At 41.2% G+C, this 60,948-nt stretch overlaps 5 protein-coding genes and 1 long non-coding RNA gene across 7 annotated transcripts; 2 read left to right on the top strand and 4 right to left on the bottom strand.

Moving 5' to 3' along the window:
- Positions 1–1,619: 1,619 nt before the first annotated feature.
- Positions 1,620–5,509, top strand: LOC146501450 (uncharacterized). Its single transcript, XR_014869426.1, has 2 exons — positions 1,620–3,039; positions 3,541–5,509. It is a non-coding gene; the product is annotated as an uncharacterized LOC146501450 (long non-coding RNA).
- Positions 5,510–7,026: 1,517 nt separating this feature from the next.
- LOC146501451 (terminal nucleotidyltransferase 5A-like) lies at positions 7,027–11,237 on the bottom strand. Of its 2 annotated transcripts, none has more exons than XM_085133317.1 (2): positions 9,527–11,237; positions 7,027–8,536 (listed from the first exon to the last, which is right to left on the bottom strand). In XM_085133317.1, exons 1-2 carry the CDS (start codon positions 9,953–9,955, stop codon positions 7,724–7,726), a joined length of 1,242 nt encoding a protein of 413 aa, XP_084989443.1. In that variant the 5' UTR covers positions 9,956–11,237; the 3' UTR covers positions 7,027–7,723. The 2 variants fall into 2 exon arrangements, with proteins under 2 accessions (XP_084989443.1, XP_084989442.1); XM_085133316.1 differs by having other exon boundaries at positions 7,027–8,539; positions 9,530–11,235.
- A 16,567-nt stretch (positions 11,238–27,804) lies between these two features.
- Positions 27,805–33,182, bottom strand: LOC146501452 (leukotriene B4 receptor 1-like). Its single transcript, XM_085133812.1, has one exon. It carries the CDS (start codon positions 32,977–32,979, stop codon positions 31,993–31,995), a length of 987 nt encoding a protein of 328 aa, XP_084989938.1. The 5' UTR covers positions 32,980–33,182; the 3' UTR covers positions 27,805–31,992.
- Positions 33,183–33,206: 24 nt separating this feature from the next.
- On the top strand, positions 33,207–37,202 carry LOC146501453 (inactive serine protease 35-like). The gene is made up of 2 exons (XM_085133811.1): positions 33,207–33,909; positions 34,385–37,202. The coding sequence occupies exons 1-2, from the start codon at positions 33,881–33,883 to the stop codon at positions 35,826–35,828; spliced, it is 1,473 nt and encodes a 490-aa protein (XP_084989937.1). The 5' UTR covers positions 33,207–33,880; the 3' UTR covers positions 35,829–37,202.
- A 3,256-nt stretch (positions 37,203–40,458) lies between these two features.
- Positions 40,459–43,333, bottom strand: LOC146501454 (leukotriene B4 receptor 1-like). Its single transcript, XM_085132034.1, has one exon. The coding sequence runs from the start codon at positions 41,992–41,994 to the stop codon at positions 41,011–41,013; it is 984 nt and encodes a 327-aa protein (XP_084988160.1). The 5' UTR covers positions 41,995–43,333; the 3' UTR covers positions 40,459–41,010.
- Positions 43,334–45,586: 2,253 nt separating this feature from the next.
- LOC146501455 (C-C chemokine receptor type 8-like) lies at positions 45,587–47,365 on the bottom strand. Its single transcript, XM_085133825.1, has one exon. It carries the CDS (start codon positions 47,330–47,332, stop codon positions 46,199–46,201), a length of 1,134 nt encoding a protein of 377 aa, XP_084989951.1. The 5' UTR covers positions 47,333–47,365; the 3' UTR covers positions 45,587–46,198.
- Between the last annotated feature and the right edge of the window lie 13,583 nt (positions 47,366–60,948).

Below are 60,948 nucleotides of genomic sequence, written 5' to 3' on the forward strand. Positions count from 1 at the left end.
TAAAGAAAATGACTTTGTTTCGGCTTTCATCCACGTTGGCACTTTGGCCCGATTCCTTTTCATACTGTTTCGAAACATTTAACGTGTCCGTTAAAAACACATCGTATTCATTTAGAAACATATCTTTTGAAGAGGCTCACTGTTTACTTGCCCTCAACATGACCTTCACTATAATGTGGTTAGCGCTAAGCTATACGCACTATATGAATTAGAGCCTGGAGAGCCTGAAAAGAAGAGCGTGGTGAGACATCTTATATCTACCTAGACTCTGAGTAATATCTAACTCTGTAGTAAACAAATCTGTCAGCGCTTGTCTAAACACATAAATCCACATGTATTTTTTTCTTTATGCTTCTTTGATGGCGCTTCTTTAACTCATAGATGTGGTATTTTCTGAACATAAGTCTAATCTTTGAAGGCAGCTGATAGCTTGGCGTTTTTGAACAGATGTGGGATTCCCGCTGCTCTCTCCTACTCATGCATCTTGAACTAATAAGGTCACCGTGGATTACAGCTTCTTAAAGGAACAGTTTGACATTGTGAAAATACATTTATTCACTTTCTTGCTTGATGTTAGAGGTGGAAAATATCTCCATTTTAATATCTGTATGTGAACTCTCATATAATAGCTCAACGCAGGACCAAGAGTGGAAGTTGAGAAACAGCTAGGCTCTGTTCAAGAAAAAAAAACAACTCTGAATTTTGTTGTTTAGAGACAAAGTCCAGGCAGGAAATGATTCTGACTGCTAGTGAGAAAATTCAAAATTGCTTTTTACTTAAGTAAGCATTATAATCCTACTCAAATAGGTTAATAGTGAGCTAGTTGCATAATAAAAATACACCAATTAGCCATAATATTATAACTACCTGTTTAATATTGTGTTGGTCCCTCTATTGCTGTTGCAGATCCATCGAGGCGTGGACTCCACCAGACCCCTGAAGGTGTGCTGTGGTATCTGGCACCAAGGTGTTAGCAACAGCTCCTTGAAGTCCTAAAAGCTGAGAGGTGAGGCCTTTCAGCCTTTTTGTGGGTTGGCCTTGTTTGTCCAGCACATCTCACAGATGCTTGATCAAATTTAGATCTGAGGAATTTGGAGGCCAAGTCAACACCTCAAATCTGAAATATCTTTGCTTTGTGGCAGGGTGCATTATCCCAGTGAACACAGTTTCCTTCTTCCCATGGTGGATACTGGTGCCAGGTGTTACCCAGCTAAGCGAACCAACACGCACAAGGACATTGGTGTAATCTAAAAGAAAACATGATTAATCAGACCAGGCCACCTTCTTCCATTGCTCTGTGGTCCAGTTGTGATCCTCACTGCTCATTGTTTTCGCTTTTGGCAGTGCAGAAGGGTAGGCACGCACTTCCTGACTGGAACAAACTGTGATGCATTGTGCATTCTTACACCTTTCTATTAGAACCAGCATCACCTCTTCATCAATCAATCAATCAATCAATCTCACCCACTAACAGTTGCAATGATGAATATAATCAGTGCTATTTATTTCAACTGTCACTGCTCATATTGTTATACTTGATGTATATTTAGAGTGCCTACAATAAACATACTCATTATGTCAAATGGTAATTTCTCAATTGTTGATTCATTGATGTGTATGTATGTCTTTATACTGTTTTTTATATTGCTAAGTAGCTTGATGTATAACAATGCAACCTATGTCCAAAATAATAAGCAACGAAATATTTCAAATAACTGGTACAGAGTACAAACTGAGGTATTTGCATCCAAAACATAGCTGTATAGAATCACAAGGTCATATAAAGTTGTAACATCATATAACCATTTAAATAAGACATTAAACCTGTACTACAATAAAATACTTGATAGAACATACCAAGTTACATTCTCCTATCCATTCAATGGTGGTGGTGGTGAGGGGGGTTTAAAAGTATTAGTAGTCATGTTCTGTGGCACCCCATGGCCCCCATCTAGACATGCCCCTGTTGTCACAAGCAAGTCAAATATGCCATATGCCAGTTTTTAAGGCTATTTTATTTAAGAGTGAGCCAACTGTCAGAGTTTTTTTTTCTTATTATTTTAGTGTACAAACTCTTTTGTACACTGAAGAAACACATCGTACAGAAGGGTTGCTAACATCGTCATTTGACACGGCAAAATTGTAATTTTTAGTCAGCTTAAGGCATTGCTATTGTTTCAGTCCTTGCTTCCATAATGTATGACAGCTTCTGCTTTGTCTCTGTGAGATTTAAAGGGCTGTAAAGTGGCTTCTAATATGTTCAGAGACAGCCAGGTCGGTGCTTTTAATGGTTTCTAGCCTTTATTAGAAGCTGTAGGAGGGACTTGCTTTCTGTTAGGAAATAACACAAGGGCAAGTATTCTCCACACAGAGTCTGACAGCAATTTATGAACTAGTTATGACATTTTATCCCACCGGTTTGTTCAATAGTCACTAAATGCAATTCACTCATTTGTTTTCATGGGCACCGTTTGTAGTGCTTCTGAAGGGACCTGAGAAGGTTAAACTGTTTTTGCGCTTTTATTTGCGCATTTCATGCATTCACAAAAAATGCTTTCAACTGGAATACAAGAAGTGCTGCTATCAAAAAAGGGAAATTAATATCCATGCATAGAAACAAAGAGGTGGCATTTGGTTCCTATTTCATGCTCTGCAGTGAGACCGGCAGCTGTCACTTCATTTAAAATATCGTTGTAGAAGAAAAGAATATAAAGATCTGAATGACTCAATGTTTGATAGTTTCAAAAATAGTTCGTTTTTAGAGCATTTGTTTTCCTTACTGCAGTCTAACAGTGACTCCCTTCAAAAGAATTGCATGGCATACTTCCTATGCTCAGCCCACCTGTCAAACTGCTCTGTTATAGCACGCTAGTAACACCCTTCCTAAGCTTACGGTGTTATTGGATTCGTTATTTTCCTTGTTGTGCAACACAGTAAAGGCCTCAATCTGTTGTTTTCTTTAAGCCCGTTGATAAGGAAGTGGACTCCTTCTCTTTTCCTCTTTCAAGCGAGAGTGACCTAAAAGACGGGATGAGGCAGGTACGTGCTGCAGCACAATAGCCAGTAAATCTCTCCACAGCAGCCACACTAGAGCCCTGAGTGCATGGTTATGGAGGGAGGCTAATCAGCTTTTGGCAGATGGGCTAATGTCCTTACAGTGGCTGAGAGGGGGGCCTATATTTAGTGTCCACTCTCTCCTGCTTAACAGGGGATAACAGTGGCCCTGTTCTTCTTCTTTCCATAGCTCATCCATTGCTGCTTAAATTCACCAAGAGACCAACTGAGGCAGAGATGAAGGGAAATGAGTGAACACAGAATTATCATAATAATAATAAACACCTAGATTGAGAACTGTAATCTCAAGTGACTCAAAATAGAAGAGTCAGTAGTTATGCACATCAGAATCTTTTCAAAAGCAGCCATGAAAGCAAAAGGAAAAGATAAAGAGGAGAAAACATAAGCAGAGTGTCAAGTAGAGAGACAGAAGAAAGGAAAAAGATGAAAGACAGAGTTGAGTAACATTTTCTTTTCCACTGTCAGCAGGGAAAGTGACATCTGGAGGCTGAGGCTTGCGGGCATTAGAGTGATGCAGACCTGGAGCCAATCCACTCAGCAAGTTACCATGTGTCCCTGGAGACCTGGGCTCTGCTGGTAGTAAGGTTTGTAAATTCGTGATACCTGCTTGCCGTTTCAGATTCACTTAAAGCTAATTAGCTTGGCAAACAGTGTGATGACGTTCGTTGACGCTCATCTGTGACGTCTCACTGAGGGGAAATCCTTCACGTTCAGCTGTTACTTGCTGGCAACAAGAGTCGTGCACTTGTGTGGATGTGCGGGCACTTCAGAGCATTGACCTAATGAGGACTTTTCTCTTAATGTCAAAACCTGGACACCAAATCCAAATGCCAGAGCCGTTTACCTCGGCTAAACTAAAGTTCAAGGTGGTGAAACGTCTAATAATCATCATTCAAAGTGCTACTGCGGCTGGTAGTGTTTGTGATAAGAAAGAAAAATCTTAAAACATCTTATGTCCAGTGGGCTCCTTTTGCTTTTAATTAAGTTGCTGCACTTGAACACAATCATCAGATGTTTATTTTCAGGTTCAAACAGGATTGCTGTTGAAAACACTGAAAAACAATGAAACAATCTTTTTACAGCAACAGAAATCCACATGGAACAGCTCAGAGCAGAACGTACAATGAACATGTGTAAATGTAAATCTCAACCACTGTATTCACCAGAGCAGGTCTCCATCAGCCAAAATTAATACACAGAAAAGCACCTTTAAATTCAGTGACACAGCCTTGTCTGCTAATTCGTCTGAACACAAAGTGTACAAAAATAGAGATCGATAGAAAAATAGAAGATCTGACTTGTTTGAGAGAGAACATTCTGAGTGAAGCGCAGTGTTAAAAACTGGAAATGTACTTCTGTCACGTCACGATTGTTATGAAAACTCTACTTTAAATCTCAGACAAAACGCTTTAATGCCTTTCAAATATCCGTGCATTTTCAGTTCTACTTATCTCATTATTTCCTCACTGAGACAAATTTCAGCAGCTGTTAACTGTGTTCTCCTCTGCTGGGCCCGAGCTCGGTTACGACACCCTTGCACACACAAACCAACTTCCACTCCTTTGACAACTTTAGAGCTTGTAGCTTGTAACACAATTGTTCTCTTTTTCTGTTACATGTGGTTTTATTTTAAAGCAGATACATTATGGCAGAATGCATTTGAACTGCATACAAAATGTCTTTATGCATTTGATAAAAAAAATAATTAAAAGTGTTTTAAATCTTTTACAATTTTCCAGTGTAATTTTTAGAAAACTGATCGCCCATGTTTCAAAACTTTCTGTTAAACATGTGTTTGTTACTCAAAGGTACCTTGTAGAGTTTGTTTGATTTTTGGAGCTCTAATAGAGCAAAATCTTTGGTTGTATCGTGCATGTGTATGAGAACATGCATACATGTGATGTCATGCATGAGGTCCAGGGCTGGCCATCTGGCAGAATGGGCACTTTTCCTGTAAGCCAATATAAGCATTTGCATTTGGGTGGATGCACCGGTTTTTCAACAACACGTCAGGAAAAATAGTCAGCGTGCCAAAATGGGTAGGAGTAAAAGGGAAGGCACTTGTGGAGAAAGCCGAAAGCCAAAACACAGATGCTAAGTTTGTCAAATTAAGGACCTGTGGGCCATAGTAGATGATTGTGGTGGCAGGTGCTGTGAGAAGAGGCCCAACAGCCGGACAGTAAATGGAATAAAATCTTGCAATATGGAGAAGCTAATTTAATTCAGCATTTTATATAACACTAGTTGACTTGGCTTTACTTCAAGGCATTTTCATATTGCAAGAATGCACAAGAATCCCGCCGATCAGACAATCCTCTACAAGCAATCACTTGGTGACAGTGGAAAAGAAGAACTCCCTTTTAACAGGAAGAGAACTCCAGAAGAGCTAGGCTCAGTTAGAGGCGGCCATCTGCTGCAAGGAGGGGAAAAGGGGGAATAAAGATGAGCACAGAGAGACAACTAACAATGGGCTGGCTTCTTAGCACTACATTATAGCATGAGGCGATGATACTCTGGATTCAGTGAACCAATCAACACGGACCCGTATTGATGAACTTGGTAGACAAGATAGCTTTTTTGGAGTATTGCTGATAACATTGCAGTTAAATTATTTTGGCAATCTTTGGTCAAATTAATTCGGCTAGTATTTTCACGAATGATGGTGTAGCTTCCTAGCTTGCCAGTCATCACACCAATGTTATAATGAAATCCATATAATTCGTAATTCTATGAAAGATGTTATGCCAACAGATAAGACTGCTGAAACAGTCACGTAAGACAGTGAATCTTTAATTTTCTTCCTGTTGAGCTAAAACCATCTTTAAATGTTGATAAGTTGTCTCAGTGGAAAGTTTTGGTTATTTTTTGTTAGCCAGCGTTTATCATTAACAGCGTTTTTAGGCAGTGAGCTTGCTGTTACTCTTCTTGGAGCTGACTTTGCCTTGGCTTTACAGTTTATTGTCTACTTTCTCCTTCTCTCCCTCCCACACACAGGATGTCATTTGGGATTTTTTTTAGGATTCATTGCAGAAAGTCGTGCATTTTTGCAGAGCCCCCTTTATGAAGTGTGCAGTTCCTCTCGCTTGCTCTTCATTCCCTTTTCCTCACTACAAACTTTTAGTGTTTTACGGGAGCATCACAGTTGATATACAGATTCAGGGGAACGCAAAGATGGGTAGAGAGTGACATGATTGTGGTGGGCCAGTTTAAGTGAAACTGCTGGACCTGACCTATTTCTCACAGTTACGTCCTGATGAGATTGCTGCAGTTGATTTCATGCCATGAACCCACTTCAGCTTTTTAGACCTTAGGGAAACAGTGTAAACAAAGACAGAAACTCCACAGGGTGCCTTTAAGTAAGCTTGAGTGGTACATCTGAAAAATCTGTTCTTTTAATTTGCATTTCAGTTTGCATCTGGCAAAGTGTACAAAAACACATGAAAATGTGTTTTAATAAGACCATATTTTGAAATGCACAATGGGCATACATTTCTTTCTGTCACATTTCACCCTGCACATGAAATAGGTTGCTATACACTCCTTCACCTTAATTTGCAACACATCTCTCCTTTTAAAATAACCATGCATTATATTTTTATAAGCATTTTTTTAGACACTCTTGCCACCCACCTCCTAAAGATGATGAGATTATGTTGGTACTTCCTCTTTGGTAATCAGGATGTGTACTTATCCAGCAGCACTGCTGATAAGAGCATAATCTTGAACCAAACACTGTTAAAAACATCAGGTGGTCCGATACCTCCCTCAGTGTTAGAGACCTTAGTCAGCATTGGTAAATTTTCTGACCATCAGTACATTCATAATCATTTTGAAAATGTCACGAGACAATTCAATACTACTCTAAGATAAAGAATGACAAAAAACAACTCTTCCCTTTAGGCTTTATCTAGGCACTTAAAAACGTATTCCTGTACAGAAATAAAGCATGCATTGTTTTGTTGTTGGGTATTTTTTTTGTTGTTTGTTTTTTTGTTGGTTTTTTTTGTTGTTGTCAGAGTTCAGAAAGAAAAACTTGAGTAACAAAGCAGATCTTTGGGTTGTAAACAGTACTCACTTCCTTTTTTTTTGCAATTGTCTTTGAAAACAAAGTTCCAGTCACCCACAAACTCAGTGCAGACGGTAAATATGTGAATGAAAACATCTTCTGCGTCCTTTGCTGCTCTTTGCTCTTTGTGGCCATTTGTGATCTCATGTTTTGGTTTGCAATGTGAAGAAGATGTGCTTATTACACATGTCAAAACCCACAACACACCAGAACACTATCCTGTCCAGGCTATTTATGACTCAGAGCCTCAGCGACGGTTTGATCTACCAAACCCTTGAACTGGCAGGCCAGCCCCACTCACTGGCATCTCTCCCTGTGTGCTCACCTCCTGCTGTGGCATCCTAACCCGGGGGGAAAAACATTTCTTTCTCTTGCTGCTTTGGTCCTGATTCCTTGCCTTCATTTTCTTGCCTTTCCTTGATTCTCTTCTTCCTTGCCCAATCTTATCTCTTGCTTTCCTTTTGTCCTTTCCACAAACTTCCGTTCTCAAGGAGGAGATTTAAAAAAATCATCACTCCTCCCTTTTATGAGTGGGAGGGAGTCCCAGCACTTACACAGTGGTGCATGGACATAAAAAAAGGTTTAGTTACAGGGCAACCAAGTGGCGTACATGGGATGCTGCAAAGAAGCAAGGTACTGCTGAGGAGGAGAGGGTGGGCATGAGTAGACAGGCTGAACCTGTGCTACGTAATAGTTGCTGAAGTTGCCATCAGAGACATATGGAGCCGGCTGGTAGAAGCAGGTGACATTGGCAGCATTGGGTATGGCATTCTGCTGGACCAGAACCCGAAGGGCCAGCGACGAGATGAGGCCGAGTGTCTGACGCCTCTCGTGGCCCATCAGGCACACAGTGCTCTCTTGCACCACATTGTACAGCGTGGCAAGGTAGTCATACTTCCTGTCCTCCAGGTCTACAAAGTGGTTCTGCAGATAGGACTCCAGCTTTCTCCTCTGCTCACTCACATCAGGAAAGTCTATGAAGAATCGCGAGCACATGTAGCGCTGCAGCAGTTTCATCTCGGCGTCAGAAGCTGCACGGAAACCCCGAACCAGCAGGTGGCAGTACTTCAGCAAGCCCCCGCCGCGTATCTCCTCGGGGCTCCTCGTGCAGATGAGGCGCTTGCGCAGGTGATCGAGGGCGGTGGGGAAGTCACCATAGACACTTTCCCCAAGGATGGTGGGGTGGAAAGTTGCAGCCATTGGGTGCTCCGAGCACTCGTAAAAGAGGAGGAGCGAGTCCAGGCGGATCTGGAAAGAGTCCACGCTGAACTCAAACTGCCGGCGAAGAGAGTCCACAAACTTGAGCTCCACGTTCTTGCCATGGTTGTTGGACAGTGAGATAAGACTCCAGCGATCTGAGTCGTTACACACCTTCACCATCTTCTGCACATAAGCCTCCTACAAACAGACAAACAGACACAAAGTAAAACATGAAAAGTTTCTACACAATAGGAATCATGATCTTCAAGTAAATGTCATATTTTGCAGGCTTTAACCAGCACACTGAAATCATCAGTGAAAACTTAAAGACACTGTTGGACTAAAGAGAGTGGACAACAAGGGTTTTATACCTACTTTATATCCACACTAGAATTCTATATGCCCTCTACCTTTTTTTATTTGTGTGTCATTAAGAGCTTACAAAAAGCACTGCATTATAAGATGAGTAACTAATTGCATATATCAGCTCAAAATCATTCAAAAACTCGAGGACCTCCTTCAAACCCTCTCACACAGTCTCACAATCTCTCAACTCTTTTGTTTTTTTTCATGTCCTTTTCACAGCTGTGGTAAAGTGAAGTTCTTGCAAAAAGTTTACCAAACACTTCTTCTTTCTCTGACCGTGACCTGCTCACCAGATGAACGACTGCATTCTGGGTCAACAATGGAGATATAATGTGTTTTGACAATGTGTTTTGACAATGTTTAAAACCAGACTTAGTTTGAGCAACAACTTCACATTAATGTGCACCAGATAAAAGTCTCCGTCTGGCCTTTTACTCATCATGTTTTGCTGATCACATCTGTTGGTGGGCCATTAGTAGCCTGGGTAGTCCTTGGTATCCAGGTAACTGAGGGCCGACTGATTAATGTGGATCTGACTCCAATTGGATTAGACAGAATCCTCTTTGAACTGGAAACCAACCTTTTTACTATTTGTAGGCTTATATCTCCATGCTGCACTGACATATTCAGACTTATTAGAATTGGGTGCATTATTAAATCTAAAATGTATTCAATGACTGAGAAATTTTAACAAATTCTGCTTCATGTATAATTCAGGAATCGAGTCATTTTGAAGCTCTGCATTATATGCACCAGTGCTTCACAGTTCTCATAAGAATCATAATTTGCTCCGTTTGTGAGTCACATTTCTTCATACACTACCTTTAAGGTCACTGGTGTGATCTTTTCTTTATTCACCCCCTCGGGCAAGAAGTCTAGAAGTGAGTCCAGCACTATATCTTTCACTATCTGAAACTCCATCTCCCCTTTCAGCTCGGCGCAAAATATTAAGTCCAGATCTTTCCATCCTAGACCGCTGTCCTCATGCAGGACGTAGCTGGCTGCCGATCCGTTTAACCGCACCTCCCGAACATGTATCCGCTTCTCCTCCATGCGGCTTCGGACCACCTTGACGATATCTCGTGGCTTCACCTCCAGGGTCGGGAAGCTCCATCGCCCGTGAATGGGGATGGAGCCCGTGAGGATGGTGTCCAACCGATGCACTTGTTCCCAGTTGAGCACGCTGAGGTTGATGCTCTCTCCGTGCGAGTAGCTGTCAGCTGCAGCGCACTCAGCGCTCTCGATCATGTTGACAGGAGGTAGAGGAGGATGTAAACGGCAAAACTTTCCACTAACTCTGTCCGGAGCTGCGGCATTAGCCGGAGGCAGCGTTCTGTGGAAATGACCCTTAGGAGCGGAACTCTGTCACACCAACAAGACCGTGAACGACAAAACGTCTTTACGCATGACGAAGACAACAGGTCGGGCGGCGTTGCCCTACTTCTTACATAAAGTCTGCTTCTCCAGACAAATTCAGTTCATGATCTTGTCAAGCTTTCGCTGGCAGACTGCGCGCTCCGATCCGTCTCCGTGTCTAACCTCTGGACAGCGGGTGTCAGCTGTGTCGGTTCTTTCTTTCCGTTTCAGCTTTTCGCGACGTCCCAGTAGTGCTCTGACGCAGCTATCTCAACCGAAAAATCCACTGGAGAAGTTTTACTTCTGTCTTCTTTGACTCGCTTTTTGTTTTTTTGTTACGCACAGCTTATTGCGTATCCATGCTAAGCAACTTTACGCTCCGTTTTTGTTTTGTTTTTTTGTTTTTTTGTTTTTTTTTTACAATGCGCGTTTCCGATCCCCACCTACTTTTCAAAAGCGGTGAGCGACTGCAGTTTGTCTTTTACATTTTGGCCGTTTTGGAGCTCGCTGATACTGCGTGATGCACGGAGGTCCCACTACACGGCTGCTGGAGAGGTTGTGAACAGATCGTTTCCAGTCCGAGAAGCGATGGGGCGGCTCGGTTTGATTGACAGCCCACACCAACTAACACCACCCCCTCCACCCCCTCCGCTTCCCATGGTTAATTTCAGTGGCTTCAAGCTCGAATGCTGAGGCGTGTCTAAAGAAGAATAAAAACTTTTAAATTAAAGTTCTGGCCTTCAAAATCGGGGATTCGTATCCACAAACAGTCACTTTTACTCAAAATCCCATCATTCCGGAGATGCAGCCAGCCTACACTTGTCTTCCTGCAGAGGGGAAGCCTGGTCTTACTGGTCCATTATCAGCTGCCCCCTGTTCAGTTTGACAGAAATATATGCACGTTATAAAAATCGGGTACTTAGAATTCTTTCCAACCTTCCAAACAGATAAATTTGTGTAAATTACACAAATATAAAACACTACAATTTTATTTTAGTTATGACGCAACTCATCTTATCTCCAAAGTCACATATCGTGAAACCACAATTAATGCGCAAATTTAACAACAGTTTCTGTTTTATTTTGTCCTCTTAACACCAACATGAATGTTTAATTTGAGCATATATGTGCGATGAAAGTTGTCGGTCATGTTCTTGACTGCGGTCCAGCTTGGGTATGGGCCACCGTCTCTCGGGTTAGTTGTCATAAAGAATCTGTCAGTGCGGAGCTGGGCGCGCATATCTGCGTCACTGCAGACGAGCCCATAAACCAGCTTATCGCAGATTACCCTCTATGTGCAGTGTCACACACGTTAACACCGACACACAGGAAGATGCGCTGTTAGCAAGTGCACTTTCACACATGAGGGTGAACGTATTGTTATCCAAGAATTGTTTTTGTGCATGCGCAAAAAGCTAAAACACCGAAAAAAAGGAGAAACGCGATGATAACCGTGAGCCAAGTTTTGAGTAAGACTGAAGCAAAGATCCAATAATATCTGTCAGAAAAAGGGAGGGATGTAAATATAAAAACGCTACATTTTACAGAAAAAAACACAAGATATTTGTATTTGTTTAATATCTGTTTGGTATTTTAAAGTCCGACATATGACTCGAGTGAATAATCCACGTCAGTTTACAATCTGATAGGCAGCATTGAGATCAAGTTTACTTTAACTATTCGCCTCAGTATCATTGTCAGTCGTTAATGCAGTGAAGCATATGGCAGCTGCTTTCACTTCTTTGCATTCTTGATGCATTAATAGCAGCTACTTAACATTTAAATAATACGGGAAGAATCACATTTATGTGCAAATGCAAAACTTTTAGCATTAGTGCTGCTGCTGCATTACAGGAAATACTGTGCCATTATTTCCACACTGCAAATACAGTACGTAGCTCTGTAGGTTAAGACACAGCAACAGCAGGTCAGTCACACTCGTCACTTTCCCCATTCACCATTTAGCTCAGTTTAAGCCTTACTGCTTACTGTAAAGCAACTACTTACCTGACCTTTGACCTGCCAAGTGGATGACACCGGATTGGTTTCCGATGTCTAACGACTATCCAGGATTTCAGACAGACCGCATGCCTGGCTGCTAAACTTATCTCCATATATGGAAACAAATTTGTGCACACAAGAGTATCTTGAGGTGTGCACTAAATTGTAACCTATCTGTTTATGTGTGAATTATTATTGCACAGGGCCCTCTTTCTATTCAGGAACTTGACAGTAAATGAATCAGAGAGTTTTTTTTATTAAAAAATTCAGATGCAGACACATGAAGAAATCTCGGCACCCAGCATTCTGATCACACTTAAAATGTCTTTCCATATCTTCTGCATATTCTTTTGAAATGTTTCCATGTTTTCCTATTAACCCACTATGTCTTCAGTCCCTCTATCCTTTCCTGCTCTTTGCTCCTCCTCTTTCCCTTTCCTGTTTTTACCATTACTACACGTGGAAGTTCATTAAGAGATTACAGTGAAGTAGTTAGGTGAATGTCCATCCGCTCGCTTCTTCCCACTCTTAACACCTTCTATTATTTTCATATATATCATGCTGGATCATTTTAGTATCTCAAAGATTTTCCATTAAAAAAAGAAAGAAAAAAAATTCCACATTTAACCCACATGTATTAGCAGCGTGCAGGCCTGCTGACCACCTCCAGATGTAAGATATTGAGACATTGTCCTGGTGAAGGTCACATTGACAGGAAAATTAGCCTGGCACAATTATGATGGCAGTTCTGTGAGTAGCTGCAGACATAGCAGCAGGGTGTAGTAAAAAAGTAAAATAAGCGTATTAATGTTGATAAAAGACCTCCAACCATCCGGGATATTTGCTGTTTTGGTTTTCTGGGTGTTGGAGAATCTCCTAAAATACCACAGGCTGCATGAAACTGCTAGGCTGAATGAAAGTATTCAAACCTATATGCATTTATATTGCTCCGTGTGAAAATGGCAAAAGTAACCAAAATACATTCACAAGATTCAACACCGTCCCCAGGCAGCCAGGCATAAAAACTTTAGGCTAACAAGATAAGAAGGTAACAGGATAACAGGCATAAAGTCTACTGTCTACACGGGCAGCTAAGTCAAGTGTAGGGATATGTACATCTAAATGGTCTCTGTGGTGAGCAAATGGAGCTACAGGAAGCCTGCAGGGCAACAGCATTTATCAAATAAACTAATTATGCAATTACAAGCTAAACTTTGTCACAGAGTACTTAACTGACCGTTTAACACTACTGAACATTGTTTATGCTTCTATTCATTGAATGGGAGTTAGGGGGAAGAGTTTGTGATGTGCGACAAGAGTGTTTGCATTTGTTCTTGAATTGTTATTTGTGTCACCATCAGTTCTGGTGACTTCAGTGTGTTTTTTCTTTCTTTTCTTTCTGGTACATTTGCACAAAGAACTAAATAGTTCCCCAAAGAGATTAAATAATACAAGTTTTTATGATGAGGATTATTTCCTGGAGTATTTATTTATTCTTTTGCCAGGATCAACACTACATTAAAACCTCAGTGTTGGCGCTGCTTATTGGGAGGTGTTTTAAGGTAATTTGTAATTACATCAAACTCGTTTTAGCTCATGGGCCACATGCAGCCCAGTTGGATCCCAAATGTTTCAGACCAGTAAAACAATTGCATAATATATGTGTTGAGCAGTAGGATCTAAAATTATTTACCAGAGCTAAGGCTTCTTTAAAAAAGCTGAAGTCAAAAGTAAGACACCTGCATCCCACACTTTAAACAATTTACCAGATATAAAAGGCATGAAACCTCACCGACAAGTCATATTTGTTGTCTTTATAATTCAAACGACCTGTCAAGAGATAGAAATACATTTAAATTGCCAGGCACGTTAACAGTAGAAAAGCAGAAAAGTATTTAATAACAACAATTTAATTTAAGTTGGCTTCATCGGGTGAGGGCCTCCAGCTCGCACTGGAGCGGTTCGCAGCCGAGTGTGACGCAGCGGGAATGAGGATCAGCACCTCCAAATCTGAGGCCATGGTTCTCAGCCGGAAAAGGGTGGAGTGCCCACTCCGGGTCGGGGATGAGGTCCTGCCCCAAGTGGAGGAGTTCAAGTATCTCGGGGTCTTGTTCGCGAGTGATGGGAGAAGGGAGCCGGAGATCGACAGACGGATTGGGGCTGCAGCTGCAGTAATGCAGACGCTGCACCGGTCCGTCGTGGTGAAGAGGGAGCTGAGTGTAAAAGCGAAGCTCTCAATTTACCGGTCGATCTACGTCCCTACCCTCACCTATGGCCACGAGCTGTGGGTAGTGACCGAAAGGACGAGATCGCGGATACAAGCGGCGGAAATGAGCTTCCTCCGAAGGGTGGCTGGCATCTCCCTTAGAGATAGGGTGAGAAGTTCGGCCATCCGGGAGGGGCTCAGAGTAGAGCCGCTGCTGCTCCACATCGAAAGGAGCCAGCTGAGGTGGTTTGGGCATCTGGTAAGGATGCCCCCTGGGCGCCTCCTGGGTGAGGTGTTCCAGGCATGTCCCACCGGGAGGAGGCCCCGGGGCAGACCCAGGACACGCTGGAGAGATTATATCTCTCGGCTGGCCTGGGAACGCCTTGGTGTTCCCCCGGATGAGCTGCAGGAGGTGGCTGGGGAGAGGGAGGTCTGGGCCTCTTTGCTTTGCTTAGGCTGCTGCCCCCGCGACCCGGCCCCGGATAAAGCGGATGAAGATGGATGGATGGATGGATGGATGGATGGAATTTAATTTAAGTGGTTCATCCAAAAAGAACCACTTAAATTAAATCTGTCACTGAAAACTAAAATATATAAAAAAGCTTCCTTTGCCTTCCTAAACTGCAAAAGAATCTTGTGTCTCAGTGTTTTATTCAATTTCCTATGACACTTTTTGTCTGTCATGTCACATCAGGGCCTACTGAAATATTTTGCATAAGACTTCCTGTTGTTTTGCCCACAATAACTGTTACAATTTTTAACAAACACTTCACTTTAGCACTGGTGGTGATGCAATCATGCAATTGCAGGCCACCCTGTTTCTGCTACTTAGCATGCAACGCTCAGTCTTTAGCCCGTTGCCTGATCACGTACGTATAGCACCGTAGATGTATAGTGGGTATCTGCTAATGTCGACAAAGACAAACCTCAGCAGTATATCCAATCAGTTTTAACCTTGACCTTCTGAAGTGACCTCTGTTGGCCTCAATCAACCCTAAAAGAATATGCTCAGTAGTGTAAGCCCCCTGCTAAACTCTTCCACAGCCACTAATGAGATTCATTGCACTGCTGGAGTGTAAGTCATGCAGCGCAGCACTCGGAGAAGGTCCTCCACATGGTACTGTGCTAACGACAAGTTTAAGAATTTGTTGAAAAGAGGCCCCACCAGTAAAACCACAATGAACCTTTTCCCTCCTTTTATGCATTTCATACGATTATAGATTAAGAGATTTCACGATTAAAAGTTTACATGTTTGAATTTAACTTATAGACGATGTGTTCTCTTATCAGTAAATAAAGTCACACACTAAAAAGCCGACCACAATCGACTGTGTCACAGTGTCACAGACGTGCATTGCTCAAGAAAGAAAAAAAATGTAAAATGGTGTTTAAAATAGTTCAAAGTCGTTCAATGACCATAAATATATTTTTACATATACACATTAATTGACCACATTAGACTTTTTTTGTACAAGGCTCCTGCTTTGCTTTTGGAAAAATGAAAAGAATAATGTCTGTGAGCTGAACTCAGGTGAATTTTTTAATGCAGCCCCCCCAAAAATCACAGAATAGCCCACCACCCCGCAGTTTTTCAGACTGCTTTCTTGACTTGTCATAACAAGGGCCAAAAGACTGCTCTGATAAAATAAACAGGAAGTGAGTCGCCCAATCTGTGACTCAGCTTCCTGTATGATATCGTGGTTGGAGATGTTAATACCACAGCAAATTTCTCTGATGGTTTCTGTGATGTGTAAACAGTTGTACCGCTTGCACACACATTCAGAAACATAAAATTGTGTGCATTCGAAGCCAAAGACTAAAATTAATTGGAAGTAGTGACAACATGCAAACATGTTGCAGTTTACACCTCATGAGGCCAGCCTTCCTAAAACAACTTTGATGGGTAGTCTAAAAAAACACAAAACAAAACTTGGTTTATTAGTTCCAGTTAATGATCATCAGTTCAACTTTAGTTAGAAACCGCCCTACACCGGTGGTTTCCACAGTGCACAGTGCAGTAGTACACTAAAGTGAACTAATGATTTTTATCGTATACACTTTATTCAGCCTCTAAATGTGTTGAATATTCCCAGGTTAACGTGTTTAATCATAGGGCCACACAGTAAATTCTACTGTCAGGAATTATAGAAGCTATATAGAAAGAAATGTGAGACATAAAGGTTTTTTAACTCCTCTGTAGATTGATTACATGGCCTCACATGCAAATGGAAAATTCTAAGAGAACATTACGTTGTTTTAAAATGCCACAAGCCAAAAAGTTTGGAAACAGAAATGTACCTGATGTTTTTTTCTTTAAATCTACTTTTTATTGTGACTGATCATTCTCACACTGAAGCGTCAGCAGCAAACAAACTGGACACAAAGTGGACTAATCAGAAACAGTACACATATAGGAAACTCACTCTTTGTCTGATAAATTTGCTTTGATCTCCTCCTCACATTGTTCTTCTACTTTCATGAGGAAACTGGAAAACCCCTGACAAGTCCCAGCAAAGGTCATGCTTACGCAGTATGAAGGTACCACAGCGCCATCTGCTGGACCACCACAAACAGCCCGGGCTGAACTGATCTGAGCAACTCTATTCACCCCCCCGTGGGTGGCGCTCTTTTCTACAAGTTAAAGTTCAGCGTATCTGTGTCAGTTTCTCAGTTTCCCACATAGCCGCACACGCAGAGACACATTGCACAGCTGTGCTCGGTAAACAGTGTCATTCAAGAGTCAAGTTAGGTCATTTGATCCCTTAATGCGGTGTATGATGATTCCGTTATTAAAAGCTGATTGAGTGAAATGCACTAATTAAATGCACGCAGCTATGACACAATCAAGCGCATTAGTCATCCATCTTTTGAAGCATGTCTCTTCTTCTCTCTGTTCATCATTTGCATCATATGTGCAGAGTGACTTGTTCCGTTTAAGATAGTGCTGATGCTGGAGATACTGTGGGTATCTGCCGTGGGAAATCTGCGTGAGCACTGCTGGTGTTGCATTTGATTCTAATATTGTTCCTAACCAATTAAACTTTGATACACGAGACCTGTGTCAGCGTTATTTGGTAGCTTTGTCTGCTGCTTCTCTGTGGGTCGGATGACTCAGACGACTAGTTGCACGTGCAGCAGAGGCGAATGCTTGGGATCAACCCCGTTTTGGCTCCGCAGCGTGATTCACGGGGACAAACTTTGCAGAAGTGGGAGGAAAGAAATTCCCTTGAGATATCTGTGAGGGCACATTTCCCAGATGATAATTAAGGCTTTTGATCAGCAGCATCTTTAAGTCAGGATTTCTTGCATGTGCATGTGAAAATTGAGTGAAAAATGATATTTCCATTGAGCTTCACTTTGAAGCATCTGTAACCGGTTAGCTGCCACTACGAGTGAAAACCCCTTTTTCTCCAGTATCAGTGACAGGGAATGTTGAAATCTCATATAGAGGGGAAATCGAAAAAAGAGAAGAGGACAACAAACGCACATGTGCAGTCACACCCTGCTGCTGATAGCAGTCAGTCTACTTTATAGGCACAACAAGTTAGGTTGAGGCTTATTGGTTGGGGGCTCCGGAGGAACAAAGAGGTTCTTAGTGGGAAGATCTCAGTGCAGCTGCAGGTGATGTGGCAGTAATTTTGTGCCTCGGTCAGTCATTTGGCACTTTGCTCTGTCATGAAAGGTTTAGGGTGGAGATCCACTCCTCTGCTCTTCTGAGTACGTCTTGACTGAGCAGTGATTTATTTAGGATGAGGTGTACTTTTCTCACACCCACGGAGCAGAGCAGTGGTGGGAGATGGGAGGGAGCAGGTCAGTAAAGGGAAGATAAAAGGAGAAAAATGCATTCTGGTGTGTAATTGAGGTCTTGGATGAAGACATACATGAGTGAAATACAGAGCAGGAGATGGGAAGAAAGCGTGCAGTTGGATGTCTTGGAAGGGTGGGGAAGAGGAGGTTGGAAAGCATAAACAAAACATTATGAGCAAAGGTGGATAAATGATAAAGAGAACCGGAGCCCCTGCAGACCACATGACTGCCTCACATTCAGCATCCAGCCTGATGTCACACAACACAGCTCTTCATTTACCTTACATGGGAGTGCTTTCCATCCTTACTAATACTGGGCTGTTTCTCATGTCTCTGCTTTGAGCTTTTCTCTACCTTTTTCCTCTTCCTTGTGAGCCAACTTTTATCTTCTGCCTACTCTCCCTTCCTTTCTTTGTGTCCTTCAGAGAGGTATTTATTGTATCAGAAAAAATCTGATTAAAAGAACATCCAAAAGACCCGCGGGACCTCATCCAGGTTTAACAAGCCATATAACACACACGTGGCATGATGCCTCAGTTTGTTCCTCACAGGTGTTAGTAAAAGATTTTATTAAGAAACAAAGTGTTTCTCACAGCAAGTAAAACTGATACATATGTTTCAGAATCCTTTAATGCCCTCTTTTATTCATTTGAAACTGTAAATAACTCCATCTTTTTAATGTAAATATCTTATAAGCAAATCACATGGCAGCAACCCAGTGCATTTAGATGTGTACGCATTGTGGCTGAAGTCCAAATCGAGCATTAGAAAAAGAGAGAAAATATCCAGTGACATTTAAAAACAGAGAAGAGGCCTGTCTAATGTGCAGAGGCGAATTGTTCCACATTTTAGAAACTTCAACACACAGGCGGTCCCCTCTGAGGTTATGCTTAGTTTTAGGTATGTGCAGGAGTAGCTGATCACATGACCTGAGAGAAAAGGAGGGTGCATAAGGCTGATGGTTTTATGACTACAGGGCACCCAGCGTCTGATGGCTTCTTCCAGCAGGGTATCACTCCATGTCACAAGTTCACATCATGCCAAACTGGTTTCTTGAACACAACAGTGAGTTAACTCCACCCAAATTTCCTCCCCAATCACAAGATCTCAGCTAAATTAACTGCCTTTGAGAACAGGAGATTCATATTGTGGATGTGCAGCTGACAAATCTGCATCAACTGTGTGCTATCATGCCAATATGGATAAAAATATCTGAGAAATGTCTCCTTGTTGAATCTATGACATTAAGAATTAAGGCAATAATAATAGTAATAATAAGCGACTGGTGAGTGGAGGTGTATAAGTTCTTTTAAGGAAAACAATATCTTGAGGGTAATGAGGTCAAAGTGATTACCAAAGTATTGATCACAGGGCCAGATGGAGGTTTTTGCAGTTTCTCTTAATCAGTCTATTTGATAAAGTGAGCAACAACTCTTTGGCTCTTGTCTTTGGATTCAGAAACATTGCTGAAAACCTTCCCACCACCATCCAGTGTTGTTTTCAGAAAATCTGACACTAAATGTAACAGTGATAAAGGATGTCTGTGGTTCATGTCCCAATTTCAAAGCAGCTGTGTTTTTATGTGACAGCATGTTTGTAATCTTTAACACACTGAAAAAATGGCCAGAATTCAACATTTCAGTGATCAATCACATTTCACAATCAACTCTTTCAACTATTTCTTTCTTTGCTCTTGAAAAATGTGCATTCCTGGGCTCAGATAACAAAAAGTATTCTTTGCTTTTGCCTCAATAATTGTTACAGTCTGTTTGTAATCAGAGCCTTTCCTGTTTAGGGCAGAGAGGAATAATTCAGGAAGCCGTCTTGGAGATGGAAGAGGGCAGGTGGAACTCTCTGGATATCAGACAAGAGACTGGGAGTGAAAATGTTGCACTGGAGACCGGCTGAGAAGGCTGAGATTGTTTGGGGGCTGGACTGGTGGTCAGCAACAGAAACAACCATCTTCTGAGAGCTTGATGTCTGGCCACCGACAAAGAAACTTATCAGGATGCTGAAGGCGCAAACAGTGACAAAGTCGGAGACGGGATCCATGTGGAGGCTTGGTAAAAGTTGGCCAACCTGAAAGGCAAGAAGATAGCCAGGAGCAGCCTACTTTGGATGCAGGTGCTTGGGGAACAGGCTCAAGCAACACGGGACCCCCTGATCAAGGCAACATGCGACTTTCTGTCTTATATTATGGCTGCTAGGGACAGACCTTGACCGACTCTGGCTGCTTAGGACTGCTTGAAACCTTCCAAATCAGTGTCAGGCTGCGGCAGCAGGGAAGTCACTGAAGGCTTTATAAACCCAGGCAGGGACTGTGGAGAACCCACTCCCCTTTTAGGGTTCATACACTTGGAATTCTTGGGCTGGGTCTGTGCAGAACGCACTGAAGGCTTTGGACATTCAAGGTAGGGCTGTGCAGGAGCCACTCCCACTGAAGGGTTTAGGTACTTGGACTCTAGAGCCTCGGATATTGCAAGGTACACGGAGGACCCTCTGACACAGGAAATATGGGACCTTCTGGCTCAGGTTCCATCTGAGGTTGCACAGAACCCACCAAAGGCTCTGGACACTCACATTGTTGCTGTACAGGACCCACTCTCATTGGAGGGTCTCTACACTTGGAATCCTCGGGGTGTGGCTTACTGAAGGCTCTGAATACTCAGACTCATTGGGCTGGGGCTGCACATGGCACACAGGCTCAGCTGGCTGAGGCCACACGGATCCATGTGCATTTTTGGACAGCAATCTAAGAATTTGCAGCCATGCTAGAAGTAAAACAAGGATATTCTTTTACCAACAGGATAGTCTAAAGAGAACGGAGGTCAAAAAGAAAACCAAAGTGTTGATCACAAATAGAAGTTTTGTGCAATTTGTTTTAATCTATCGATTAATAAATTGAGCAACAACCTTCACACTACTATCCAGTATTGACAAACCGCCAGTGCCATTAATAAAGTTGTTGTTTTCTGAAAATCGGACACTAAACAGTGATAAAATATGTCAGTGGTTCATGTTTTAATCTTAGAGCAGCTGCATGTTCATATGATAGTATCATTGTTATTTCTAACGCAGTCAAAACATTTCCAAACTTTAACATTTCACCAATCATTTGCACTTCATAATCAAGTCTTTCAGCTATTTCTTTCTTTGCTGTTGAGAACGTGCATTCCTGCACTCAGATAACAAGTACTCTTTGCTGTTCCGTCAATAATTGTTGCAGTGTGTTTATAATCAGAACCTTCCCTGTTTAGAGCAGAGTGATAAGAAATGTGTCTTTAATCAAAAGTAATCAGCTGATGATGCTGGCGTGTGCGCGCTGAGCCGAGTTGGACCCATACCTTCACCAGCAGCTGATATAACACCAATCCACTTCTATTTTAAGGATCCTGTGCTGAGAATTAGATAATTAGCTCATCCCAGCTTTGTCCAGATACAAAATTATTAAAGTGACATAAAGTGCATTCACTTAAGGAAAGACAGGTCACTCTGAAATACACCAGCATTTCACAATTAAATCACTCAAACTTTCCTGCCAGCTGGCTGCTGCTGTTTTTGTGAAACTCGATCATGGGAATGTGTCAAAGGCTAGTAGATAAAAAGTTAGAATCAGCAGCTGCACATGATTTCACTTTAATATTGTTCTTACTAAAAAGCTTGCGATATCTACAGTTTAAGTATGGATGTCAATGAATGCAGAAATACGCATTATTATTCATTGGCTTGATTTTTTTCCCACCTACAGCAATGAATTCACTCTCGTTTCTCTGTCCAGTTTATTAAAAATAATACCGTTTTCAGTCCACATGGAAGAAAGCAGTTAAACTCTGCATTTTAATAGCAGGAATTATTATTATTATGTTTTGTGTGTGTGTGTTTTGGCTGTTGAAAGTTTAGGATTGGAAAAAGAAGACATAATATGAAATATAAAACGTGTGATGTTTTGCTTCCAAAAAGCAAAAAACAACAACCAAAACCCCCCCCAAACAAAACAAAAAAGCACAAAAATGCAAATTCAATTCAAATCTAAAAGGTAAGAACACACACAAAGGTCACATATTACTTAAATATAGTTACACAAGTACGATATCTTCCTGTGGCCTCCTCGAGCTGCAGGGGGGAGTATTACTAAGAATCATACACTGAAGCAACTGAGCACAGGACATACAGAGGTCATGTAAGGACAGAGAAATTGCGAATAAAAATCAAGTGATGAATGAAAATCTCTGGGTTTAGAGCCAGTTGTTTGTGTGTTGGCTACTTGGATACAATAACTATATTTCCCATACAGATGGATCCAGACAGACACAAAAATGATAAAGACCGAAGAGATAAACATACAGCTGGGAGGTGGATGATTTAACTGTGTGTCATTATCTATTTGGTGTGAAGTCTCGGCTTCGCCAAGCCGTCTCCCACTGTCTCACATGGCTGAGTGAAGTTTTCTGCCTCAACCCGAAACAGTGAATCTGGCTTTTTTGTTTTGTTTTGTTTTTTTAAAGAAGTGGAAAGCTCTGAAAGCTTATAGCATTGTCTGACAGCAATGCTGAGCCCCAGGACTGGGGGAAATGCCAGACACACTGAGTTAAAGTCAGGTTGATAGAATCTAGCCCCATTAAAAGCAAACCTACCAGCAGTCAACCTCCTGTCTCAGTTCAATCACCACCATGGATTCCACACGCACTGGCTGCATGCTGGTAAACACAACTCATAGTCACCAATAGGTTTGCCAATTCCTCCCCGAGTTTAAAGGAGTGCCTTGTTAATAGAGTTATAAAAGAGACATGTGGCATGGTTTAAACCTTTAAATCTGAACTGCACTGTTTCCACAGACGTTCAGATTAGTTAGTCTCTCTTTTTTGTTGCAGCTGAAACAGAAGCAACATGGAAAGGTCATTCGCTCCACTTCCTGGTCCTAAAGCTCCATCAGTCAGAGGGTGTTGTCTGCAGTGAGATTACAGTGGAGAATAATTGTCCTCAATTTACACTGATAGCATAAATGATATGAGGTAGCATTACTTTTCAAGGTGCTAAATCTTCATTATCTTACTTACAACCTGTTATTTTGCACAACGCCCTGAAAGCAAATGCAGTTTAACAAAGTGTGCCTTCTGCACAGTAAAAATCAAAGAGCAATACCGTAAACTTTCTCCACCATTTTTCCAAATCGACATTTTGTTTCTTATTGCATCTGCTATCAATATAATACACTGATTCTTTTTTCCAAGATGTCAGGAGTTGCAATTAGTGACAAAGGCTTAATTAATCAGCTTTTTCAGCTGTTAGGAAACACTTGCAGAGTCATTATTTCCACAGAATAGAGAGAGAGATGTGTGTCCAAAAGCATGCAAACACTGAATATTACACCCACATGTGAGTTTTAAAGTAGTCGTTCGATCAAAAATGAGCAAGAAAATCAGTGAGGTTGCCTGCTGAATTTAGGTGAGAGGGCCTGGCTCAAACAGAGCGTTCCAATCTATCCCAGTGGTGTTCTGCAGGACCGAAGGTCAGTCTGCACACCAGGCTCAGAAACAAACTTCTTCATGGACATCGGTTTGTGTAGATTGGCCTTTAGCAAGTGTGCATTAAGATTAACAAATTACAAAGTTACAAAGTACAAACCATAAGGAAGTGCCTCCAGGAAAAAGAAAATCCGTAAAAGCATCTGGACAAGTGTTTCTGTTTGGCTGTATTGTGTCCATGTAAAAGGTTCAATGTGTTGGCACTGGAGGTTTTTCTGCTACGTAAACAGCGTATTTGGGAAAGTGATCTTATGATTAAATGATTTTCACCAATTTTTGTTTTGTGAGATTTTGAGACTTCAATTTCAATTTCATCAGCAGCAGAAATAAATTGCAAATTGCATTTTTAAGTAATTTTAAAAAATGCCCGATGTAGCAAATTAACTGAAATAAAAGTCATATATGGGAACAAATTATGGTGATGTTTACTGGTGGTTTAATAAACTCTCCATTTTCAAAGATTCTTATTTTTCAAAAGCTTTCTAGCAATTATTTCAGGCTTTAAGGGGTTAAATTTGTAAGGCATTTTGTTTTTTTTAATCAAACTTTCACTAGCAATGCTATGGATACAGGTTTTATTATTTTGGTGACCATCCATCCAGCCATTTTTTCCCCATGTGTCTAATTCAGGATCTAAGTGGACTCTATCCCAGCATTCAGAGGGAGGGAGACGGGGTCTGTCACAGGACTAACACCAAGGGATAGACAATCATTCACACCTTTGCATTTATACATGCAGTCATTTTAGAAATGCATGTCTTTGGACTGTGGGAAGAAGGCTGAGTACTCAAAGAGAACCCACAGAGGCCTAAGGAGAGCATGAAGATTTTTTTAGTGAAACATGAGCAATTTGAAACTCTGAGACAAAGGGGAGTACATGGGTACTGTTTAGCTTAACAGAGCAAGAGGCCAAAAAGCCTAAGAGAGCATTTCATGCAAGCATAAAGAAGTCATCCTCAAACCTGGTTTGCAGCAAGTACTCACTATCTTGCCATGCATCACTTTGCAGCTTTTTAGTTTTAATTTCTTTCGTGTCCCATTGGTAAACACATGGTGCTCAGATTTCTAATGCACATTGCTGAGTGACAGAATAAAGAAAAAGAGCAGAGAAAAAAACAAGTGACCCTTACTGTGGAAGACAGAATAAATGCTAAGTATGCACCACACATTTGTGCTGGAATGGAGAAAACATGTAAAGCATGTACAAAACAAACAACCAGTTCAAGGCCCACAACACAAACACACACACACACACACACACACACACACACACACACACACACACACACACACACACATTTAGAATAACAGAACAACAAAATCCTCCTCCTCCTGTTGGAGCGCTAACATGATGACAGAGACTGCACATGTCAGGCTGTTTATGAGATCTTTGCTTATTATAGCAGTGAGACACAGATGTTTCCTGATTCAAACATCACCACATGTTGTCACAATTATTTGGATTTCAGGTTGCTTTCAATTCAAATAACGATAAAGGAGAGGCAGAGTTTGTGCAATAAAGACAATTCAACATTTGTAAATTTTTGACATTTTTGTACGCGGACAAAACAAAGTATCTGATCTTAACATTTCTGCAGGTGATTATGTCGGTTAAGTTCCTTACGTTAATTCAGAGAGACAATTCTTGCATGTTTACTTAGAATGAACTGTTGTGTAGAATTAAAAACAAACTAAACTGAAAAATATCCCATTGACAAAAGTAAATTATGTCTCTCTTGCCAATCAACCACGGTGTAGTTTTGAGTATGTGAAAATGTATATGAAGTTATGAAGTGCTCTTGTAACAGCAGTAGTTTAAAAAGTTTTACTTTTTAATTAAAAAAAAAACTTTTTTGAAGGACAGTTATAGCAAATTGAAGTTGTAGTAATAATGCATTGCAGAAGTGCTGATATTATGAAATAAATAAAGATAATATTTTTAGTGTTACTTTTCTTTAGGCCACAATATCTTTTTAAAAGTAAATATCGATTAAAATACAAGATTTCTATATAAAATTACATCTAAAGACTCTGTGTACACTGACGTAATCATAATTTAACAATAGTTTGTTTTAATTATCAACCAAGTTATTGATTTTACAAAAGTATTCTGCCTGTTTTATGTGTGTGATATATTATTTTATTATAGTAAATGTGGATTAAAGATAAAAGATTTTTAACATAAAATCCCCAAATAAAAACAGTACTTTTTTGTCATTTTAAACTTGATAAATTGCATTAATTTATACATTAACTGTAGAACGCTAACGCTGGGTGATTTTCAACCGAGCAAATTTATTTACATGATTTTCAGTATGTTGCGTTTGGCTAAGTGTCATTGGTCCCTGGATAGCTTCAGCATTGTCTTTGAAGTCTTTGAAGGCATGGGTGTTTCCCGACCCCAACGCCTGGTTTTTTGTGTTTGGGTGATTATCACAGTCTATAATGATCTCTTTATTCGGCTCCACGTTCAGGGAAAGGTTGTTGTCGCTGCACCGCTTGGTCAGATGGCTCACTTCACTCCTGTAGTAGGTCTCGTCATTGTTGCTGATGTGACCTACCACACTTGTGTCATCTGCAAATTTGATGAAGAGGTTGTAGCTGTGTAATGGGGTGCCAGTTGTTGCAGGAGGGCATGCAATGAGTTGGTGTGACAAAGGAGGATGGTGGGGATAAGGTGAGATGGATAGAGTCAGATAGGATCAAATAAAAATGAACATTATTAATTTAGATGCAGATCCTTTTCTTAATACATAACATGACACGTAACAGTTAACTTCCATAACCTTTTGGTAAAAAAGGATTTAGTGTCTGCTTGAAAAGACTGTCCCTCCTCCCTTTAAGCCCTCATTAAACTTTGTGGAGCCAAGAAAATATACACCTATTTGTCCAGAACAGCCCTTCCCTCGGCATGTTCTCCTCTGAGACTGCAGATTGCAGACAAAAACATGTGAGCTAAGCTGTCCATTGCACCAACGTTCTGAGTTACAGGAGGTTTGTTTACTTCTGTGAAATAAGCGTGATTCAAACAGTCACACTGAAGATTGGGAATTGATTTTTAAAGTATGCCAGGCCTCATTTTAATGAAAACAAAACATTTCTGGAAAGAATTGTTACAGTGCTCTGCTCTGTTATTTCCATGTGGTGCATACTTGATGAAGGGGAAAAATATAGTTAATCATGTAGTTTTTTCTTACGTGCTAAACTTGCACTTCTCAGTATCAGGTTTGTCTGCAAAGACTTGGAGCTGTGAAGGGTGACTTCCAGCTTAGCCTCTTTGGCAAGTATTTATCATACTTGATCTTTGCAGTTTAAAGACATCAAGAAAGCCTGGAGAACTATTGCTCAAGAGCACTTTCAAGATTACAAGAAAGTCATGAAAAAATGAGGGCAGGCGCAAGACTTTCACACAGTTCAGTATGAGCTGATACTATCAGTAAGTGAACGAAGTAATGGTGATAGGAGATGATGCAACAACGACAGCTTTGGTTGGCTTAAATAATACATTTAATATACAGAATACACAAATGCATGCATCTGTATATCTGCATGGAGATTCTTCTTCACCAGCAGTGACATGTGCTGATATTTACAGACAGAATACAGTGTGAAACACAAGGCCATTAAACTGCCAACTCCTGCTTTTAAAAGTTATTCTTTGGACATTGGCTGCTGTTTTAATCATTTTAAGTCCAGTTCTTGAACCTTAACATTTGCAGAGGAATGATATTTTTTTCATGGGCTTTTTTTGAGCCTTTTAACACTGAGCTATGAATTATTCAACTATTAAAAAGCGCCTAAATAATGTATACTTTATTAATCCCGTAGGAAATTAGTCCTCTGCATTTAACACATTCACTCAGTGAAGCAGTGAGCAGCCACCAATCCAGCACCGGGGAGCAGTGTGTAGAGACAGTACCTTGCTCAGGGGTACCTCAGGGTAGCCGTTCTGTGGATTTGAACCACCAACTTAGTAGGTAGTTCATGGGGTGAACACCCTACTTACTGAGCTATCCCTGCGCCTAACGCAAAGGATGAACCAGTTTTGTGCCTACGCATTACAGACAACTGTAAAGATTTGAAAAGAGACCTTTCTGCACTTTTTGCTAACAGCAACAACAAATAATTTGTTCTGACTTATTTATTTGAACTGACAAAAAATGCCAAACATAACACAGTTTTACAGGCATAAAATGTTATTTTTTTCTTCACCAAAAATGTGATTCTCACAGAGCTATTAGGAAAACACTTGGTATATCTCTGCATGGTGTGCAGTGCATCCTTAAAACGTTTGAGGAAACTGAACAAGTGGAGGACTGAAGAAAAGTGGCAGGCCTAAAAACTAGATACAGCCGATGAACTCAGTCTGAAAGTCATGACCTTTGGCCACATGGCCACAGGTCTCATCGACTAATAAATTGAATCTGACATTTTTATTTCAAATTGTCATCGGAATATAAGGCCGAGGTCAACAGACTGGAACAACAGTGAGTGTCTGCAGCCATCTGTAAAACACAGTGGAGGCTCTTTCATGGTTTGGGGCGTCATTTGAGCCGGTGATGTTGGGGATCTTGTCAAAGGTGATGGAATTATGAGTGCACAAAAGCACCATTAGAATTTGTCAGAGTTCAGACTGTGTTGAAGGCTAAAGGTGGTCATACAAAATATTGACGTTTAAGCTCTGCACTGCTGAGAAAAAACTAAGAAGCCGTCAGATTGTTTGAGCCACAATAAAAAAGGTAAATATGAAAACATGATATGAATTTATCTCAAAGAATTTTAAGGTCATATTTGGTAGGCATGTTATGGCATAATTATAGCTGTCAGTGCAAGCAGTTTCATACCTATTAAACAAACCAATTGGAATGTCTGTGTACCTCACCCGGTGACATGTATGCACATGAAGAATTAACCAAACAGACAAACACACCCTGACACTCATTGCAAGACATTTCTTCTGTCTGCTTCATCACACGAACCTATTCTCCTAAACAAACCCTTTTTGTCAAGATCCAAACAGTTTACTGCAGCTCTATCTACATTACTTTGTTGATTTGTGCTTACAGCTGGAGATCTCAGACAAACTTTATCAGATTCATTCTCAAGAGGTCACACTGAACCCGAAATCTCTTAGATTGGTGCTGTGGGGGAGGGGGGGATTTTCATTTAACTGCAGTCTCCCACTAAAACTAAGAATTACAGCTGGACAGAAAACAGAAAAGCTCTATTATGAGACACAGAGTGAGCCAAGGTAAACCATCTCCTCTTCTCTTCTTTGCTTTTTCCTCAGTCATGTTTCTATCCTCACCTCTTCTCCTGGCAGCTGTAAGTTTCTTACTGGGAGAGGGGGCTGTTGTTTTTGTTTTGTTGACTCTAGAGACGGTGTTCAGGGACGGAGGAATTGAAGACAAAAAGAAAGAAGAGTTAAATAAAGGGCTGGAAAGCAGAGGAGAGATTAGTAATTGAGGGATGTGGGGGAAAGAAAAGCAAATCTGAGATGCGTGAGAAGATAGCACTGAGCAGGCAACAATGAGTCATCAATTGTCCCAGGGCAATAAAATGCTGTTATCTCTAGCTCCCCATAGACTGGACTCCACTTACTGAATACATTTTGATGATTTTATATGGAGAACTGTGACCTTGTGTCAATGGCTTGTTTCCTTATTTCTACAAATTCAATCATCCGGTTTAAAAATATAAATATTATTTTAGGAAGACCGTGCTACAGTCAGGAGCTAGCTGGCTGCATGGTAGCATGGAGAGATCTAAGAAGGAACCAGTCTTCACACTTTATAGTCCTTTATGATTTTTGTCCATATATGAAGTGAGTCGCTCTCATCGCTTTGTAGTTAAAGGTTAAATTGCTATTGGATGTTCAAGCTCTGGTCATGAAGGTAAACCTCTGATGTGTTAAACAACTTGTCAATCAGTGGTATCATTCACTCCTATGGGCAGTCACTTCAGCAATCAAAGCTGATCCCACTTTGCATCGCTAACAATTGTTCTGCCTCTCATTGTCACAAATCACTGAGTTTCATTGATATTGTGCAGTCTGTAGTCACTACATCACTTTAAGCCTTTTTCTGTGACCCTTTAGATGTGTCAAGGGTGAGAATTAAATTTTCCCAATGAGAAAATTGGCTCACATAAGAAACTGGGACTGTTGTGGAACAGCCCCAGTTAGATGAAATAAAATAGCAAACATGATGCTGTAATAACATTTAAATTTGATGTTTTCTTTATTTTTTTTAATAGCTTGTAATGGTTTTTAATAGTAAGTTTTTTGGTCCTCCCTAATTTTTTTTTCAGTATTTTCTTTAGGAGGGCAGACAGATGATGCTGACTTTCTATAACTTTGCATTATTGATCAGTGAGGAGTTAAAGGACTTGAAACATTTATTTTGACTAAAATACATATTATATTATTATTTTTTATACATCGTTTGGTTTCTTCTGTTCTCAGACTTCTTGCCAAGATATGTTTAGTTATCAACTTTTGTCATTTTGTTTTGTATTCAAGTTTAAAAATGATTCAGCTTTGTATGTTTTCTTGCTTTGCCAGTCCAGAAAACCCCCTTTTGATTACCAAAAGTGTGTGTTACACGTTGTGAAAATCTTTAATGAGCATCTTGGCACAGAGACCAGACAAGTCAAACTTGGATGGGAAAGAGTTTCTTCTGTTCCTTACAAGAGGCAGGAGAAAACCTCGCCTGGGCCCAAAGGAACAGCTGGGGGAAATACTGAATCACCGACCACATTCTCTCCCGCAGTAGTCCTGACCCTTTGGGTGGGACGGATTTACCAGTAGTGTCTAGACAGAGTTTTGTACTGAGGTTACAGGTTGAACAAGACAGCTGTCCATAAAGCCTGAGAGCATAAAAAGGGTGACTTGGCTAATCAAACATATCAGTGCAAATATCCTGAAACATTTCAGTGGAAGAACAATGCAGAGTTTTATTGAGAATTTCCACAAATATAATCACAGATGCTGTGGAAGTAACAAAGCGAAGCCTTTAAAATACAAATCAATTTCTCTGGAAGTCATCTTTGCTGAACTGTGGGTTATATATACTACTATGAAGCAGACACACACACACACACAGTTACCTTGTGACAGTATATGTGTGCGTGACACGCTTGTATAATATGATAAACTGTGGAACCAAAACTATGCAATGGTTTTGGAGCAAACTAGAGCTAATTTATAAATATATCACATCAGTATTAAATATAATTGAGAATTATAGGAGATCATTTAAGTACTTTTCTGTACCCATAATGATACTATATAGTATTTGAGAAATATGTTACCTTATTGTTGAGTTAGGTAACCTGAACCTGGGTCGGTCTCTAGTTAGCCAGCTGCTAGCTTTGCATTTACAGTACAGAAATCAAGGTGCTTTCAGTGCTCTCATCAAATCCTCATGAACTTAGATAAATATAAACATTCAGAATTCACAAAACTTTCCCTAATAAACATTTAAACTATTACAGAACATTTAAAGCTATGGGGAAATCATTTTTCATTGTGTTCCCACTCTTAATAGGAAGAACATACAGGTACTTCCTCTACCTGTGATAACTGCACTTTTGGTAAAACCATTCACCTTTTTGAATGTTAAAATTCCCTTTATATGCCTTTAATGGCATGGTATGTGCCTGTTTTCATACTATTTTAAAATGCCCATGAATAAAAACAAATGTATTAACAAAATAAAAGTGAAATGATGAGTTAATGGAAGGATAATTGAGTTTACACACATCTGCTTGCTGTATTAGAGCAGCACTCTCTCTGTCCTTTCTGTTGGTAACATCACAGACCGGAGGCTGTTCCTGTTGATGGAGGAGCTCCAGCGAAAACATTTATTCAGTCTTTTCATTAATTGTTGTTTCTTCCGACCGGCTGATGGATATAAAGTCCACAAAAACACCCAAACTCAACAGGAGAAAATTAAAAACATGTAGAAACTGCTTTGATTGTCATCAAGCCAGGGAATGGTTGATATCAGCTGGTGTCACTGTCATAGATATGATTACTTCAATTTCCCAGCTGTCTCAGATTAATGGAGATTACATTATAATTTCAGATGAAATTCTTTGTAAGTATATGTAATTTGATAGGTACTTTGATTCTACTGAATGTTTGCCTCGTTCCTTTTCAACAATCATGTGTTTTTAAGCTCTGGCTGAGGACCAGATGTAATCAGCGCACGATTGATTTGAGGGGAGATGTTGCTTAACCTTGAAATTCATGATTAAACCACCAATCACCAACAGTTGGCTGTGACAAATAAAGAGGACCCTGTGCGTATCAGAAGGAGAGAGGAGATATTTTGACTCAAAATATAATTTCCAGTATCAGCAGGGCAAAAACTATTCTCCAAAGATGTTCAACATTGAGGTGCTGCTTCTTCAGTGACATCTGTTGACTTAGACAGATTTTGGGAAAATCTGAACTTCTCCGCTAAATGTTCAGCATTTTTTTGGCAAAGACTGAACAAACGATTAGAAGTAAAGGCATACAGGAGTGGATTTACGGCACTGTTTACAAATGTTACAGAGGCGAAAGCGTTCCAGGTGTCCTCGCTAAACTTTAACAAGGATTTGTTATCGAGGGAAACAGCTGCAATCTCCACCACATTCATGGCACGATATGGTACCCACAGGACAAATACAGTCACTATGATGCTGGTAATCAGTCTGGTGGTCTGTGGATTGTTGAATAAGGCTGCTCGATTCAGCTTTCTGTAGAGACTGATGTATGAAAAAGCCATGACAGAAAATGACACAACTCCTATCAGGAGTCCTGTCAACACCACAGCTACCCTCTGACCCTTGGAGGAGTAGTGAGGTTTGCAACGTGTCCCGTGCTGATCTTTGTCCAGGCATCGAACCACTAAAGCGGGGATGGACAGGGTCATCGAAGCCAGCCAGAGAGGAGCCAGCAGCAACCTTGCTTTCACTAGATTTAAACTCCTCTGTAGGTGAACCACCTGAAGGAAACGCTGAACACTGAGCACAGTCACAGTCAGCAGACTGGCATAAATGCTGCAGTACCCAATGTACGTTATGAGCTTGCAGGCTGCCAAGCTGAAGGTCCAGCCATAGAGAAAATAGTAAATCCACACTGGAATGGTAACAAAGGAGAGCAGGTCTGACACAGCCAGATTCATCATCAAACTCTGGCTCAGACTGGACATGTTCTCCCAGTTTGGCTTAAGAACGATGACAGCGATGTTTCCAGGGAATCCCAGCAGAAAACAGATGGACAGCACCACTACAGGAACAAGACTCCTGGAGTCCAAAGAAGGATGAGGTGAATCTCCAGGAGAGGAAGAGATGTTAGAAGTAACCGTGGTGGAGTTGACTTGTGCCATGCTGGAAAGTTGGTGTGAGTGGCACGCACTAATAATGATAAATGATAAAGGTGTTCACCTTTTGATGAATCAAAGGGGAACTAATAACAAGGAAACTGTGATGCTAATGCAAATGAGGGTTAATCCCTTAATATCACATTGTCACAACAGATGGAACAACGCCAAGGAAGTACAGATTTCACATGTATAAAGACTGAGAACTAATTTTCAGCGTTACGTCATAGAACTGGATGTTTTCCACTTCCCTCGGAACTGGTCGGGCTATTTTGACTTCATAGAAACAAAGGTTGAGAAAACATGAGAATAACACAATAAAACAAGAATAAAATCTCTGCAGCAGCAACTAATAGGATAGGAATAAGGAGGAATTGCCTGTAGCAGAGTCTTTGTTGACATAAACAGCAGGGGTTAAAGAGCTGCACTGGACTCATGTCTAGAAACACTTTGATAGGTCATTTGAAATACATTTAATACACACACACACACACACACACACACACACACACACACACACACCACATAAACCTACACTCAAAGTTCCTCGAGGCTGATTTATATGTAAGAGCAATAAATGTTTATGTTTAAATACAGTTCTAAAAGAACGAAATAGCAACATAAACCGGAATCTGTGTCCACACGACTGCAACTTTGACCTCAAACGTGATGTCATCACTTGCTAAAAACACAAAAACCTTCGCGCTGCTGGGCTGGTTCATCCCTCTGCATGCCTGGTGCTGACTTTTTTTTAGACATCGGAGTGGGATGTGGATGTCTATGAGGACCCTGCACGCTGCCTCTCATTGCGATCCCCCTTCTTTTTTTCCTTTGAGCTCAGCAAATGATGGAAGCAGTCTGCGGGAAGTATTTCGGATAGAGAGAGTTTTTTTTAAATCCACGCTAAATGGGAGTGCTTATTTATTTTATCTGCAGGTAGGAATGTTTTATATTTTTCATTTTTTTGCATGTCGCTAACAACGAATAGGTCACATTAGCTTATTTACATTAATATGTCCTTCCTAATAATATCTGTAAAATGTATATATTTTTAAATTTACGGGTTATGCAGATTTATTTTCATAGCTTTCACGTTGTTTGTTATTGACCTGCTTAACTTTGCAATAAATACATTAGTTTGGATCCAGAAAATATGTTTTCGGTTTTATAGGAAAGTTAATGATTATATATCGTGATTAGATTCGAGATAATTTGCAAAGTTAACGGAAATAACTAACATGTCATTTAAATTTAAAGTGAAATCTTAAACATTTAGCTGCCGAGCTATTTTCAATTCATACGTAAAGCTTGTGCGCCATCTGCTGGTCGTTTAACTCCTAGCCTCAGTGTAAAAATCTTGTTGTATTTCTCTCCAACTCTCAAATATTTTTTTTTTTTACTGTATTTTCAGCGGGATGGCTCTGACTCATTTGAAGCATGTGCTGCTCTGTGTAGCTGCACTTTCAGCTTCTGGTGTTTTTGGCAATAGTGAGAGCAACGAGGTGCACAGGTGGACCAGACAGAGCCTTCCTGAGCTGGTGGCCACACGCACAGCACTTTTAAGAACACCTTTGTTCACAGGGCAGGAAGAGAAAAACGAAGAATTAGAAAGAAAAGCGGCAAAGATGCTCTGTGGAATAGAATGTCAAAGCACCCTACCACCTGTAGACCAAACTGAACAAGAGAGAAATCTGGGATATGAGACGCTGTATGAAAATGGCACTCGCACACATACAGACATGAGTTTGCAGGGTATCAACAAGATGTCTACAAGACCACCGGCACATTCAACAGGTCTTCCCCGCAGGAAACGGCAGGTTTATGGAGCAGATGGTCGTTTTGTGATCTCAGACTCCCATTTCATCACCAACTACCCGTTCTCTGCTGCAGTCCGCATCTCTACGGGCTGTTCTGGAGTCCTAATATCTTCAAAACATGTGCTAACAGCAGCACACTGCATCCATGATGGCAGGGACTACCTGGAGGGTGCCAGGAAGGTTAGAGTAGGTTTGTTACAGCTGAAAACTACAAGAGGAAGTGGGGGGAGGAGAAGAGGAGGGAGGAGAAGACAAGGAAGGAAAGGAGGGGCTGAGAAAGGTGAGAAGGAAGGAGAGGAGCAGCTAATGGATGGAGGTGGGGAGATGAATAGTTTAGTTGGGGAGAGAGGGAGAAAGGGAGTTGAAGGTAGAAGACGTAGCGGGAGAAAAAGGGCTGAGGAGGGAACAGCTGATGGTGGAAACAAAAAGTCTGAGAGAAGAGGGAGACAAAAAGGCTTCAATCGTGTACGCCGCAGTACTGGGGCCACACGGGAACCAGTGTTTCGCTGGACTCGAGTTAAGCAAACCAAAATCCCTCAAGGATGGATCCACACCCTGAACTCTACTAATTCTCTTTCCCCTGACTATGACTACGCCCTTCTGGAGCTGAAACGACCAGTAAAGCAAAAGCACATGGAGCTCGGAGTAGCACCCTCAACTGCGCCCCTCACAAGGATCCACTTCTCAGGCTATGATGCTGACAAAAACCTGCCTGACGGCATCGGAGATGAGAGGGTGGTTTATCGCTTCTGCTCAGTGGCAAAGGAGTCGGATGATCTGATGTATCAGCACTGCGACGCGCAGACCGGTGCTACAGGGGCGGGTGTTTACATCCGACTCAGGCAGGAAGCGGGACACACAGGCAGCGAGGGGAAGTGGAAGAGGAGGGTGATTGGAGTGTTTTCAGGCCATCATTGGGTGAAGGTGGAGGGGGGTGAGCAGAGGGACTTTAATGTTGCAGTGAGGATCACACCTCCTAAATACGCCCAGATCTGCCACTGGATCCATGGAGATCCAAGTCTTTGTAAAGAGGTCTGAAGATACAGAGACAGAGCAGAGGGTATGTGAGAGGCAAAGAGCTGAAGACACCTTCAAAGGGACTCAAAGATCAGGGACACTGTGTATAAAACCTGTAGAGAACTGTCTCATCATTGGTGCTAAACAATTAATCCTTGATAAAAATAAATAAATAAAATAAAATAGAGCTTTAGAAGCTTTGTATAGACAAGCCCCACAACCCACCCCCCCAAAAGTCATTTTAGTAGAAGTATTTTTAAAAGTAATCACATCTTCAAAGTACAATATGTCAGAATGCAGCTGAATATTTCTCAGTGTATCCAATTTTAGATGTTCTTAAGATCATTCTAGGATGAAAGAAGAAAACTTGAAGCTGTTTTCTTTACAGATACATTTACAATACTGATTTACATATAAAAGAAGCAGAGTTTCCAGTAAAACATTTTCATAAAATAATTTTTCATCAAATAATGTGAAAACATAATACCTACATGATCCATAATGCAATCCCACTGCCACAGTCTGGTTGGAGGTTAGAATAATAGTGATGTCTTTAAACTTAACTGCAACTTTTAACTGCAAAGGCTGAAGTCACGAACCTTAAGCACAGACAAGGAGCGGATGAGTTTTTTTTTCTTTTTATTATTTAAGTCAGTTTAATTTCAATTTTAACAACAGTTATTGTGTTTTATACTTACAAATTGTATATAATACGATCGTGGGTTTAAAAGAGCTGCAGCTTTTAATAAAGTGTAAAAATGTGAAAAAAATATGATCTGAAATCAGCTTCTCTCTTCAATGAGAGTTTGACAGACCAACCTTAAGTTGAAGACTGCTGCATTTGTCTCTGATTCTGGATCTGTAGCCTGTTCAGCCATTTATTGGGTTATTTAGAGAAGTTGGTTTTAGTTGTACTTGTTAAGGAAATACTGGTCTACATAAGATATGTATGGATTTTTTATTACTGTACTTTTGTTGGTTTTTGACAGTGTTGATCAAACAAACACGTTTTCTTGTGTAATTCTTGCTGTAAAGAAATAAAATAAAATTGCTGATACAAACCAAAGCAAACAAGTCTGAGCCACGAGGGTCACTGAGATCAATGCATTGATGTATCCTTCATATTTCATATTCATTAACATTTTGTACTCATTTTATTTTTCTTTCAAAACTTTGTTATGCTACACTGGATAAAGATACAGTGACTTTTTGGAAATAATGTACAGAACATCCAGCATATACTCGAGCGCTTTAGACTTCAGCAGCAGCATATGAACCAGTGTACTGATTGCTGCTTCACCACAAATTACTCAAAATAAACTGAGGCCCCTTTCTAATTACAAACACAAAAACTTCCTTGTTTCTTTGATTTCCAGCTTGAACTCACTATACACGCAGACAGAAACAAGAAAAAGAGTGCCAGATTCACCGGTAGCACTGTTTAATGCAGTACCACCCAACACCAGCAAAGGGCGACACAGTACACGCTCTAGTGATCACTGCCTTTGTTACAGCTTCAGGGGATAGGTACAAACAGTGCTAACAGTGTAGGTTTGCTAATAATAATCAGTCCGCTGTAACTGTATGCCAGGCGTTTATTAGCAGCCAACATGAACATCCGTACACTCGTAACAGGAAGTACACATAACCCCCAGAGAGAGAACCACAGCGACACCTGCTGGAACTCTCCGTAACAGCAGCAACAGCAGGCAGTATAGACAAACATAACATTGCTGTTATCTACATCCCCCTTTTCAGTTTTTTTCTTCTTCTTAGTTTTGCACTTCTCAGGCAAACCCAAATCAAACAACACCACCGTAATGGAAGAACTTATCAGGTTATGGATTACACAAAAAAAAAATGAAGGTTCAAATATCAAATGAAATTCACAGTAATCATTGTCATAACTGCGACAAGTATGCAATAACATAACACGAGATAAAACACAAAATACATCACCAGTGTGCTTTTAATCCACGTATTTACTATTCGGTTTAGACACTCTACCAGATCTGGTTCGGTACAAGTTGCCATCAGAGCGTACTTGGCATTTTGTAGGTGTTATCACCTGTTCTGACTGTTTTGTGCCATGTTGTGGTGGGTCAAGTTGAACTTGAATTGTTTCATGTTTGTTGGTTTGTGTTTTATTAGGTTCAGTTTCATCCACTCGTCGAGATGTGTCCAGTTCATCTTGTGTTGTAGCGAGCTTTTCGGGTTGAGGCTCGCTCACAGGCAGAAGATGTTGTCTGTTGTGCCTGTATTCTTTTCCACCCGGCTCAACGACATAAGAGCGAGGTTCAGCACATACCTTACTTACAACTCCAATCTTGTCATGTCCTCTCTGTGTTTGTAATCTCACCACCTCGTTTGGTGTTAATGGACTGAGCAGCTTGCTGGACTTGTTGTAGTGTTGTTTTTGAGTTTTCCCCTTTTTGTGAGTTGAGTTTTGATAGTGGTTGTCACTTTTGCTATTGGTGTTAGCAGTTTTTTGCACACAGGAAGGGTTGACCGCATTCGTCTTGATAGCAGCCTCTGTGCTGGTGAGCCAAGAATGTTGTCTCGTGGCGTGTTGCGTAGATGTAACAGGTTCAAATAGAAATCAGTTCCATCTCTTTTTGATGTTTCAAGGAGTCTTTTAGCACTCCGGACAGCTCTTTCACTGAGTCCATTTGACTGAGGGAACTCAGGGCTGCTTGTGACATGTATGAACTCCCAGTGTGTGGCAAACTCACGAAAGGTCTGGCTGGTAAACTGGGTGCCATTGTCTGAGTACAGTTTCTGTGGTATCCCATGTAATGACTGAGGCAGATGTTAGGTTTTCAAGTTTATCTATTTCAAACCATCCAGAATATGAATCCACGAGCACAAGGTAGTGGCGGTTGTCCCATTCGAATATGTCTGTGGCTGTGATGGACCAGGGAAGATCAGGAATTTGGTGTAGTTTCAGGGGTTGTTTTTGTTGGTGAGGCTTTAGACTGTTGCAAATGCTGCATGATTTGACTTTGTTCTCAATGTCAGAGTTTATTGTCAGCCAGAACACGCTGTCCCTTGCTCTCCTTTTTGTAGACTCCATGCCTGGATGTCCCTTGTGTAGTTCCTGTAGATAAGTTTCACCGGGTTTCTGTTGTCTTTTGTTAAAGTTATGCCTCTCCATTATGACATTGGTCTCTGGGTTGCAGATCTCCCTGAACTTTCTCTTTAGACATACGTGGTCTTCCCTCGATTCCGCGGCGACTTCTACCATGCCTTTAGCTGATATGACTGAGGGGGGCATACGTGAATGATCGCTCTTTTTCAATGGCCTCTGGTCCCGCCAGATTGAGGAGTATATAGGCCTTAGAATTAGCATTTTTGTCACTGTGGGCAGCGGCGATAAAGATGTCATATTCGCGCTCGAACTTACGCCAGTTTTCAGCGACGTTGCCGTCAAAGATGAGAGGATCTGGGCGCCGGAATCCGTCCGCCATGTTGTGCGGAGATTGCTTTTTTTGTCGTCCTCACCGGTGTTGTGCCAAAAAGTGATTGTCTGCCAAAAACTGATTTCCAGTGTTTCTGTGTATTTTTTATGTGTAATATCTTTACGTATGTTCGTAAATAGACTTCAGTGAACAGGGTTTACAAAGGGGTTACATAAAGAATTAAAAAATTATCTGTTTTTAAAGTATCTTTACAACTTGTACTTACCAATAGCGTAACCAATCCGCTCCTTTATCCCCACTGAAAATATTTACTGAAATATTGTAATATTTGCTGCCATTTCTTCTGTCCTATTGGGCAACTTACTCTTACAAAATACATTTTTAATGTTAATGAGATTTTTTTTACTGCATAAATAAAGGTTATATAAAAGTCACTGCCAAAAACTGATTGCGTCTTCTATCTTGTTACAAGAATGTTGTTTGTGGCGCAAGATGACTTTATGTCATCCATAAGGGATGCATTTTACATATGTTTAACATATTATAGCCCAAAAACTTACTTATAGCACTTTAAATATGAGCAATCGCTTTTTGGCAAATACCGGAAATCACTTTTTGGCAGACAATCACTTTTTGGCACAACACCGGATCCCTTTTTTCTTCTTGGACTGTGCAGGCTTTCTAATACATCCCACTTCTGACATCATGTAGGTTTGCTTATAATAATCAGTCCGCTGTAACTGTATGCCAGGCGTTTATTAGCAGCCAACATGAACATCCGTACACTCGTAACAGGAAGTACACATAACCCCCAGAGAGAGAACCACAGCGACACCTGCTGGAACTCTCCGTAACAGCAGCAACAGCAGGCAGTATAGACAAACATAACATTGCTGTTATCTACACACTGTAACAGTATATAAGCCAATGAAGCCAATGAAAAATTAGTTAACGACTTGCAACATGGAAATTACTTCATTTATACATCATTAAAATTATCTAAAGCTATAGTTAACAGTTCCCAATAACTTTTTTTAAATGATAGGTGTTGCCACTCAGAGAATATCACGTCATACGTGCTGAAAAAACACAGAAGAAATCAAAACCAAGACGACAAGACTTCTTTGAGGGTTTTTTTTTTTTTTGCAAAGTTTGTTTTAAAAACAAACTCTTTTCAAATATTTGCAACATCTCCCTCTGTGTCTCAGCATGTCTCAGCTTTTGTGCAGGATTGTCATTAAAATGGCTGTAAAGAACGGTACGATTGTGCAGTCGTGTCTTCAACCAACCGCAGCGCATTGTGCCAAGGTGCAAAGATTCAGACCACAGCAAGGATTGTGTCTCATGACACAGGATGTGATGTGAAAATTGTCCCGCAACACAAGGGAGGTTGCAGCAGCGGGGAAAGCGACCAGTGTGGTGGGTATACTGGGGCCTTTAGGCTGCTTTCAGCATTGGTAGTGTGGTTGGTTAGGTTAGGCAGCAAAAATCATTGATTTTGTTTTGGAAAAATCAGGTTTAGCACACAGTCGATTTGACAGGAGATGTTGCTTAACCTCATAGTTTATTATTAAACCACCAATCATCAACAGCTTTCTGTGATAGATAGAGTGGACTGCACCCTGTGTGCATCAGCAGGAGAGAGGAGATCTCTTCACTTAAGATACAATATTCATTATACATAATCTTATTATGTTATCTTATTATTATCTTATTAATACTATTATTAATAATAATATTAGTAATATAACAGTGTGGTTGAACTCTGCCATGCAGAAAAATTACTAAGATGCTGGTTCTGCAGTGATATCTCTTGATTCAGGCAGGTTTTGAGCTGTTCTGAACTTCTGTATTAAATTTTCAGCAATTTTTTGCCACATTGTGGACAAACGATCAGAAGTAAAGGCATACAGGAGTGGATTCACAGCACCATTTACAAATGTTAGTGCTCCAGTAGTAATCCAGCTGTCTTCACAAAATGTTAGCAGGGCCTCAATTTTTAGGGAAATGGCTGCCACACCCAGCACATCAATAACAAAATATGGGACCCACAGGACAACAAAGGTCACAATGATGCTGGTAATCAGTCTGGTGGTCTGTGGATTGTTGAAAAAGGCTGCCCGATTCACCTTTCTGTAGAGACTGATGTATGAAAAAACAATGATAGAAAGGGACACAAATCCTACAAGGGCCTCTGTCAACAGTACAGCCATCCTCTGTCCCTCGGAGGAGTACTGAGGTCTGCAATATGTCCTTTGCTGATCTACTTCAAGTAGCTGTTGAGCTAGTAAAGCAGGAGTGGACAGGGTCATTGCAGATAGCCAGAGGGGAACCAGCAGCTTCCTTGCTCTTACCTGATTTAAACTCCTCTGCAGGTGAACAACCTGAAGGTATCGCTGGACACTCAGCACAGTCACAGTCAGCAGACTGGCATAAACACTGCCATACACAAAGTATGTTATGAGTTTGCAGGGCAACAGGCCGAAGGTCCAGCTATAGAGGAAATAGTAAATCCACAATGGAAGGGTACCCAGGCAGAGCAGGTCTGACACAGCCAGACTCAGCATCAAACTCTGGCTCAGACTGGACATGTTCTCCCAGTTTGGCTTGAGAATGATGACAGCGATGTTTCCAGGGAATCCCAGCAGGAAGCAGATGGACAGCACCACTGCAGGAATCAGATTGGTGGAATACCAGACAGTCTTAGGGAAATATCCAGGAGAGGAGGAGATGTTATAGGTAGCCACGGTGGAGTTGACTTGTGCCATGCTGCAAACCTGCTGTCAGTGTTGTGCACTGAGCAAGTGATGATGATGATGATGATAAATGTGCAGCCACATGAACAAGTAGTTACTTCTGATGAATCAAAGGGGAACTAATAACAAGCAAACTGTGATGCTAATGCAAATGAGGATTAATCCCTTAATATCACATTGTCACAACAGATGGAACAACACCAAGGAAGTATAGATTTCACATGTATAAAGACTGAGAACTAATTTTCAGCGTTTACGTCATAGAACTGGATGTTTTCCACTTCCCTCGGAACTGGTCGGGCTATTTTGACTTCATAGAAACAAAGGTTGAGAAAACATGAGAATAACACAATAAAACAAGAATAAAATCTCTGCAGCAGCAACTAATAGGATAGGAATAAGGAGGAATTGCCTGTAGCAGAGTCTTTGTTGACATAAACAGCAGGGGTTAAACTACAGGTGAGACACACACACACACACACACACATACACACACACACACACACACACACACACACACACCACATAAACCTACACTCAAAGTTCCTCGAGGCTGATTTATATGTAAGAGCAATAAATGTTTATGTTTAAATACAGTTCTAAAAGAACGAAATAGCAACATAAACCGGAATCTGTGTCCACACGACTGCAACTTTGACCTCAAACGTGATGTCATCACTTGCTAAAAACGCAAAAACCTTCGTGCTGCTGGGCTGGTTCATCCCTCTGCATGCCTGGTGCTGACTTTTTTTTTTAGACATCGGAGTGGGATGTGGATGTCTATGAGGACCCTGCACGCTGCCTCTCATTGCGATCCCCCTTCTTTTTTTCCTTTGAGCTCAGCAAATGATGGAAGCAGTCTGCGGGAAGTATTTCGGATAGAGAGAGTTTTTTTAAACCCACAGTAAGGACAACGCTAAATGGGAGTGCTTATTTACAGTTTATTACAGACTCTAGGACACATTTCTCAATACTTAGGTCACTTTTGCAAAACTCCTCACACAGTGAGCACAACAGAAGTCTATGTGGGCTAAACTGAGGATCAGTTATCATTGTTTTGGCACAAAATGCATTCAATGACTACATCTCTCAAATTTCATGAATTATTCTCTCACTCAGACACAACAACTGCCAAAAATCTTTGTACGTACGGGACATTTTGCATGTACTTACATACTGTTTTCAAAACTGTTAAACTTATGGTCAAAACAATAACATAATGCAAAACTGAATAAGACAGCAAAATTCAACAGCAATATTTTATTGAAACATATTTTAAATCTAAAAATGCAGTTTAACCAGCCACAGTTGATTCTCATTTTAGATGAACATCTACACAGGTGTTACTCTATTCTTTATAGAGTAACACCTGTGTATTGCCCTAGATGACATAAGATGTGATGTGGATGAGAACCTGTGGCCAAATGGAGAAGACCGAGTAGATTAGCATTACTATTGTATGTGTATCAGTGGATGGTGTGTATACAAATTCTTGTATTTTGGGATTACTTAGTGCAAAAAAATAAAAATACATAAACAAATATTAATAAATTCTGCATGATGTCTGATTCATTCCAGTAACATATATTGAAATTATAAACAGAGATGTGTCCTTGTTTTACACAAGAAAACACTGTGTAATGCTACATGTTGTTAGTGTTTTTTAGGTCATTGTTTTGTGGGTGACAAAGTGTGTTTGTCGGCTGTCAACCTTTGCTAGTGTTCTGGAAGAATGAGTTTATTTGAGACCTGAATAAAGTGTTTTGGTAGTTGTAGTGCATTTTGAATGTGAAATGAACTGCTTTGCCAAGCTGAAGGTCAGTTAGGAGAATTGTGTGAAGAGTTTTGCAAAAGTGACCTAAGTATTGAGAAATGTGTCCTAGCGGCTGTAAAAAACTGTAATTTAACTAGAGACTTTTGAGGAATACAATTTGCATCATAGTATTTTTATATATTTTTTTATTTAACTTTTTTTTAAAGGTTATAGGTTGATATAGACAGCTGTCCATAGAACATAAGAGTACATTTGATCTGTAATTAAAGCCCTTTTTCTCAACCATACAAACAGAGGAAGACCCCCTTGAGTTCATGGTTCACCTCACATATCAGTGCTGAAGTCACTTCAGTTGCTCTTTAAGTTAGTGAAAAGAAAGCAAGAAGGTGACCACTGGACAGAAAATAAATTAGAACATGAGGATGCAGACAGCAATAAAACAAATATAATCTATGTCAAAAGAAGAACAATGTAGAGCTTTATTAAAACATTTCCAGTGAAAATAATCAGCGAGACTGTGAGTAAACTAAGCGCAGCTTTTAAAAAATACAAATGAAGTATTTAGGAAGTCTCCATTCCAGAGGCCTGCTGTCTATATATAGTCCTATGAAACACATACATTTACTTTATAACAGTAACAGGTACACAGGTTCAGTCTGAAAAAATAACTTGGAGGAGTGACAAAACATTTCTCCCACTGAAAACGTTACATGCAGATGAACAGAATCAACTTTGTGGGTTGTCCTTACATGGATGATTGAGCCTGTGTCAAGAGAGTAACAGGTTACATTACAGATTTAGATGTTAGTTACAACAAAATTAAGAAACTTGCATCAAATGAGCCATTGCAAAATAAAACTATAATATAAAGTAGCGATACATTTGATCCACCTCACCCAGCTACAACAGACAAAATAACTTATAGATAGATAGATAGATAGACAGATAGATAAATAAATTCCCTGCTTGCCCCTGCGGGCGCTCAATCCTTCAAGCTCGGGTCCTCTACCAGAGGCCTGGGAGCTTGAGGGTCCTGCACAGTATCTTAGCTGTTCCTAGGACTGCGCTCTTCTGGACAGAGATCTCCGATGTTGTTCCTGGGATCTGCTGGAGCCACTCGCCTAGCTTGGGAGTCACTGCAACTAGTGCTCCGATTACCACTGGGACCACCGTTACCTTCACCCTCCACATCTTCTTGAGCTCTTCTCTGAGCCCTTGGTATTTTTCGAGCTTCTCGTGTTCCTTCTTCCTGATGTTGCTGTCATTCGGGACCGCGACATTGATCACTACAGCCGTCTTCTTCTGTTTGTCTACCATCAATATGTCCGGTTGGTTAACCATCACCATTTTGTCCATCTGTATTTGGAAGTCCCACAGGATCTTAGCTATCATTCTCCACCACCCTTGAGGGCGTCTCCCATTTTGACCTCCAGGTCCAGGACTTCCAGGTTATACTCGGCCCAGATGTTCCCGTACACTATGCTGGCCGCTTGGTTATGGCGTTCCATGTATGCCTTGCCTGCTAGCATCTTGCACCATGCTGTTATGTGCTGGATTGTCTCTGGGGCATCTTTACACAGCCTCTACCCCAGCCTCTATGGATCTTGTGCTCAGAGCTTATTCCTTATATATATATATATATATATATATATATATATATATATATATATATATATATATATATATATATATATATATATGTATATATATATATATATATATATATATATATATTAAATATATATATATATATATATATATATATATATATATATATATATATGTGTGTGTGTGTGTGTGTGTATGTATATATATATATATATATATATATTCAATTCAATTCAATAAAACGTCCCCACAACTATCTCAAGAAACAAAAAATGTATGGTGGTATCAGCTGTCACTCTCATAGATACAAATATTAGAGGGAAGAAGTCAGTTACCTAGTTGCCTCAGAGGGCTGCGTTTCACCATTGGCTGGTAAGATTAGGCAAAGCTAACTGATTTGGTTATGGAAGGATTTTATTTGGGTTACATTTACCTACTGTATTTACTCTCAGTTGCTTTCTGTTTGTTAAAATTGATGAAACATGATCTCTGGCTTACAGTTAATGTGAAAGTTGCCCAACAAAATATGATCATGAAAGTGATCACAACTGATGAGACCCAATTAATGTGCTTAAAAAAACAGTTGAGAAAAATTTTATTTATCTTTTTTAGATTATACTCTAAGATTTTAGTTAATATTTTTTTTAATGTTTTGATAGTTCTCAAATCAAATTTTTTCAATTCAACTGTAATGAGTACTGAGCTGATATGAGGGGAGATGTTGCTTAACCTCAGAATTAATCATTAAATCACAACCAGCCTGCTGTAAGGAAATCTTTAGACTTAAAATACTATTTTCTGTGTCAGCAGAAAAACAATAAGTTCTCAAAGCTCTCATTGAGATGTTGCTCCCACAGTTATATCTGTTGTCATCGACAGAGTTTGAGGAGCTCTGACTTTCTGTTGGAAATATTCAGCAATTTTCTGGCACAAAGTGGACAGACGAATTGAAGTAAAGGCATACAGGAGTGGATTCATGGTACTGTTTAGAAATGTTAGTGCTCCAACAGTGTTCCAGCTGTCTTCACAAAACTTCAGCAGGCCCTCAATTTTTAGGGAAATAGCTACCAAACTAAGCACATTAATGACAAGATATGGGACCCACAGGACAACAAAGGTCACAATGATGCTGGTAATCAGTCTGGTGGTCTGTGGATTGTTGAAAAAGGCTGCCCGATTCACCTTTCTGTAGAGACTGATGTATGAAAAAACAATGACAGAAAGGGACACAGATCCTACAAGAGTCTCTGTCAACACACTAGCCATCCTCTGGCCATCAGAAGAGTGTTTATTTTTGCATTTTGTCCAGTGTTGCTGTTCTACCAGCTGTAGAAATACTAACTCAGGAATGGAGAGGATCATCGCAGCCAGCCAGAGTGGAACGAGCAGCTTATTTGCTCCTACCTGAGGTAAACTCCTCTCAAAGTGCACCACCTGAAGGTAACGCTGGATGCTCAGCACAGTCACAGTCAGTAGGCTTCCATAAATGCTGCAATAAACAAAGTATGTTATGAGTTTGCAGAACACCAGGCCAAAGATCCAACCATTGACAAAATAGTAAGTCCATATTGGGAGGGTAACCAAGCAGAGCAGGTCTGACAAAGCCAGGTTCAGCATCAAACTCTGGCTCAGATTGGACATGTTCTCCCAGTTTGGCTTGAGAATGATGACAGCGATGTTTCCAGGGAATCCCAGCAGGAAGCAGATGGACAGCACCACTGCAGGAGCTAAACCGCTGGTGTTCCAGGAGGGATGAGGTGAATATCCAGGAGAGGAGATGTTACAGGTAACCATTGTAGAGGTGAGTTGTGCCATGCTTAAACTTGCTGCCAATGTTGTGCACTGAGCAAATGATGATGATAAATGTGTAGTCAGGTCCACAAGGTGTTCTCCCTTGATGTAGAAAAGAGGAACTAAAAACAAGTGCATTGATGCCTTTTGGTTTTTCCATTTGGAAGTAAAGAACATTTACATGTTTCTTTTAAACAAATGGTGAAACAGGTTTATTTTTACGTGGTCTGGAAGAATATTTGCAATGTTTGCAAATGAGTTTTAAATTTAACAGCAATGCAAATATATTTCGCACTGTTTCTGTCACGTTTTGAGTTTTGTGATGCTGGAATAACGTAAGATTAAATAACTTTTTGAATGACTGTTGAAGTAAGGCAAAGCTCACATTTGTTCATAGCAGCGTTAGAGAGAGGTGAATAAGAAGAAGGAGTAGCTAGTAAAAGGTTTTAATGAGAACAAGACAGAAGTCATGTTGTTACACCCAGCGGCAGAAGCGGGAACCCCTGCGCCACCCTTTCCTTTCTGGAGAAGAAATAGCACATCACTCCAATTTTAGCTTCCCTTCAATGGGTTTCAGTTAATTTATGAATACATTTTAAAATCATTTTCTTTGTGTTTAAGCAATGGCTCTGCCTGATTTAATCTGTCTGAGCTGCTACACTCTTATGTCCCACCTTGTTCTCTCATGTCAGCAGACCAGATGCTTTAGGAGGTCTCCTCTCTCCAGGAACTCACTCTGCAGGTAGGGAAGATATAGGAGAGGTGAAGCAAGAACTCAGCCTGGGTGTCTATTGTCTTGTGTAGTCTGGAAGATGAGTGGATGATGGGGTGGGTTCAGTTTTCTCTGTGGTGGGGTCGGGTGTGAGGCCAGATGGCGCTGCTGAACTGGACCCCGGTCCGGATGGGCCTGGGCCCCCTTGCCCTGGTGGGTTGCAGAGTATGGGGGTGCCTACTGGGGTCAGCGGCAAGTGGCCCCTCCCTTCCTTCCCTCCCCATCTCCAGCTGCCTCCCTCTTCCCACTCCACCACAATCACCCACACATGCAGGGACTTGGGGTAAAGGTGTGTCACCAGGGTGCAGGGGAGGCACCCCCACATTACTCACACTCTCATAACACATACATATAGGACCTTGGGGGTGGGCACGCTACAGGGCATCCAGAATACCATCAGGGTGTACAACCTCACCCCTGGCGCCGTTGCCACCTCTCAATTTTACAAACATTATGCTGAGAAGTGGGCAGAAAAGATGACTGAAGCGTACAAGATAGCCAGTGAGAATAGTAAACTGTCCAGCACACAAGGCAAATCCTACTATGACAAAAAACTCAGGGGTGTCGTCTTGCATCCTGGGGAAGGGGTCCTCGTTAGAAATCTTGGTGAAAGAGGGGGGCCTGGAAAGCTAAAGTCATACTGGGAAAAGAGTATCTACGTAGTCAAAGCACAGGTAGCCGACAACCCCGTGTATGTAGTCTACCGAGAAGCAGGAGACAAGGATAAGACTAGAGTGCTTCACCGCAACTTGTTACTTGTGACTACTTGTGAATGACTTGCCAGTTGAGACTCCACAGCACATTCCTGGGCCTACACCAAAGAGACAAACGAAATCAAACAACCTGTCAGGGGACAGAGGCAGGAGAAGGCAACAGACTGAAACAAGTGACTCAGACTCTGAAGAGAGCAATGGAACATTCTGGTTGAGGCTTCCTGTAAAAGAAAGAGAGCCCATCAAAGGAAAGACTTACCATAGGATATCTACTGCAGGAGAGCCCGACCCAGCCTCCGCTGAAGAAAACAGTCATGCAAAAGTACCTGTCAGGGAAGATGATGAACTGTCAATTCCAAATAAGGAAGAACTGTGTGCACGCACCCCTCCACGATGTTCTACTAGCGACATGAGAAGGTCGACTAGGGAGAGGAAACCAAGGCAGATCCTGACATACCAAACACTGGGTGAACCATCGTACCAGCCTCATCCTACAGTTGCAACACTTTCCTCACCCTACATGCCACCACGGACAGTTCCTTATCATATTCCAACACCCACAGGCTTTACACCTTACCTTCCATTTGTTTACACATCTTACATATACACACCTTTGCTATATTGAATAAGTGTATGTGTCAATGTTTTTGAGAAAAATTGACGTTTGAATGCCAGGAGCCATTCTTATTTTGTCAGGGAGCGTGTAACACACTGTAATGTGTGGTCACATTATGTGATTTAATTTTTGTATATTGTATAAGCCTGTAGGTGTAGTTTTGTTAAGGAAGGGCCTTAATTTTGTGATTTTTGTTGGAGACCCAACATGTGGTGTGATCCCTAGTTACGCCACAAGGGGGCACCTCCGCCCTAGTGAGATGGTTTAGTGTGACGCTACTGCTCGTCTTCAGATCTGGCAGAAGTGAGAGAGGAAACACACTACCTGTCATCCATCTCATGATTTATCTGTTTTCTTTCAGGTTAGTAAGTAATAAGGCAACACATGTGGTCCACATAATTTACATACCAAATAAGGTTAAAACCCGACCAGCAGTTTGTTTTGCTGAGATCTGTATTCGTTTGTTGAAATGTGTTAAGATCGAGAGTAGGAGCTAGCTTAGCTCGCCGCATGCTGGACTAGCCGTAGGCTTTGTTGTTTTCTAAACTTAAGGCACCCTCTTGTAACAAAAGTACACCACGGCTCCTGTATATTTGAGTTAATGTGCTAGCAGAGAAAGTTTGATGTGTTGCCACTGTTATTGTCTAAAGTTAGTGTAATAACCTATAATAATCCTGAACGCTCTGCAATGTTGATGTGGAGATTTCCACTATACAGATACGTCATTAGTATATGGTACAGTACTGGAATGTTTGTTTTATCAAACTATGTGTGGAAAAAAAGAGTGTGATTTATAGCTCTTAGTAACAAACAATAGAGATGACTGTTTAGATTTTTGTTTATATTATTTTAGTTTATTCTGATTTTGGGCTTTGGGAATGTGAGACAGAGAAGTTAAGAAGTTTTTGCAACCTGTTGTGAACACGTGAATGTGTATAAATAAAGATCTGGTAGAAGCGAGAGAGGAAACTCACTACCTGTCGTCCATCTCATGATTTATCTGTTTTCTTTCAGAACCAGACATAATCTGTCAGCCCTCTTGCTTGGGGCGTCGTAACTTCAAGACTGCTGCACTTGTCTCTGACTCTGGCTATTCTGTTCAGTTATCTATCAGATGATTTGTTTGATTGGTTTTATTATACTTCATATATTAACTTTTGCCTGTTTCATATGTAACAGGTACTGGGTTGCAGTGCCTGTGAACAGTTGTGTAAAATGTACCATGCACTAAATGCCTGAAAAACCCCCCCACAATGGTGACCAAAAAGGTTGAATCCTCCTCAGGTATATTTTATTAACCAATTCACTGTCAACATTGCCCCTCTCAACATTTATCCAGCAACACCTTGCTGTATATATGTTGTCTCTCGAGACATCTTTCAGGATAAAAAAAACCACATGCATGACCAAAATATTTTATCAATTTGATACAAAATGCATCTTAAGTACACAAATTCAATATCCCAGACTGACAGTTGCCATATTTGCACCACAAATGCCCTTTTTACCCACATATTGAAGACGTTTTAAGACACATCGTACTTTAGAGCAGTATGTGTAACATCTACTTATACTTTTAACCATTTTTTACACAAATTTTTACATATCAACTTTTAGCTTGAATATATCTTCCATGGGGAAACCAAAACAAAAGAAAAATTACATACCAGTAGGGATGGGTATCGTTTAGGTTTTATCCGATACCAGTACCAAACCAGTACTTTTGAAACGGTGCTCGAACCGGTGCTTAAAGAATGGAGAACACAAAATTGGTCCAAAAACCTCTCATGTTCAGCTGTTTTTTTGTAAAAAGATAACAATGTTAGCCTTTTCTGCAGCTATAGGGGATTTATGGTATCACTCTTGGCTGGAAGCAGTGCTTAATCCAGTGGTTCCCAAACTTTTTTTGCTGGGCCCCCCTTTGTTTTACAAGAAAAATGTTCGCGCCCCCCCGCGTGCACGCACGCACGCATACGCACACACACATCCTCCAACCACACACACCCATATTTTGCTCCATTGCAGTTTATTTCACACCTCAAACATTTAGTAAACAATTAAGCAAATACAAGTAATCTGCAATAAATTACAGGTAGTAATAAAATAAACTACTAACTCTTTTACGCTGCGTCCACACCTACACGGGTATTTAAAACTCCTTTTTTGCGTTTACGTGTGGACGAGGAATACAGAGTTTGTCACGCAACTTCAAAGGTATGTGCCTTTTTCCACGTCACGCTGTGCGCCACGTTATTGCAGAATGGCAGACGTGGCTTGTTCTCGCTAAATCCTCCTAAACTACGAGGGTGACCAGCGGGAATGACGCCCCTCCTTTGTGACATCTCAGATAATGATCCATGGAGATCTAAGTCTATGTAAAGAGGTCTGAACATCTAGAGTAGCAGGTAAATGAGGAAGCAAGTAGCTGATGCCCTTTTTGAAGAGACTCAAGGTTCAGGGTCACTGTTTATGAAATTTCCATCCCAGCTATTTCCAAACCCAAAAGTGCTGTGGCCACCCAATCTTAAATCAATGCTATAATCAAAATGCAAGAGAAACTGATGTATTTCCTTAAAGATTTGTTAAAAACCTAACCATACGAATGCTACTCAGTTATATAAGTGTTAAGCCCAATGTCTGACCCCCTGTAACCAGGACACAAACTTCAATACAGGAGCCTCCCTCCATAACAATAAATGGCTTTGTACAGCCATTCTTTGTTTCACAAAAGAACCACTCTGACATTCAAAACCAATGAGGTTTGTTTTTTCTTTTATGTCACTTTAATTTGCAATTTCTTCTACATTGAAGTTATTGGTTTAGCAGTAATTGTTGTGTTTTCTATGATTTAGATAAGAGAAATAAAACATTTAGGAAGACTCAAAGTAATTTGAACATTTAATTGTATATGAGTGTGGGTATTAAGAACTGTAGCTTCTGATAAATATAAAAATGTCACAAAAATGACACAGAGAGTACCACACCCTGTGTGTAACAGCAGGAAAGAGGAGATCTTTTTACCAAAAGATTTTTTAATACAATTAGATTTTTTAATACAAAAAAAATCTAAAGTAATGCCAACCCAAAAGCTTAGTGGGGGATTCTCTCCATCCTTTTCCACCATGCTATACGCCGCAACAAAAGGATGAGGTGAATATCCAGGAGTGGAGGAAATGTTCAAGGTAATCACAGTGGAATTGTGCCATGCTGCAGGTTTGCTAACAATGTCATGCACTGAGTGACAGATGAAGATAAATGTGCAGTCAAATGAGTAAAAAGGGAACTAATAACAAAGACCCTGTGCCACCAATGCAAATCGTTTTTTGTCATTTGTGTGATGTCATTTTTTCCTCTGGTAAACCCATCTTGCCTAGATGATACCCATAGATGCAGTGTTGTTGCCATTGACACACAATAAACACTTCCCAATGGAATGAAAAAAAGAAAACTGACTTGTGTATATTATAGTAGTAACACATTTCATTATTTACAGGCATATTATTTGTAATACTTTATTGGTAGAGATCACCTCATGGGTGGAGCAGCTCTTCACCTCTTCAATCTTTCTTCTTTTAGCAGACTCCATGGAAACAAGCTCTTCTATTACACAGGCAAACTGGCGAAATTCCAATATGAACACTGACACAGGAATGTTGAGGGAATCCCTTTATATATGTTGATAAATATCAACAGTGATCAAACTAATTCCTGAATCAGTGAGGCTTCAGACATCATCAATGATGTCACTCATTTGCAGTGTTGGGTAAGTTACTTTAAATTAGTAACTTAGTTACATTACTAGTTACTTCTATCAAAAGTAACTCAGTTACTTCCAGTTACTCGTTACTTTCAAAGTAACGAGTTACTGGGGAAAGTAACTTTGGTTTTACTCAGAATTCTCTTGTTAATGTGTTGCTTCCATAACTTTGCCAGTCTTCTAGCTTGCTTACTTGCCACAAGTGCACTGTGCCACCTACCAATAGAAAGGAAAAGATAATGTGCATATTTCCACGAGAAAAATCCCACGCCTGGACCGTCATTGACCGCTGCCATGATTCTAGCCTACGTCACAGTGTCATGTGCGCTTTTTACATCCAACACAAAAACTGCAGTCGTGGTGCTTTCGATTGTACTCAGAACTCTGAAATTCTGCCTTCCGAATAGGAAGATATAGATAACACCAGACTGCAGATGAGCTGCATACAGGGCTGGTTTGGGACAAAAAAAATCGGCCCAGGCAATTTGACTAGAGACTGGCCCGCCATTATAGGAAAAATCATAAAGCCTTTGAATGAAAACAAATGCTGTTGTGACAGTGATGTACACTGTTTTGATGGTATATATGTATCAATCTATCAATCGTTTGTTGTAAGATTCAGATAATTATTTTTTAAAAGCTAGATATTTTAAATGAGAATAAGAAAGAAAAGTATTTCTTTGTGCCCCCCTTTCCCTGTTAATGCCCTACCTGGCCCCCTGGCAAAACTTTTCTAGACCTGCCCCTGCACAGTTACCAGCTGTCAGCTACATAGAAAAGGATCCTGGTGTTATCTGTGTAGAGGAATTTCTTTCACTAAGGTATTAATCACATTATTTCATTGTTTTAACATGTCTGACACTCATACTTAAGACAAATGGTAGGGGGTGTAGCAAAGATGTTGGGGGGAAAACAGGAACTCCAGAGGACCAGTCTTTTGTCTCTTGAGGACTCTGGGAAGTAGCAAGGGAGTGTGAAACAGCTGTGTACTGCCTTTTGTTCCTGGAGAAGGTATTTAACTGAGAGGTTGACTTTGGCTCAGAGAGACTCTGCTGACCCTGCCCCGTGGTCATGCAGGGGCTTCACAAGCTTGTTTGTATGTTCTTTGTGTGTGCTTGGAAATAAAAGAATGTTAGCTACCGCTCACCGCTCGTCTGCAGGCTTTATTTAAGTGGAAAACTTCCACAACAAAATGGCGCTGCGAGCAGGGTGGTCCGTGTGGTCGCTGAACAACGGTTCCGTGGACGGGCTGATCACCCCTGAGGGAAAAGGTACCTTTGTCCTACCAGCTGTTGAAGCGAAGGAAATGGAGGAGTCACGGAGCCGTGTGTTTCAGTCACCACCGAGATCATCGATTTTGAGGGGACTTCTGCAGATGGGTGAGTTGTAGCTAACTTGTATACAGTCATGGAGAGTTTTTTGTCTGGCCGAGGGGGGGAACGCTGGCCGACCCCGGAGTTCGAGTCTCCGGGAGGAAAACCTGGTGGTTTGAGGCCCCAGGCTTGTGTTGGGTACGGCTCATCACAAGGACAGTGGCTCGCGCACGTTGTTGGGGAGAAGCCGGCCCAGACCTGTGTTCGGTCCAAGTACGTCACAGGAACGGCGGTTCGGGTACACTGTCGGGATCCATTTCCGTGTACTATAGTGCACGGAGTGGCGGTGTTCGTTCCTTGGTCCGTAGAAGGCAAGGGCCTCACGGGGGACGCCTCGTGTAGTAAAATGGGATCTAGATCCAGTAGATCGGCAGACCTTCCACCAGGCGGCCAGAGACAAAACTCAATACGTGACTGTATGGTAAGAATTGAGTAAATGTGTAGTGTGTAAGATTGCAGAGAATGGTTGTGTGGGAAACGTTGATGTGTGTGTAAAAACAGTGAGAAACGGGGTTACAAAATGTTGAAATGGGGAACAAAGGAAAAAAGAAAAAAGAAAAAAAGAGAGGAGTGTAGAAATGTGTGTAAAAGTTGTTTTCAACTAGTGGGAGAGGGTGGTACTGCAGGCCACCAGCTCCCCTAGGGTGGACACACACGAAATTTTTTTTTTAGCAGAATTGTTGATGAAAATGAGCAATAAAATTAGGGCAAGGGTTTTGTGTTTAATGATCAAAATGTCTCAGTGTGTCACTTGCAGGTGAAGAGCAGACCTGGATCAATTTTCCACGTGCAGCAGTCGGAAGAAAATTATAGGTTGACACCATTAGAAACACTCAAGCCAAGTTTTTGGCTAAATTGTTTTACAGCTTAACTTCCACGTGTTTGTCACCCTGAGAACACAAGCTCCAAGAATCTCTCCCTGAAGACAAGAAATGCAGTTCCAGAACAACGAGATGGATCTCGAGAGCTCACAGCAGCATCCTGAGCAGTGAAGAAAAGGTCCAGCAGCAACAGCTGTGCAAGACAGCGACAGCAAGGAGAAAAAATGGCATCATCATGACTGGATGGATGGATGTGCATTTCCAACGAGCTGCACCTTCACTGTGTGTGAATGGACTTTTGAAAAGACTGCTTGAGTTGAACATTTGCCACTTTCAGCGCAAAAATGGCAAAATGAGACAGTGGAAAACACAGGACAAAGCTGAAAGACAACTGACTCTCACTGGACTGCTGCAAGGGGGAGAGATGAGATGAGACCACAGTCAAAGGAGAAGGGGACAACATGGAGGAAGGCTGTTGTAGTGTGGGAATGAAATTTGGGTTTAGGAAACTGGGAAGAAAAAACGACTGCCTTGCGTGGAGAATTGAAAAGTGTCTGGAGCACCGCAAAAAGGAGAGGTACACAAAAATTACACAAACAGAAAATGCATTAATCCTACTAACACAAACACACATGCAATGAAGCTCATGAAGACCAAATAGCATTTTAAGCGTTTCTGTTACCATCATCTTGTCCAGTTAGCTTAGTAGGTTAAGAAGTGATACATAGACTAGTGAACTAGCATTATTTTTGGGGAAGGATGATTGAATCAGCGGTGAACAGAATGCTGCGGGAGGGTCAGATGAGTGGGGACTAATAGATTATTGAGTTTCTGGTTTCTGATGTGTGAGGGAGGTCTTATCATGACACACATCTGGGTACATGGGGAAAACAAAACTCATTTTCTAATAGAATATTGCTGTTGTGTGAGGTGTGTGACTGGTGGATGAAAGTTTTGGAGATTTACGTGGCTGATGCATTTTCTTTTGGTACCACTTTGAACCTGCCAATTAGTTTTGTTTTTTCATCATTCTAACAGAGTATGTTTAGACAAGTCCTAAAAAGAGGCCTTCATATTTTTTGATTTTTAACAGTGCACTGAGATTTTTGTTTGGCAATTTTCTCTTTTTCAAGCAGGCCTGCAAGATCGGAATCGAAAGCGCTACACAACATGTTGATCAATCGCATGTGAGCTTCTCCAAAATTAAAATGGGCTCGGGAGAAAGCCACTTATTTGGGACAATCAGAAAACAAGTCCCTGTCAAAAAGGATTCAGCGAGGTAATCCAGTCTAAATTCTTTTTTTTTCCTTTTTGAAATGACGTCATTGCTGGCAGTAGAAACTTATTGCGACACAAGAGGTTCTGCTATCAGCAATAAACACGGGGACTGACTGGACTGACAAAAACTTGACTGACTTGACACCAATATGCAAGATTGCACCTCCACCCAGAGAGACAAAAGGGTGGATGTATGTATGTATGTTTCTTTGTTACAGGAGCAGAAAGGTGACAGCAACATCCTGGGTTGCATGGGCTTTTGAGCCGTGCTGACTTAACCTTTTAATTGCCACTTTCTGTGTCTTTGTGAATTTACCAGCAGTGTGTTATTCATGACCTTGTATTGTTTACAGTGCAGAGGTCACTGTGAGAAAGTGTGCATACAGACGCGCTGCGCTAACATCTATATCACTTTTTCCACAGCAGAGGGCTAATCATATGATCTAATCACATGATTTACAGCAGGACACACCACTGGCTAATGTTTTTTCTTACAACAGGGCCTGGAGTGAAGCTACTTCAGGGGAGAAGCCCTGAGAATTTTTAAGAGACAGTGCACAACTTTATTGTGCATGTCTAATTGTGCTAAGCTAACATAGGGCAAAAGAGGTTTTTTTCCGGGGAAGTTTTCATTTTTAAATTGCAGGAACCGTGACATGAGGGATATGGAAGGATTGACTGAGGCGCAGATGCAAACTGTGACTAGGAGACAACACTTCAAGTGGACCAGTGAGAAGCAGGGACCATCTGCAGGACAACAGACAAACGACAGTGGGCTTCCAAAGGATTGTCATGAGGAGATTTTGAACAGCAAAATCTTAAAATAAAATGAAAGAGTTTCGACGTTGACGCTGAGGAAGACAACTAAGGTGTACGACGTGCTCTGCCTTAAATCTACAGCTGCGTTGGAACAGAAATCGAGGGATGGAGAGAGCGTGCCAAGCTCCAAAAGTGACAGCGCAAGGAAGATCAGCATTGGAATTATGACTCTGTAAATGGCACAGACGCCAGGAGCCATGACTGTGACAGAGAATGACCACCTAATGCTGTTTCACTTTGCCATGCAAAGTACTTTGACACTCTGGAGAAGACCTTTCCTCTGTATCATTGTTGTTTCCATTTGCATGTGAGAGCTTAGATTGTGGGGAAGATTAAAGATGAACAAAGGGTGGTGGGAGAACAGTGAAGTGAGGATACACAGTGTGAAACTCCTTTAAGTGTACAATAATGTTGATGTAATATGCAGAATGTCAGGAAAGAAATTCTGGTTTAATGTGATTCTTGATTTTAGAATCAAAGGGTGGGATTGTAGAGGAATTTCTTTCACTAAGGTATTAATCACATTATTTCATTGTTTTAACATGTCTGACACTCATACTTAAGACAAATGGTAGGGGGTGTAGCAAAGATGTTGGGGGGAAAACAGGAACTCCAGAGGACCAGTCTTTTGTCTCTTGAGGACTCTGGGAAGTAGTAAGGGAGTGTGAAACAGCTGTGTACTGCCTTTTGTTCCTGGAGAAGGTATTTAACTGAGAGGTTGACTTTGGCTCAGAGAGACTCTGCTGACCCTGCCCCGTGGTCATGCAGGGGCTTCACAAGCTTGTTTGTATGTTCTTTGTGTGTGCTTGGAAATAAAAGAATGTTAGCTACCGCTCACCGCTCGTCTGCAGGCTTTATTTAAGTGGAAAACTTCCACAACATCTGTCTCTCAGAAACAGTTCATAACTTCCCTTCAACTCATTCATGTCACCTAAAAGGTAAACCTTTCTCCATCACCTGTTCAGCTCCGATGATTCAGTAAGGACATCTCCTGGTTTCATCTTCATGTTTCCCTCTCACCAGATAACCAAACCGATATCATGACCAGCAGCTTTACAGCTGTGGCTCCAGCAAACATCAGCTGATACTAGAAATTAATATTAAATAAATTTTAACAACAGCTGATCAAGCTTAAACGTGCTGCTGTTGTTTAGCGCGACATCCACTGGTTTCCTCTTTCTGGCGCAAAGTGGGCGATAAACAAACAAGAGAGAAAAGCCGATCAGCTGATCATTGATCAGTTTCATGATTGAAGTAGAAACAGGAGAGGGAGGGGGAGAGAATGAGAGAAGAAGAGACAGCTGTGCAGCGCAAAGACATAATAACTCCACCTTTGTGTCTTTTTCATTATAGCTGAAGTACGGGACAAACTATGCTCCCTTTCACCTCAATACGAAACGCGTGATATTTTCTCTGAATACGAGATGATTCTGTTTTTTAGGGGACGGTTGGCAACTCTAATAATTAATCTTATGAACAAAATAAAGTTCAACATCACTAACATCATAGCACCCACCCAGCTGTATAGAAACTCCGTCATGCTAGCTAGTACGCAGTAGGAAAAAGTCAGCATAACGAAAATAAACTCCACCTAAACTATATATATATATAAACTATATTATATCTGACCCAGATACACTGCAGGTCATAACTTCTTACCTGAAGTTCAGTTCACACTCAGACCGGCGGCCGCCTCGGGTCTCTCTTCCTCCTGCCTCCCCTTTCCCTCATCCACCTGCTGGCCTCCACCACTTGCTAATGTTACTGAATCTGTGGAAGCTCCGCGATAGCACCACACAAAGTAACGAGTAACAACTAACGCGTTTCTGATTTTGGCATAATAACTAGTTACCATGCTCGTTACCACAATAATAACGTAGTTACTGTAACGCGTTACTTAATAACGCGTTAGTCCCAACACTGTTTGTGTGTGACGCCAATACAAATGACGAAAAAAACCACTTGGTTTTGTTTTTTTTTACTATATCACCCCCTACTGAATAGGAGTTACTGCGTTACCAAGAAAATAAGCAGATTAAGCCTGCACCTCTAAAACTATACTGCCTTATGCTTTACCTGGTATGTACTAAAATAACAGCTTGTTTAATGTACTTCTTTTGTTCAGTCACTATTCTGCTTCCACGAAGAAGCAAAAAGTATTGTGAGGTCACCTGAAAATGGCAGATAAGGCTAGAAAACTCTTTCAATTGAAAAACTGTCTGGCCATCCTTGCACACAGAACTTCTTTAGCTGGCTAAGAATGCTGTCATTGCCTTGATGCATCTGGATTTCTCTAAGTCATGGTTCTGTGGCTGGCAGGCGTGCTATGACCGACTCCACATACAAGATCATTTTTTCCTCAGGTAAACCCTCTGTTGTGTCATATACAGGAGCTCTGGACAGTACAGTACATCTCCTGTTGCGATGTCTCTACCAGCAATGTGTGATATGGTAGAAGAGAACCTCTTTAATCGCATGTTGTATGCGAAGTGGAAGCTCATCCAGGCCCTTGGAGCCAAGCAAGGAGACTATAAGTTTGTGGTCTGTTTCAGTGTGGAATGCTTTCCAAATTAGTAGAACTCAGCAAACCTCTGACAGGCCCATGTTGAAGTAAGTGCCTCTTTTTCGATCTGAGCATATTGCTGCTCTGTCATGCTGAGACTGCTTGAAGTGTGTGCTACCAGTTTCCACCCTAAATAATTTTGCTGCTGGTGAAGCGCCACTCCTATTCCATACAAGGGAGAATCAGCTGATATGCACATTTCAGCATTTGGGTCATACAGAGCAAGCCCTGGGGGTGTTGTCAGTTCTTTTTTGATGCCATCAAAAGCCTACTGCTGACGTGGCCCCATGACCATAGGTTAGACTTCAGCAGATCTCTTAAAGGGTCTGTTATTTCCACCAGGTGAAGAAGAAACTTCCCTAGGTGATTTACCATGCCCAGCAAGCGTCTCACCTCAGTTATGTTGCTGGGCTCCTCCATGGAACTCACAGAACACATGCTGTCGGGATCTGCGCTAACTCATGACCTTCCCCAGGAACTGCTGAGCTTCACAGGCAGCCAGGTTGGCGTCCGGCACGTGGGACCATGAGACGTTCCGGCCTCTGGTGGAGGTGAGGCTGGTCTGGCCCCCACGTTGACCTCGGGCTTGCGTGCAGGCTCCCCTGGCAGGGGAACCTCCATCTCCTCGTGCATCTTCTCCTCTACTCCTGGCTGGAGCAGCCTTTCGTGCGCCTCCTCCTCCCTCTCCAGCTGGCGAGGTGCCTCACACACCTCATTAACCTCCGGCAGGTGCGGACTCTCGTGCACCTCCTCCACCTCTGGCAGGCGTGGAGCCTTATGCGCCTCCTCCTGCCGGCGGCCAGAAGAGCTGCCTGCAGGTGTGTCCGCCTTCCCTGCCCCGCACCGCAGACCACACCCCGCCACAAGCTTGTCTTGTTGCTACTTTACAAGTTCATTTTGTTGGGCTCTGTTAAGCACTTTCTCTAGCGTTAGTTTGGAGTCCATTTGTAACTGTTCTGACAATAGTTTGCCTTTCAGGCCCACAGCAAGTCTGTCTCACACCATTTCGTCATGCAAAGTCATGTATCCACAATGTTCTGCCAGACAATGCAGTGCAGTATGGAAGCTGTTGACCTACTCA

The sequence above is a fragment of the Neolamprologus multifasciatus genome, chromosome 15, assembly GCF_963576455.1.
Source record: "Neolamprologus multifasciatus chromosome 15, fNeoMul1.2, whole genome shotgun sequence".
NCBI classification, from domain to species: domain Eukaryota; kingdom Metazoa; phylum Chordata; class Actinopteri; order Cichliformes; family Cichlidae; genus Neolamprologus; species Neolamprologus multifasciatus.

Excerpts from the sequence above, each read along its gene's own strand:
- LOC146501451 (XM_085133317.1), bottom strand. The coding sequence starts at position 9,955 with ATGATCGAGAGCGCTGAGTGCGCTGCAGCTGACAGCTACTCGCACGGA. Across the intron at positions 8,537-9,526 it reads CACCAGTGACCTTAAAGGTA|GCTTATGTGCAGAAGATGGT; the intron begins GTGTATGAAGAA and ends TGTTTGTAGGAG.
- LOC146501452 (XM_085133812.1), bottom strand. The coding sequence starts at position 32,979 with ATGGCACAAGTCAACTCCACCACGGTTACTTCTAACATCTCTTCCTCT.
- LOC146501453 (XM_085133811.1), top strand. The coding sequence starts at position 33,881 with ATGGGAGTGCTTATTTATTTTATCTGCAG. Across the intron at positions 33,910-34,384 it reads CTTATTTATTTTATCTGCAG|CGGGATGGCTCTGACTCATT; the intron begins GTAGGAATGTTT and ends CTGTATTTTCAG.
- LOC146501454 (XM_085132034.1), bottom strand. The coding sequence starts at position 41,994 with ATGGCACAAGTCAACTCCACCGTGGCTACCTATAACATCTCCTCCTCT.
- LOC146501455 (XM_085133825.1), bottom strand. The coding sequence starts at position 47,332 with ATGTTCTTTACTTCCAAATGGAAAAACCAAAAGGCATCAATGCACTTG.